The sequence below is a fragment of the Miscanthus floridulus genome, chromosome 1, assembly GCF_019320115.1.
Source record: "Miscanthus floridulus cultivar M001 chromosome 1, ASM1932011v1, whole genome shotgun sequence".
NCBI classification, from domain to species: Eukaryota; Viridiplantae; Streptophyta; class Magnoliopsida; order Poales; family Poaceae; genus Miscanthus; species Miscanthus floridulus.
In genome coordinates this window covers 32,569,121-32,641,209 of record NC_089580.1, presented here as the reverse complement: position 1 = coordinate 32,641,209, position 72,089 = coordinate 32,569,121, and the positions used below count along the sequence as shown (strand labels likewise).

The following is a 72,089-nucleotide window of genomic DNA, read 5'->3' as shown; positions in this document are numbered from 1 at the left end:
AGAGGGGGGGTGAATTGGGCTAATTCTAAATTTCTTTGCAATAATTAAATTATATTGTTAGCCTAATTAACCCCTTATACCTAGAAAATATTTCTAATGTTCTACCGTACAAAAAGACTTACAACCTAAGTTCTAATCCTACTCTAGCATGGCAATTCTATGAATGTGAAGACAAGTATTGAATTGCTCAAAGTAAATGCTCAAAGTAAAGAGAGAAGGAGGAACGTGGCGATGTTTTGCTGAGGTATTGGAGAGTCTCCACTCCCCACTAGTCCTCGTTGGAGCACCCATGCAAGGGTGTAGCTCCCCCTTGATCCGTGCAAAGATCAAGTGCTCTCTACGGGTTGATTCTTTGACACTCCGTCGCGGTGAATCACCCACAACCGCTCACAACTTGAGTTGGGTCATCCACAAGCTTCGTCGGATGATCACCAAGCTCCCAATCACCACCAAGCCGTCTAGGTGATGGCGATCACCAAGAGTAACAAGCACAAACTCTCACTTAACCACAACAAGCCTAATGAAAAGGGTGGATGTACACTTTGCTACTCTTGATCTCACTAATGAGGGCTCTCTTTGGGATTCTCATATCTCAATCACCTCACTAGGACCTTGCTCTTTTTGGCACTCTCAAAGGTGTTTCTCAGCTGTTGAAATAAGGAAAAGTACCCCCCCACACGATTGGAGGAAGTATTTATAACATGGGCTGAAAAACGAACCGTTATGTGCCTCTGCGGGGTGACCGGACGTGTCGGTCAGTTCACCCCGAATTCCAGTGATCAAATGATGACCGAACGCTGGACAGCGTCCGGTCATCACTGACCGGACGCATCCGGTCGTGATTTTCCTTCTCTGGAACCTTACTTGATTCGACTAGACGCTGGCCCTCAGCATCCGGTCACTTCACCTCTCAGCGTCCGATCACTTCCAGACGACTTCACCTTGATCAAATGAACTGACCAGACTCTGCGCCAGCGTCCAGTCACACCGAAGCCAGCGTTCGGTCATTATTTGAGCCTCCAATCACTTCCAATTTTCGATCGTACGTGAATGAAGTTTGCTCCAATGGATCTAAGGGCTTTTGAGGAGCTACCTAGTGCTAGGTTTAGCAAGTGTGCACCACACCTAACCCACTAGACTCACCTAGATCAAGCTAACCATCCATACCTCCCTTAATAGTATGGCCAAAGGAAAAACAAAATCCTAAACTACTCTAAGTGTCTCTTCAACACCAAACGACACTTAGAACTAGTCCATCCTTAACCTTGTCGTCCATCCTTTAAAAACCAAAATGATTTCCATCGTAGGGGCATGACCACCATGATAGCCCAATCGATCTCCATTACCATGACCTAACTTAATTGCCTCTGCAAAACACACGTTAGTCATAGTAATCATGTATTGTCATTAATCACCGAAACCCAACTAGGGGCCTAGATGCTTTCATTCGAAACAAGCAAGATCAAGATAGGATAGTAATAAAGAACAAAGCAAGATTAGTGGCTTAAGGTTACACTCAAGTTGAAGATCTTAACTTTCTAGAAATATATGCCTCGGTTGCAAGATTAGAAGCAATTAGGATCTTGTTAGCCTATACTTGTGCCTACAACATCAAGTTGTACCAAATGGATGTGAATAGTGCATTTCTCAATGGGTACATAATGAGCTTATGTATGTTGAGCAACCTCCCGGTTTTGAAGATGAAAAGAAACTCAACCATGTTTACAAGTTGAGAAAGGCTTTGTATGAATTGAAACAAGCACCTAGAGCATGGTATGAGAGATTGAGGGATTTCCTACTCTCTAAGGGATTCAAGATAGGAAAGGTTGACACCACTCTCTTCACCAAGAAGCTTGGAAATGATTTGTTTGTAATGCAAATCTATCTTGATGATATCATATTTGGGTCAACAAATCAAGATTTTTATGAGGAGTTTGGCAAGATGATGGCATGTGAGTTTGAGATGTCCATGATTGGAGAGCTTAGTTACTTCCTTGGTCTTCAAATCAAGCAAATGAAGAATGACACATTTGTGAGTCAAGGAAAGTATATCAAGGACATGCTCAAGAAGTTTGGAATGGATGATGCTAAAGCTATTAGTACACCAATGGGGACAAGTGGAAGCTTGGATAATGATGCTAGTGGCAACATGGTGGATCAAAAGATGTATCGGTCTATGATTGGAAGCCTACTCTATGTGACCGCATCAAGGCCGGATGTGATGTTTAGTGTATGTATGTGTGCTAGATTTTAAACCTCACCAAGAGAAAGCCATTTGAAAGCAACAAAGAGAATATTGAGGTACTTGAAGCATACAGAAAATGTTGGATTGTGGTATCCCAAAGGTGCAAGATTTGAGTTGATTAGATATTCGGACTCCGATTATGTGGGATGCAAAGTTGAGAGAAAGAGCACATCGGGCACATGTCAACTATTGGGAAGATCACTTGTGTCTTGGTCATCAAAGAAGTAAAATAGTGTAGCACTTTCAACCACCGAAGTGGAGTATATTTCGGCCGGTAGTTGTTGTGCTCAATTACTTTGAATGAAGGCTACTTTGAGTGACTTTGGAATCAAGTTCAAGCAGGTGCCATTGCTATGTGATAATGAGAGTGCAATCAAGTTAACCAACAATCCGGTTCAACATGCAAGAACAAAGCACATAGATGTCCGCCATCATTTCATAAGAGATCACCAACAAAAAGGGGACATTTGCATTGAGAGTGTGGGCATTGAAGATCAACTTGCCGATATCTTCACCAAGCCACTTGATGAGAAGAGGTTTTGTAAGCTAAGGAATGAATTGAACATACTTGACTTCTCTAATATGTGTTGATGCACCCCATTATATGACATACCTCTCCTTCGAGCAAAGCAAGGTAAAGTTGATTGACATGTTATCCATCCATTGCTAAGGACTTGTTTAGTGCATCTAGTCATTCCTATCATGTCCTAGGCTCATTCATGAAAATCAAATGAATTTGATGCTTGTATGGTACCACTATTGCTTATATGTTTGAAATGATCTAGTGGTAGCATATGACATGTTTGTGGGCTTGTAAACATAGTGTTTGATCTAGAAAATGAGCTCTAAGTGTTTAACTCAATATGGTACAAGATAACCCTTATCTGGAGGTGTGAAGAAGCTTGTCCTTGGATCAAACTGAGTTAAATATCTTTTGCAAGTGATCTAGATTGAACCAAGTTGGGAAAATGATCCTCATTTCACATGGTTTCACCCCAACCTATCTATAATTTGAGCTCGCCGTTTTGTGCTAATTGTTGACAAAGGGGGAGAGAAATTCACAAAGATAGTAAGATAGGAGAAGCAAACAAATGAAAACAAATGAAATGACATTATAAGGGGATAAATAAAAAAATGCACACAAGTAGGGGGAGCAAGCTCATAAACTTGTATGTTGCATTTGAATGTGCATTTCATATATTTGCCTGCATGGCACAAGTGTTAAATTTAAATATCCATGCTTGTGTGGTGTTTGCTAGTTGTAGGTTTGAATGATGAAATAAAAAACTAGCATGCATAGGTTAAGTAACTAGACTCATTCTCACATTATGAATTTAGATATCCCTTGCTTCTAATGTTGATCTCATGGGGTATTTTAGTTTTTGTGTATGTCTAGTTACTAATGGTGCTAAGGATGGTATATTAGTGCACTCCGATTGGTATCATGCTTCAAAGGTCCATCTCTTATACCTTAGCATCATCTAGTAGACATTGTCTCCTATATTTCCTATCTAAGCATATGTGCAAGCTACAATCCAAACTCTTAGCACATATATAGGGGGAGCAATTGCTACCATTTGGGGTTCATGAAACTTGTCCATATCCTTTTACACTTGGTAAATATGCTTGGGCAAGCAATATGGATTCAATTAAATCTCAATTCATATCTTTGTGTAAGGGTTGTGATCAATTACCAAAAAGCGGGAGATTAAAAGCTCTAGTTTGGTTTTGGTCAATTGATGAAACCCTAAGTGCTAACCTAGTTTATCAAAGTGAATATGAGATAGGTAACACTATTCCAAGTGGTGAAACAAATAAAGATCATGACATGATGATAGTGATTCCATGGTGATAATCAAGTGCTTGGACTTGAAAAGAAGAAAGAGAAAAACAAAAGGCTCAAGACAAAGGTATAAGTTGTAGGAGCCATTTTATTTTGGTAATCAAGACACTTAGTAATTGTGATCACATTTAGGATCGATAGCCGTACTATTAAGAGGGGTGAAACTCATATCAAAATGCGGTTATCAAAGTGCAACTAGATGCTCTAACTCATTGCATATGCATTTAGGATCTAGTGGAGTGCTAACACCCTTGAAAATGTTTGTGAAAATATGCTAACATACATGCACAAAGGTGATACACATTGTGTTTAGCACTTGGGAGCAAGGGTAAGAAACTTCACCGGCGGAGGGACAGTCCGACGGTGCCACCGGCGCCCTATACAGAAAAGACAGATTTTCACAAAGTGCACCGGACGCTGGTCACATAGTGACCGGACACTAGGTCCTGCGTCCGGTCAGTGGAAGCAGTGAAGACACTGGCATCGGTCTTCGACCGGATGCTGGGTCACTTTATGACCGAATGCTAGTTGGGTGCATTCGGTCCCACTGACGTGGCTGCATACAGGAGACGTTGAGTGATCGGACGTTGGGTGAGTCCGATCGAACATGACCGGACGCGTTCGATCGTGATTTTTTGCTTCTAGATGCTTACTGGAAACGACCGGACGCTGAGGTCCTGCGTCTGGTCACTTCAAAGCAGCGTGTCCGATCACAACTTAAATGTATTGATGACCATTGAGATCGGACGATCAACATTTGAAGTAGGGGACACGTGGCACACATCGTGCGACCGGACGCTGGGGTCCAGCGTCCAGTCGCCCTATTTTTTAGTGGACTGAGGAGCCAATGGCTTTATTTCGTGGGGGCTTCTATTTAAGCCCCATGGTCAGCTCAAGCTCACCCTCTTGGCCATTTGCATTGACATAGCAACCTTGTGAGCTTAGCCAAAGCCCTCCTCCTCATCTCCATCATTTATTCATCATCTTTGTGAGATTGGGAGAGAATCCAAGTGCATTGCTTGAGTGATTGCATCTAGAGGCACTTGGTATTCATGTTTCACTATGGGATTCACTTGTTTCTCTTAGTGGTTACCGCCACCTAGACGGCTTGAAGCAGCAAGGATCGTCGAGCGGAGGTTAGTGATTGTCTTCGGCTTCAATCATGGTGATTGTGAGGGGTCTTGTGCCTTCCCCAGTAGAGCATCAAATGGTAACTTTAGTGGATTGCTCGTGTCATTGAGTTACCTCACTTGTGAGTAGGTTCTTACGGTGTTCAATTGTGTGGACGAGGTTCGTGCAACACCTCTTAGCCGCCGAACCACCAAGTGTTGGTCGACACAACGGGGACTAGTGTGCTGGCAAGCACGTGAACCTTGGGAGAAAAATTGGTTGTCTCTTGCCCTTTGGTATTCTCCTGGTAATTGTTTTAGTATTCATCTTGTGATTGGTTCACTCCTCTACACGGTAGTATATTCACCCTACTCACTAATTTATATTCTTGCAAACTAGTTGTAGCAAGCTCTTTAGTGTAGCTAGAATTGAGAGCTTGCTTTATAGTTTAAGTTCATCTAGTGGAGCTCTTTAGTGTAGCAAGTGTGAGAGCTCTCAATGAGTAGTGACATAGCAAATTGTGTGTTTCATGATCATAGCAACTAGAATTGTTGGATAGGTGGCTTGCAACCCTTGTAGAGCTAGAGCAAGTTTGCATTTCGCTATTTGTTATACTAATCAAATTGCTCTAGTTGGTTTGTAGATTTTTAAATAGGCTATTCACCCCCCCTCTAGCCATATTAGGACCTTTAAGTGGCCCGCTGGCCTCTCCTCGATGGAGATTCTATGGGTTTGGCAGAGGTTTAGGGTTGAACGAGAAGATTGAGATGACCCTATCTGCTTTGGGGTAGACTGGGCGAGGGCCGCTCGGGGCTCATCTGCATTTTGTCCCCTGGCTCTGTTTGATGCGAGGTGGCCTCGAGCCCTTTGTGGGCCGGCCTTCGAACCTCGGTCGGTTGTTGCTCTTGTTGAATGAGGCAACTGTCACTTCATGACGCAACACAGAGCATTGTGATGCGTTTAACCGCATATGCGATGCCTTAGCACCCGAGCCCCTGGGTGTATGAAATGAATACGTGTATGGATGTATGAAAAGAAACAGTGGGGGTTGGTAATGTTACCTTGATGACTCGAGTGACGGGGTTTGAAGAGCTCCAATCAGAAATGTCCAACCGGGATCTGCGCTTGTCGTTTGTGACCGAGTCGGCATGGCCACATGGGGCGTCCCTTTGCTCCTTACCTGTCTCTCAGCATTCACCTAAGCCATTTGATTAGACTCAGGAAGCTCGTTGGTCTCTCCTGGCGGAGATCCTATTGTTTGGGTCTTTCTAAGTCCCGCCTTGGAAGGTGGAGGGCCGCCTACGCACTGTGGCACCTCGTTTCTTGCGCCTAGTGTGCGGTATTGGTGGGCCATACCTAGGCCACGTCCCGTCTGACCAGGTGTCGTCCTGTCGGGCAGGGTGCGTCCCATCGGTCAGGGCATGTCCTGTCATTTCCCATCCACATTGAATAGGGGAAGGGACAGAGTTTCTCACCCCCAATCCTTTCGCCTTTCCTGAACTGCTCTGCCTCTTCTTTAAATAAGTCCATCTCGCTCCTGATCTCGCTCACCTCTATGACAAATCTACCATCGTGGGATACCCCTCGGTAGACTGCCGAGCATCTTTTGTCAACAGTTGGTGCGCCAGGTAGGGGTGTGTGCTTGATCCATGGCAAGCCAGATGGACCTCAAATCAACAGCACGTTCTCGTCATCAATCTCATGGAGATCCATGCCGGTCCACGACAACAATTCATCGCTGGCTACATCAGCCCCAGCGACTATAGATTCGATCTCAGAACCGCCTCCAAGGTCGTCTTCATCAACAACTCACCGCCCGCTTCCTCGCTACCAGAGGAGGTAGCTCAACAACGATGATCTGATCGTATCCATCGATTGGGTCGGTCTGAAGCTCGCCGATTGCCTCTCCATCGTCGAATTGGCTCTGGACACTTTAGTTCAGCGCCTACCACCCTCCAATCCAAATCTATCGGAGGCTGCTCAGAAAACTCTAGGGGTTACGGCCCTACCCTTCAGGTTCACCAATGTCACCGCCGCTTACCAACATGCCCTGATGGGCAGATTCACCGACCAGGTTGAAGACGTACATCCTCTCGCCGACCAGATAGCATCATACGCCGCCGACCAAATGTTCTGTCTAAAGCTAAGTCATGCTTTAAGATTTTTCTAAATATTCTCCAATCTTCATTAATCGCCATAATGTTTCTCTGAGCTGTTTTCTCCATGTTTGCTCTCCAAACGATTTTCCGAACCCCCAAACAGTCTTGTTGATGCTCGGACGCCTCTAGAGACGGCCCTGTCTCCGGCTCCTCCCTACACGTGCATGAGCATCTGCCCTCTGCGTTATGGGTGGTCGACAGCGGCTTCTTAGCGATGCTTGTTCCTCCTACACGTGCATGGGCTCCATGCTCCGCGTTATGGTTAACAGGCTAGCTAGGGCTGGAGACTCAGCTACACACTAATTGTTCAGGCGGTTTATATTAAATACATCTTCGCTCCAACTGATCGCCAAGCTACATACGCTATTTTTTTCTCTAGAGTTCATATATTTTTACATCATGTACTACCCGTTCTACATGTTTGTACTGTAGAATCATCGTCCAGGTGATCGGACCACCTGGTGCTCAAACTTCTCCACCGATCAACTAGTCGGACCGCTAGGGTCATGGACTTCGTCGCCGACCAGTTGATCGGATTGTTCGCCGGTTGCTTCTACTCAATGCTCACTTCATCACCGACCAGTTGACCAGACTGTTCATTGCTCGTGCTTCATCGCTAGCTACACCGGTTACTCCTTGGCGCTTGGTTTCTTCGTGCTCTAGGACTAAGTGGGCACACTTCACCGCACAGACATCGCCAGCTACGCCGGTGCTTGGACCTCGCCAGCTTTGCTAGGAACTCCTCGGTGCTCGGACATCGCTAGCTACGCTGGGGACTCCTCGGTGCTTGGACATCACCAGCGACACCAGGGACTCCTTGCTCCTCGATGCTCGGACATCACCAGCGACGCCGGGGACTCCTCGCTCCTCGATGCTCGGTCATCGTCAGCGATGCCGGGGACTCCTCGCTCCTTGGTGCTCGGTCATTGCCAGTGATGCCAGGGACTCCTCGCTCCTCGGTGCTCGGTCATCGCCAGCAACGCCAGGGACTCCTCACTCCTCGGTGCTCGGATATCGCTAGCGACGTCGGGGGATCCTCGCTCTTCGGTGCTTGGACATCACTAGCAATGCTAGGGATTCCTCGCTCCTCGGTGCTCAGACATTGCCAGCAACACTGGGAACTCCTCGCTCCTCGGTGCTTGGACATCGCCAGTGATGCCAGAGACTCCTCGCTCCTCGGTGCTCGGACATCACCCATGATGTCAGGGACTCCTCGCTCCTCGGTGCTTGGACATCGCCAGCGACGCCGGGGACTCCTCGGTCATCGGTGCTTGGTCATCGCCAGCGACACTAGGGACTCCACGCTCCTCAGTGCTCGGACATCGCCAGTGATGCCAGGGACTCCTCGCTCCTCGGTGCTCGGATATCGCCAGCGACGCCGGGGACTCCTCGGTGCTCCTTTAGTGGTCGGATCTTGCTATGTCTCGTCGGTGTGCTATCAAGCTACTCCATACTATTCGGATCAGGGTGCTGATCTTGGGCAGCACATCTGGGGTCTTGATACGCGCATGTCAGACGAGGTCAGCAAGCTTTCAGACTTCTTTTTCTTTGACCCTGCTACAAGATTCATTCTTTATCTTCCAGTAGGCTTGGGGACTAAGTGGGCACACTTCACCTTGCGGTGAATGTGCTTGTTCTCATCTCGAGGCTACGCCTAGGGACTGGCTGCCTACTCGGCTGGTCTTCTATTTTCTAACCCTGGCACCACGTGACTACGTCACCTACTATCAGGCTCGAGGACTAGCTGTGGGGGTATGGCCCTTGGTATTCACAAGATAAGACATGGGCCGTACCATCAGAGGTGGCCTAGCTCATAAGATCAAGGCATGCACGACGTGCACCGCAAGATATTGTATAGTACCAAATAGGCTACTTTCCTTGTAACCCTACCCCTCCAGAGTATATAAGGAGAGGCAGGGGTCCCCTAGTGGACACGATCTATATACATCTCAATGCAATACATCAGAACATAGGATGTAGGTATTACATCATACTGACGGCCGAACCTATCTAAATCATGTGTCTTGGTGCTTGTATTACCATCTCGCTCCTGATCTCACCCACCTCTACAACAAATCTACCATCGTGGGATACCCCTCGGTGGACTACCAAGCATCTTTTGTCGATAAGAACTCATAGACCCGTTCATGATTCTAGAGCATGATGTTGAGTTGGAGGTCCCCTAATGTAGATGAGATGCTGCTGACCGCCTTCGCCGAGAAGGGGTTGGTTCTGCCGAAGGAGGTGGCGCACTAGAGGGTGTCGTACATCATTGATTTCATCATGTCTGCGAGGCCTTCGTCTAGATGGAGCCGTACGTGGACTCCTTTCGGCGAATCTTCTCCGGGCGAGCCTTGTCGAAGGGGAAAATGCTCAGGACTGCGATGGTGGGAGGTTTTGCCCCTGCAGCTGCTCAGGTTGGCCAGTTCATAAAGTTTGATGAGACATCCACTAACCATGGCGGCCATACCTCGGCGGGCAGCGTCCCTACCCAGGAGCTGCCTCAACTGCATGAGAAGGTCAGGAGCTCCATGCTCTTCTACTAAGCATCTATGGGTGCGATGCCTTTGAGGTACCCGTTGCGCTCACCAAAGTCGAGGGAGTGGAACTGGGTGGGGCCCTTACCACAGTTGGTTATGGCCGACGACATGTGCCATGGCCTCTCCTTTGGCATTAGCTGAAGTCGCCGAGCGGCCATAGTAGTATTTGGAATAGGAGTAGTCAGCAAATGCAATCATTAAATTTTGCGGGGGAGCCCCCGTGTGAATAGTTTTTGTATCAATGAATACATCAGTTCTATTTTGTGATAGAATCGCTATCCGTTCCTTGTTTTTTATCCTAGCATAGCTTTATTTTTTATCATTTCTTTTTTGCACCTGCCCATTCGTTTCGTAGGCTACAACTTTTAAGAACCCGGGCATGGCCCGCGAGGCTCGGCTGCTCGTAACCATAGGTTATGGTGGGGTGCGCTCGGTCGAGAGTAAAAACAATGTCACGTAGGGTAATCGAAGGAATGGAATGCACTTTTGTTTGGGCAAAAAGTTTTTGCCATGTGACAGTAAAAAAGAGAGGTAGTATTTAGTATTGTACCCTCATGGAGCCCCTGAGTGACTCAGGCTGAAAGTGTTCGGGCTAGGGTGCTTTACAGGAGCAAGTGTTGAATAAAAACGGTAAGACCAAATTTAGAGGCAAAATGATGTAGTTGTTCAATGTTCTAAGTGTTGGTGAGAACATTGCCATTATCGTCCTTCAATCGGTAGGCGCCTGGCCAGATCACTTCGGTCACCGTATAGGGTCCTTCCCATGGTGGAGAGAGTTTGTGTTTCTCCTTTGTTGATTGGGTCCTCCAGAGCATGAGATCACCGACTTTGAGGATCCTCCCCTTGATCTTCCTTTCGTGGTACCTATGGAGAGTTTGCTAGTAGCAAGCAGAGTGGATGATGGTCGTCTCATAGGCCTCCTTAAGCAGGTCAACTATGTCTTGCTGAGCCTCCATAGCCCAGTCACGGTCGAAAGCCTTCACTCTTGGGTCACCGTGGTCGAGGTCGAAGGACAGCACTGCTTTAGCTCCATAGGCCAGGAGGAAGGGTGTGAACCCTATGGATTGGTTCAGATCATTCTCAGGCTTTAAAGGATCACTAGGACCTCTACAACCCATCGCCCGGCATACTTGTTGAGTCGGTCAAAGATGTGTGGCTTAAGTCCTTGGAGGACCATGCCATTGGCATGCTCGACCTAATCATTAGTACGTGGGTGTCTGACCGAGGCCCAGTCGATCCTGATGCCGTATCCATCACCGAAGTCTAGGAACTTCTTCCCGGTGAAGTTAGTCCCGTGGTTAGTGATGATGCAGTTAGGAACACCGAAATCGGTAGATGATATCGAGGAAGAATTTGACTGCCTCTTCCGAGATGATGTTGGTGATGGGCTTGGCCTCTATCCACTTGGTGAACTTATCGACTGCTATGAGTAGGTGAGTAAAACCACTCGGGCCCTTTTTAAGGGGTCCTACCATGTCAAGGCCCCATACCACGAATGACCAGGTTATGGGGATGGTTTGAAGCTCCTGTGTCGAAAAATGAGTTTGCCAAGCATAGAATTGGCATCCCTCATACCTATGGACGACCTCCTCTGCATCTCATAGTGCGGTGGGCCAGTAAAAACCTTGGCAAAAGGCTTTTCTGACCAGCAACCTTGGGGCCGCCTGATGTCCACATATCTTGGCATGGAAAAGCTGCTTCCCTAGGTTGGTGGGGATGCACTTCATGAGCACCCCCGATGGACCCCGTTTGTAGAGTTTGTCATCGAGCGCGATGAAGGTCTCGGCGCGTCGAGTGATCCGTCGGGCTTTAGTCCTTTCGGGTGGGAGAACCTCCTCGAGGAGGTAGGTGAGTAGCAACGCTCGCCAGTCGATTTGATCGAGTGCCAATACGGCAACATTAGCGGGTGACGTCATCATAGAGGTACTAGGGTCGGAGCCCCCGAGCATCGGCTTGGTGTTGGGGTTAGAGCCCCCGGGCGTCGGTTTGGCATCAGGGTGTGTCTGGATCGGACCTTCTAGGACACAGGTGGACGGCTCATGGAGATCATTGATGAAGATCCCGCTCGGAGATGGATCTTGCCTGGCAGCTAATTTTGCGAGAAAATCAGCGGCATCATTGTCCTTTCGGGGGACATGATGTAGCTCGATCCCATGGAATTTGTCCTCGAGCTTGCGCACCTCCTTGTAGTATGCTGTCATAAGGGGGCTTTTGCAGGAGGACTACTTCACGACTTGGTCAACGACCAACTCTGAGTTGCCACGGACGTAGAGTCATGTAGCGCCAAGCTCGATGGCGATGCACAGCCCATTGATGAGGGCCTCATATTCTACAGCATTGTTTGAGGCCAAGAAATGGAGGCGGATGGCGTAGCGGAGCCTACTCCCGTCCAGGGAGATTAGAACCACTCTAGCCCCTGAGTCGGGTGCCATTATGGATCCATCGAAGTACATTATCCAGTACTCGTGGGTGATGTCTAGGGTCGGTAGCTACACCTCCGTCCATTCGGTGACAAAATCCATGAGAACCTAAGATTTAATAGCGATACGGGGGATATACCTGATGTCATGGCCCATGAGTTCGAGTGCCTACTTGAAGATCCATCCGGCGGCATCGTGGTTGCGGGTGATGTCCCCGAGCGAGTATGAAGTGACGACCGCGACTTCGTGGTCGGTGAAGTAATGCAGGAGCTTCCGAGTCACCATTAGCACAGTGTATAGGAGTTTCTACACCTAGGGGTACCAAACTTTGGGGTCGGTGAGTACCTCCTCGATGAAGTATACGGGCCGCTGGACCTTAAGGTGGTGTCCCGGCTCCTCCCTTTCGATGACCAGGGCGGCGCTTACCACATGGTTGTTGGGCGCGACATAGAGGAGGAGGGGTTCTCCCCATTCGGGAGCGACGAGGATTGGGGCCAACGTCAGGGATGCTTTGAGGCTCTCTAGAGCCTGTTGAGCTTCCTCAGTCCAGACAAAGGCGTCCGTGAATGAGGAGCTTGTAGAGTGGCATCTCCCGTTCGCTGAGCCAGGAGATGAATCAGCTCAGAGCAGCCAGACAGCCGGTGAGTCTTTGCATACCCTTGACGTTGCGTATAGGGCCCATGTTGGAGATGGCCATGATCTTTTTGGGGTTGGCCTCGATGCCGTGCTCGGACACGATGTATCCTAGCAGCTTCCTCTTTGGAACCCCAAAAACACATTTCTCAGGATTCAATCTGATGTTGAACCTTCGAAGGTTCATAAGCGTTGCGGCCAAGTTTGCGATCAGGTCACAAGCTTGAGCTGTTTTGACCAACATAGACGACGATTGTTGGTTTTGGCCGCTCGGCTTGATCAGGCTGATCGAGCGGGTCGACTTTGTCGGTGAAGCATTGCTGTATGCACCTTTGGTTGGTGGTGCCAGCGTTCTTCAGGTCGAAAGGCATGGTTATGTAGCAGTATGAACCATACAGGGTGATGAATGAGGTTGCGAGCAGATCGGACTCTTTCATCATGATCTGGTGATAGCCCGAGTAGGCATCCAGAAAGGAGAGGATCTCGCAACCTGAGGTGGAGTTGACTATCTGGTCTATGCACGACAAAGGAAAGTGATCCTTTGGATATACTTTGTTAAGGCTAGTATAATCAACTCATATTCCCCATTTCCTAGTCTTCTTTTTAACAAGAACAGGATTGGCAGGCCAGTCGGAGTAGAATACCTCTATGATGAATCTGGCTACGAGGAGTTTGGCGATCTCTTCGCCTATGGCCCTGCGCCTCTCGTCGTCGAAGCAGCATAGGCATTGCTTAGTGGGCTTTGAACCCAAGATGAGGCACAGTGCATGCTCGGCGATGTCCCATGGTATGCCCAGCATGTCAGATGGCTTCCATGCGAAGACATCACGATTGGCATATTGGAAGTCAACAAGCTCGCATTCCTATTTGGCTGGGAGCTGGGTCCCGATCCGCACCATCTTGGTTGGGTCGATGGGGTCGATTCCCACCGCCTTGGTTTCCTTGTGCGGGTGGAAGGCCATCGAGGAGGTTGGTTTGTTGTAGTCTAGGACTACTGGGGTCGATGACTCCTCGAGTCGTGGGAGCTCGGACGAATTGATGACCATGGTCGCGAGCTCGAAATGCTCATGGTCACACATGAAGGTGTGCGAGAAGGCGCTGCTCACAGTGATGACACCATTCGGTCCTTTCATCTTCAACTTGAGGTAGGTGTAGTTGGGGATTGCCATGAATTTGGTGTAGCATGGCCACCCCCAAGATGGCGTGGTAGGACCCTAGGAAGTCCAGTACTTCAAAGGTGAGGACCTCCGAGTGGAAGTTGGCCCGGTTGCCAAATGTAACGGGTAGGTCAATCTGCCCGAGTGGGTATGCCTGCGCTCCTGGGATCACCCTGTGGAAGGGAGAGCCCGCTAGGTGGAGTTCCGACTGGGGGATGCGCATGGCGTCGAGGGTGTCGACGTAGAGGATGTTGAGGCCACTGCCTCCGTCCATCAGCACCTTGGTGAGGTGCTTCTTGCGGATGATGGGGTCGACAATGAGCGGGTAGCATCCCGGTCTCACGATGTGCGAGGGATGGTCCCTCTGATCAAAGGTGATCGGAGATTCTGACCAGCTAAGGAAGGAGGGGACGGCCATCTCGGCGGCGCATGCCTCCCTATAGCGCACCTTGTGTTGGCGCTTGGACCAGATGGCGTTGGATCCATCGAAGATCATGATGCATTCCTTAGGGTCAGGGAAGTCATCTCCATCCTTACCCACCGCGCCTCCTTTCTTGGCTACCGCCTCTTTGCCGTCTCCTTCTTTTGGCCCGCCGGCCTATTATAGGAAACGTTTGAGGAGATCACAGTCCTTGTAGAGGTGTTTGATGGGATAAGCGTGGTTGGTGCATGGGCTATCCATGAGCTTGTCGAAGTGGTTAGGCAGGCCCTGCTAGGGCTACTTGCCCACGCGATCAGCTGTGGCGACCAACGCGGTGTTGTCCGATCATCGCCGATCCTTTTTGTTCTTCTCGCCCCTCTGTGTGGAGGGGCCTCGTCTTGGTCCACGTGCTTGGCCTTGCCTTTGTCCTGGCCTCCGTTGAAGACCGCTCTGATCGCCTCCTCGCTGGAGGCGTGGTTAGTGGCGACATCGAGCAGGTCATGGGTGGTACGGGGCTTTAGGCAGCCAAGCTTGTGGATCAGGGACTTGTAGGTCGTCCTAAAGAGGAATGCACTAATGATGTCCGCGTCGATGACATCAGGGAGGGAGTTGCATCGTCGGGAGAACCTATGGATATAATCCCATAGGGACTTGCTGGGCTCCTACTGACAGCTCTTGAGGTCCCAGGAGTAACTAGGGTGGACATATGTCCCCTGGGAATTTCCAACGAAGACCCTTTTGAGGTCCGCCCAGTCACGGATACTGTCGTGCGGGAGGAATTTAAGCCACGCCTGAATATGTTCCCCCACGCAGATGGGGAGATATTGAATGATGAAAAGGTCATCATCCACCCCTCCGGCTTGGTAGGCGAGTCGGAAATCTTCGAGCCAAATACCAAGGTTCATCTCCCCGATGTACTTGGCGATGTTGGTGGGTGGTCAAAAGCGCGGTGGGAATAACGCTCTTTAGATACGTCGGCCAAAGGCCCGTGGTCCCAGGCCTTCAGGACTGGGACTCCAGTCATTTGGCCAATGGCTAAGCCTAGGGCGCGTTTCACCACTCCCCTCGATAGTTCAGCTAGTGCCCATGTCACCTACCCTTATCGCTGCTCGGTGGACGTCATCATCATGTCGGGCCTGATGCCGATTGCTAATGATGCTACGAGCATCGTGGTGTGGACCGAGCTATTCACGTACCGGCAGTCGGTGTGTAGCAGGCGCTAGGTCAGATCATGGCACAGTCGCGGCCTCCCGAGCCGCTCTTGGTGGCTATAGCGGTGAGTGGATGGAGCGATCCATCTGGTGTGTCCCCACTCCCCTAGTGGGGAGAGAGAGCACGTGTCAGAGTCGCCATGTAGAGCTTTCCGCCTGTTGAACGGTGGCAGTTTCTACCAGAGCCCGGAGGTTCTGGTAGACCGCCCGCTCCTAGGGGTCGATAGGCTCAGGAACGCCGTGCAGAAGCATTGCCGCAGCGGCAATGTTCTGGCTAGCCCGAGCGAACTATGGGGATCGTTCCCCTCGTTCATGATGTCACACTGGACCTAGCGGGCGCAACCCCGGGTGCCGCCCGCTGGGTCATGCGCATGGGGCGCAACGTGCTACATCGAGCGCGCTGGCACAGGCGGCGTCTGGTTCTACCACCATCGTCGTAGCTCCTTGATGTGCTGTTGTGCAAGTGCAAGGGCTCCCGCATGTGGGTCCAGAGGGGTGAGAGTCTACAAAGACTCCGCAACCACCGGTGGTTGTCCCAGAGCGTCCATCATAGCACACTCCTGGGACGGACGGTGGCTAGGTGCCACGTTGCCAATGCTAGAGTTGTCGCTCTTAACCTTGTCATCCAGGAGTTCATGGAAAGTGGTGGGAGCATAGCTCGCCATTCCCATGAATTCGGATGTGAGAGGGGGCGGCGCCAGCCTCCTTTAGAGCCGCGAGCACATGTGTCCGTGGGGGACACGAGGCCACAGGGAAACCTTATCGCTACCCGGTGGACATCATCATCATGTCAGCCCTAATGCCGGTTGCTAATGATGTTGTGAGCGTCGTGGTACAGACTGAGCTATTCACGTACTAATGGTTGGTGTGTAGCAGGCGCTAGGTCGAATCATGACGCAGTCGCGGCCTCTCGAGCCACTCTTGGTGGCTATAGTGGTGAGCGGATGGAGCGATTCATCTGGTGCATCCCCACTCCCCCAGTGGGAAGAGAGGGTGCGTGTTGGAGTCGCCATGCGGAGCTTTTCGCCTGTTGAATGGTGGTGGCTTCTACCAGCACCCAGAGGTTTCGGTAGACCGCCCGCTCCTGGGGGTCGACGGGCTCGGGAATGCCGCGCAGAAGCATTGTCGCAGCGGCGATGTTCTGGCTCATGGGGCGCAACATGCTGCATGGGGCGCATGGGGCGCAACATGCTGCACCCGCCAGGTCATGCACATGGGGCGCAACATGCTGCACCCAGCGTGCCGGCACAGGCAGTGTCTGGTTTTGTCGCCGTTGTCGTAGCTCCTCGATGTGCTCTTGTGCAAGCGCGAGGGCCTCCTCACGTGGGTTCGGAGGGGTGTGAGTCTGCACAGACTCCACAACCACCACCAGCTGTCTCGGAGCGTCCGCCATAGCACACTCCTGGGATGAACGGTGGCTAGGTGCCACGTCACCGATGCTGGAGCCGTTGCTCTCAACCTCATCATATAGGAGTTCGTGGAAACTAGTGGGAGCATAGCTCGCCATTCCCACAAATTTAGATGTGAGAGGGGGCGGCGCCAGCGACCTTTGGAGCCCCCAAGCACACACGTCCGTGGGGACACGAGGCCATAGGGAAACCGGTCGTACGGTGTTTGCGGTGCGGTCAATACGATCCCTCCGGATAATCGATGGGAGATTGTAAATAGAGAGTAAATAACAGTATGTACATTACTCACAGCGGAGTTTGAGCATAGAGTTTGCTCGGAATGAAGTGTAGGCGCCTCATCATTGAAGTCATCATGCGTCCTAGAGCCGATGGAGGGCGCCCCTCCGCCAGGCGCCAGAACGAGTGCCTCCTCACGGAGGTGTAGTACGCCGAGCCGATCGGCGACGAAGTCCAGGCTTCTAAAGAGGAAGGCCTGGGATGGCTCAAAGATGGGCGAAACTCACATCCCCACAGATGGGAGTGCGGGAAACTCCAGTGAGCCAAAGCGAGTCGTATCGGTTGAGCACGCCATGGCAAAGGTGGCAGAAAAGTGGGCCATCCGATGACCAAAAAGTGTGAACGTACAACGTCTTTCCCATGGACGGCGCCAACTGTCGGTGCAGAAAGTGACCAACACGTAAATATTTGTAGTTTTGTCATACGTTGTGATCGGATGTGGCCTAGCACTTAATGACACAGGGTTTATACTGGTTCAGGCAATGTGCCCTACTGAAAGCTCTAGTTTGGTTTTGGTTAATTGATGAAACCCTAAGTGCCAACCTAGTTTATCAAAGTGATTATGAGATAGGTAGCACTACTCCAAGTGATAAAGCAATGTCGAAGATCATGACAATGGTGATGGCAAGGTGATGATCAAATGCTTGAACTTGGAAAAGAAGAAAGAGAAAAACAAAAGGCTCAAGGCAAAGGTATAAAATGTAAGAGCCATTTTGTTTTAGTGATCAAGACACTGAGTGAGTGTGATCACATTTAGGATAGATAGCCGTACTATTAAGAGGAGTGAAACTCGTATCGAAATGCGGTTAGCAAAGTGCCACTAGATGCTCTAACTCATTGCATATGCATTTAGAATCTAGTGGATCACTAACACCCTTGAAAATGTTTGTGAAAATATGCTAACACATGTACACAAGGTAATACACTTGTTGGTTAGCACTTTTGAGCAATGGTGAAGAAGACAGAGGAGTTGCTAGCGTCGGTCAAGTGACCGGACGCTGGATCTAAATGCATCGGACGCTGACTGCCTACGTCTGGTCGCACTGACCTAGCAGTATAGTAGCTAGGGTATACCACCAGACACTGGGCTGTGTCTAGTCGAGGTGTACCGGATGCGTCCGGTCGAAGAAATACGCCTCGGGGAGCTTACTGGAAATGACCGGACGCTGGGGCTTCAGCGTCTGGTCAGTTTTACCGGAATGTCCGGTCAGCTTCGTAGCTATTGATATCTGACGGTTCAGTTTTAACTCAGAGTGACACGTGGCATAAATCAGTGGACCAGACACTGAGTCCAGGGTCCGGTCAGTCTGACCGGAGCATCCGGTCAGAGCGCGTTTTGCCCAGTGAAGGGGTATAACGGCTCTATTTGATGGGGGCTCTATTTAAAGCCCCATGGCCGGCTCAAGGGATAACACTTGCATATTTTCATTGACATAGCAACCTTGTGAGCTTAGTCAAAGCCCTCCCACTCATCTCCATCATTGATCCATCATCATTGTGAGATTGGGAGAGAATCCAAGTGTATTGCTTGAGTGATTGCATCTAGTGGCACTTGGTATTCGTGTTGCGCTGCGGATTTCACTTGTTTCTCTTGGTGGTTGCCACCACCTAGACAGTTGGAGCAGCGGTGAAGAATTGGCACGAGTTGATGATTGTTCGTGGCCACCTTCGGTGATTGTAAGGGGAGTTGTACCTTCCCCTACGGAGTGCCGAAAGGTAACTCTAGTAAATTGCTCATGTCATTGAGTTACCTCACTTGTGGGTCGGTTCTTGCGGTGTCCTATCGTGTGGACGAGGTTTGTAAAACACCTCTTAGCCGCCGAACCACCAAAGTGTTGGTCGACACAACGGGGACTAGCGTGTTGGCAAGCACGTGAACCTCGGGAGAAAAATCGATTGTCTCTTGTCATTTGCATTCTCCCGGTGATTGGCTTAATCTTTATCTTGTGATTGGTTCATCCCCTACATGGTGGTATAATCACCCTACTCACTCATTTACATTCTTGCAAACTAGTTGATACAAGCTCTTTAGTGTAATTAGAATTGAGAGCTTGCTTTATTATTTACATTCATCTAGTTGAGCTCTTAGTGAGTAGTTACATAGCAAGTTTGGGTGCCTAAGTAATCATTGCAACTAGAATTATTGGATAGGTGGCTTGCAACCCTTGTAGAGCTAGAGCAAGTTCGCATTACGCTATTTGTCATACTAATCAAATTGCTCTAGTTGATTTATAGATTTTAAATAGGCTATTCACCCCCCCTCTAGCCATACTAGGACCTTTCAAGTGGTATCGGAGCTGTGGTCACCGTTTAATAAAGGCTTAACAACCTTAGTGTCAAATTATGGCTCAAGTTATGTTCAACCATGTGGGGGGCAAACCACCGTTCTTTGATAGCACATGCTATGGTTATTAGAAGAGAAAGATGAGGATGTATCTTGGTTCAATCAATGATCAAGTATGGGAAGTGACCGAGAATGACTATGCTATCATTGATCCCGATGATCCAACCAATCAAGATAAGATCAACAAGCAATGCAATACAATGGCTCTCAACACCATATACAATGCCATTGATTCCAAGGTGTTTGAGCAAATCAAGGATTGTGATAGAGCAAATGAGGTGTGGAAGAGATTGGAGAAAACATATGAGGGCACACCAGCGGTGAAGAGTGCCAAGTTGTATATCCTCAAGGATAAATTGACAAGCTTCAAGATGAAGGAAGATGAGAGCATTCCGGAGATGTTCCATCGATTGCAAGTCATTGTCAATGACTTGAAGGTATTGGGAGAGAAGATCAAGGATGATGATGTCTCCCATAGATTCTTGATGTGCTTACCTCCAAGATTTGAGATGTTAAGATTGCTCATCATAAGAGGAGGATTGAAGGACATTACCCCCAACCAAGTACTAGGTGATGTCATGACACAAGAGACATACCGTGTGGAAAGGGAGGGGGATGACAAGGAGGACAAGAAGGAAGAAGAGGATAAGAAGAAGAAAAGCATAGCATTCAAGGCTAGTTCATCATCATACAAAAACAAAGGCAAGTCCAAGAAAGAATCAAGTAATGATGAAGATCTAAGTGATATTGATGATGAGACTATGGCTCTCTTTGTGCACAAGATGGGCAAGTTCATGAAGAAGAAGGGCTATGGTGCAAGAAAGAGAAGAGATCACACCAAGAAGAAAGAGTATGTGAGAAGATGCTACAATTGCAAGAGCTCTGATCATGTAGTAGCAAATTGTCCGTACAATAGTGACAATGATGAGGATGAGAAGAAGAAGCACAAGGAAGATAAGAAAGAAAAGAAGGAAAAGAAGGAAAAGAGAATGACCTTCCAAAAGAAGAAGAAGGGTGGAGGCTATGTAGTCACTTGGGATAGTGATGGCTCATCGGACAGTGATGACTCTAGTGATGATGGCAAGAAGTCTATCAAGAGAGCACTAGCAAGCATCGCCATCAACGACAAGCCCTCCATCTTTGACACTCCATCAACATGCTTCATGGCAAAGCCTACCAAGGTAAAATATGATGAGAGTGATGATGATGAATGTGAAAGTGACTCTTGTAGGAATGATAATGATGATGATGATGATGAGGAGGAGGAGGAGTACTCCAAGGAGGAGCTCTTGGACATGTGTGAGCAAGTGCACGCTTGCAATGAGATAAAGAGAAAGGAGTGCAAAGAATTGCGCAAGAAATTAAAATCTCTTGAGCAATCCTTTGATGAGCTAAATGCCACTCATAAGAGGCTAATGGAAGCCCATGAGAAGCTTGGCAAAACTCACTCTAAGCTTGAAAAAGCTCACTCCTCTCTCATTGAGCAAGTCAAGAAGGAGGAGGTCAAGAAGGAGCAAGTGATAATTACATGTGATGTGGGACTAACATGTGATATTATTGATGATTCTTTTATGCCCACTATAGTTGCTCCCACTAACTCTTCTTGTAGCACTACCACTTCTACTCCACCTATGAATGATACATCACTAATGGTAGAAAATGAGAACCTGAAGAAGGAGGTAAATGAGCTCACTCGTGCCTTAGGCAATGCCTATGGTGGAGAAGCCCACTTGCTAAAGTGCTTGGGTAGCCAAAGATTTTCTCTCAACAAAGAGGGATTAGGCTATACCCCCAAGAAAGGCAAGGCGGCTTTTGTCACTCCCAAAGCTAGCTTTGTGAAGGGCAATGGTCGGTTTTGCAATAGATGCAAGCAAGTTGGGTATATAGAGCAAAGTTGCAAGACTAACAAGAACAAGCTACCTAATATATCCTCAATTAAATTTGATTCTTGTTACATGCTTTATAAGGGTGCCAATGGTGTGAAGGCTAAGTTCATTGGTACACCAATTGTGGGCCCAAAGAAGAAGGCCATTTGGGTACCAAAGACCTTGGTGACTAACCTACAAGGACCCAAGCAAGTTTGGGTACCTAAAAGGAATTGATCTTCTTTTGTAGGTAAATTATAAAGCCAGAGGAAGGTATTGAGTGCTTGATAGTGGGTGCACACAACACATGATCGGTGATCCAAGAATGTTCAATTCAATCAATGAAAGCAATAGCAATAGGATTGATAGTATCACATTTGGTGATAATGGCAAAGGCAAGGTCAAAGAGCTTGGTAAGATTGCAATATCAAATGACTTGAGCATTTCTAATGTGCTACTAGTAGAGAGCTTGAACTTCAACTTATTGTCGGTAGCTCAATTGTGTGGTCTTGGTTTCAAGTGCATATTTGGTGTGGATGATGTAGAGATCATAAGTGTAGATGGCTCTAACTTGATATTCAAAGGATTTAGATATGAGAATCTATACTTAGTTGATTTCAATGCTAGAGAAGCTCAATTGTCAACATGTTTGATCACTAAGTCTAGCATAGGTTGGTTATGGCATAGAAGGCTTGGTCATGTTGGAATAAAACAATTGAACAAGTTGATTAAGCATGACTTAGTTAGAGGCTTGAAAGATGTCACATTTGAGAAGGATAAGCTATGTAGTGCATGTCAAGCCGGAAAGCAAGTTGGTAATACACATCCTAAGAAGAGCATAATGAGCACATCTAAGGCATTTGAGTTGATGCACATGGACTTGTTTGGACCAACCACATACACTAGCATTGGTGGAAACAAATATGGATTTGTGATTGTGGATGATTTCACTAGATACACACGGGTGTTCTTTCTTGTTGACAAGAGTGATGTGTTTGCAACATTCAAATCATTTGTCAAAGGCATTCACAATGAGTTTGAAACAACAATCAAGAAAGTTAGAAGTGACAATGGTAGTGAATTCAAGAACACTAGAGTTGATGAGTTATGTGATGAATTTGGAATTAGACATCAATTCTCGGACAAGTATACTCCTTAATCAAATGGGCTAGTTGAAAGAAAGAATAGAACCTTAATTGATATGGCAAGATCAATGTTGAGTGAGTACAATATGAGTCATTCATTTTAGGCCGAAGCAATCAACATGGCTTGCTACTATAGCAACCGACTCTATTGTGACCCCATGATGGAAAAGACACCTTATGAACTATTGAATGGAAGAAAGCCCAACATAGCATACTTTCAGGTCTTTGGTTATAAATGCTATATATTGAAGAAAGGCACTAGATTGAGCAAGTTTGAAAAGAAATGTGATGAAGGTTTCTTGCTTAATTACTCTACTACTAGCAAGGCTTATAGAGTTTGGAATTTGGCTAGTGGCACTCTTGAGGAGGTTCATGATGTGGAGTTTGATGAAACAAATGGTTCCCAAGAGTAAGATGAGAATCTAGATGATGTAAGAGGCACTCAATTGGTCAATGCAATGAAGAACATGGACATTGGTGAGTTAAGGCCTAGAGAGGTAATTTATATTGAAGATGATAAGAACTAAGTGCTCTCTAACTCAAATGTGCAAGCTAGTGGTTCTCATGATCAAATTCAAGCAAGTACTAGTGATGGCAATGTGCAAGATCAACAAATGGCTAGTTCATCATCTCAACCAAGTGATCAATCAAATGCTAGCAATCAAGTGCAAGTGCTTCAACCAACCAATGTTGCAAGAGATCATCCATTGGACACTATCATTGGTGATATTTCAAGAGGTGTGCAAACAAGATCAAAATTGGCCTCATTTTGTGAGCATTTCTCATTTGTGTCATCCATTGAACCTAAGAAGATAGATGGAGCTTTGAGAGATGTTGATTGGATCAATGCTATGCATGAAGAGCTAAACAACTTCACAAGAAACCATGTATGGGATTTAGTTGAGAGGCCTAATGATCATAATGTGATTGAAACTAAGTGGGTCTTTCGGAATAAGCAAGATCAAGATGGGATAGTAATAAGGAACAAAGCAAGATTAGTGGCTCAAGGTTACACTCAAGTTGAAGGTCTTGACTTTGGAGAAACATATGCCTCGATTGCAAGATTGGAAGCAATTAGGATCTTGCTAGCTTATGCTTGTGCCCACAACATCAAGTTGTACCAAATGGATGTGAAAATTGCATTTCTCAATGGGTACATAAATGAGCTTGTGTATATTGAGCAACCTCCTGGTTTTGAAGATAAAAAGAAACCCAACCATGTGTTCAAGTTGAGAAAGGCTTTGTATGGATTGAAACAAGCACCAAGAGCATGGTATGAGAGATTGAGGGATTTCCTACTCTCTAAGGGATTCAAGATAGGAAAGGTTGACACCACTCTCTTCACTAAGAAGCTTGGAAATGACTTGTTTGTAATGCAAATCTATGTTGATGATATCATCTTTGGATCAACAAATCAAGAATTTTGTGAGGAGTTTGGCAAGATGATGGCAAGTGAGTTTGAGATGTCTATGATTGGAGAACTTAGTTACTTCCTTGGTCTTCAAATCAAGCAAATGAAGAATGGCACATTTATGAGTCAAGGCAAATATATCAAGGACATGCTCAAGAAGTTTAAAATGGATGAGAGTAAAGCTATTAGTACACCAATGGGGACAAGTGGAAGCTTGGATAGTGATGCTAGTGGTAATATGGTGGATCAAAAGATGTATCGGTCTATGATTGGAAGCCTACTCTATGTGACCGCATCAAGACCGGATGTGATGTTTAGTGTATGCATGTGTGCTAGATTTCAAGTCTCACCAAGAGAAAGTCATTTGAAGGCAACTAAGAGAATATTGAGGTACTTGAAGCATACACAACATGTTGGATTATGCTATCCCAAAGGAGCAAGATTTGAGTTAATTGGATATTCGGATTCCGATTATACGGGATGCAAAGTTGAGAGAAAGAGCACATCGGGCACATGTCAACTATTGGGAAGATCACTTGTGTCTTGGTCATTAAAGAAGTAAAATAGTGTAGCACTTTCAATCGCCGAAGCAGAGTATATTTCGGCCGGTAGTTGTTGTGCTCAATTACTTTGGATGAAGGCTACCTTGAGTGACTTTGGAATCAAGTTCAAGCAAGTGCCATTGCTATGTGATAATGAAAGTTCCGTGAAGCTCACCAACAACCTGGTTCAACACTCAAGAACAAAGCATATAGATGTCCGTCATCACTTCATAAGAGATCACCAACAAAAAGGGGACATTTGCATAGAGAGTGTGGGCACTGCAGATCAACTTGCCGACATATTCACCAATCCACTTGATGAGAAGAGGTTTTGCAAGCTAAGAAATGAATTGAACATACTTGACTTATCCAATATGTGTTGATGCACCCCCACTATATGACATGTCTCTCCTTCGAGCAAAGCAAGGTAAAGTTGATTGACATGTCATCCATTCATTGCTAAGGACTTGTTTAGTGCATCTAGTCATTCCCATCATGTCCTAGGCTCATTCATGAAAATCAAATGAATTTGATGCTTGTATGGTACCACTATTGCTTGTATGTTTGAAATGATCTAGTGGTAGCATATGACATGTTTGTGGGCTTGTAAACCTAGTGTTTGATTTAGAAAATGAGCTATAAAGTGTTTAACTCAACATGGTACAAGATAACCCTTATTTGGAGGTGTGAAAAAGCTTGTCCTTGGATCAAACCGAGTTAAATATCTTTTGCAAGTAATCTAGATTGAACCAAATTGGGAAAATGATCCTCATTTCATATGGTTTCACCCCAACCTATCCATAATTTGAGCTTACCTTTTATGCTAATTGTTAACAAAGGAGGAGAGAAACAAAGACATGAGTGATAGGGGAGCATTGGACATAAGGGGAGAGATATGCTAAAGGAAAGGGATTAATTAAAATTTTGAGCAACACAAGTAGGGGGAGCAAGCTCATAAACTTATATGATGCATTTGAATGAACAGGAAGGTGTAGTACACCGAGCCGGTCGGCGATGAAGTCCAGGCTTCTAAAGAGGAAGGCCTGGGATGGCTCGAAGATGGGCGAAACTCACATCCCCACAGATGGGAGTGCGGGAAACTCCAATGAGCCAAAGCGAGTCATATCGGTTGAGCACGCCATGGCAAAGGTGGCAGAAAAGTGGGCCATCCGATGACCAAAAAGTGTGAACGTACAACGTCTTTCCCATGGACGGCGCCAACTGTCGGTGCAGAAAGTGACCAACACGTAAATATTTGTAGTTTTGTCATACGTTGTGATCGGATGTGGCCTAGCACTTAATGACACAGGGTTTATACTGGTTCAGGCAATGTGCCCTACTGAAAGCTCTAGTTTGGTTTTGGTTAATTGATGAAACCCTAAGTGCCAACCTAGTTTATCAAAGTGATTATGAGATAGGTAGCACTACTCCAAGTGATAAAGCAATGTCGAAGATCATGACAATGGTGATGGCAAGGTGATGATCAAATGCTTGAACTTGGAAAAGAAGAAAGAGAAAAACAAAAGGCTCAAGGCAAAGGTATAAAATGTAGGAGCCATTTTGTTTTAGTGATCAAGACACTGAGTGAGTGTGATCACATTTAGGATAGATAGCCGTACTATTAAGAGGAGTGAAACTCGTATCGAAATGCGGTTATCAAAGTGCCACTAGATGCTCTAACTTATTGCATATGCATTTAGAATCTAGTGGATCACTAACACCCTTGAAAATGTTTGTGAAAATATGCTAACACATGTACACAAGGTAATACACTTGTTGGTTAGCACTTTTGAGCAATGGTGAAGAAGACAGAGGAGTTGCTAGCGTCGGTCAAGTGACCGGACGCTGGATCTAAATGCACCGGACGCTGACTGCCTACGTCTGGTTGCACTGACCTGGCGGTACAGTAGCTAGGGTATACCACCGGACACTGGGCTGTGTCTGGTCGAGGTGTACCGGACGCGTCCGGTCGAAGAAATATGCCTCGGGGAGCTTACTGGAAATGACCGGACGCTGGGGCTTCAACGTCCGGTTAGTTTTACCGGAATGTCCGGTCAGCTTCATAGCTGTTGATATCTGACGGTTCAGTTTTAACTTAGAGTGACACGTGGCATAAATCAGTGGACCAGACACTGAGTCCAGGGTTCGGTCAGTCTGACCGGAGCGTCCGGTTAGAGCGCGTTTTGCCCAGTGAAGGGGTATAACGGCTCTATTTGATGGGGGCTCTATTTAAAGCCCCATGGCCGACTCAAGGGATAACACTTGCATATTTTCATTGACATAGCAACCTTGTGAGCTTAGTCAAAGCCCTCCCACTCATCTCCATCATTGATCCATCATCATTGTGAGATTGGGAGAGAATCCAAGTGCATTGCTTGAGTGATTGCATCTAGTGGCACTTGGTATTCGTGTTGCACTGCGGATTTCGCTTGTTTCTCTTGGTGGTTGCCACCACCTAGACAGTTGGAGCAGCGGTGAAGGATTGGCACGAGTTGATGATTGTTCGTGGCCACCTTCGGTGATTGTAAGGGGAGTTGTACCTTCCCCGGTAGAGTGCCGAAAGGTAACTCTAGTAAATTGCTCGTGTCATTGAGTTACCTCACTTGTGGGTCGGTTTTTGCGGTGTCCTATCGTGTGGATGAGGTTTGTGAAACACCTCTTAGCCGTCGAACCACCAAAGTGTTGGTCGACACAACGGGGACTAGCGTGTTGGCAAGCACGTGAACCTCGGGAGAAAAATCGATTGTCTCTTGTCATTTGCATTCTCCCAGTGATTGGCTTAATCTTTTATCTTATGATTGGTTCATCCCCTACACGGTGGTATAATCACCCTACTCACTCATTTACATTCTTACAAACTAGTTGATACAAGCTCTTTAGTGTAATTAGAATTGAGAGCTTGCTTTATTATTTACATTCATCTAGTTGAGCTCTTAGTGAGTAGTTACATAGCAAGTTTGGGTGCCTAAGTAATCATTGCAACTAGAATTATTGGATAGGTGGCTTGCAACCCTTTTAGAGCTAGAGCAAGTTCGCATTACACCATTTGTCATACTAATCAAATTGCTCTAGTTGATTTGTAGATTTTTAAATAGGCTATTCACCCCCCTCTAGCCATACTAGGATCTTTCACCTACGTCAAATTGTTGACTTTATTGCTGAGCCCGGGTGCTCGAAGTTTGCAGTGGGGTTACAAACGAGAACGAGAAAGATGGGGGTATAAGAGGTTCGGTCGGACTCCGGTCTGAGGGGCCGAGAGTGACGGGAGCTCCGCTATGTGCTAAGTGTTCGAGTGTGTGCTCGTGGTTTGAACCTGGTGGTTCTGTTGTTGTGTCCCAGTGAACTTATCGATCTCTCTATTGGGAGAGAGCGTATCCCCTTTTATAGATGAAGGGGATAGCCTTATAAGTGAGAGAGAGAGAGAGAGTATGTATGCTACTAAGTCTTGTTGCCCACGCCGGCGGGTACAAGATGATGGTAGGCGTCCACAATACTATTTAATGTCAGATGCACATGGGAGGTTGCGTCGTCTTCTTCTGGTATGGCAGACGTTGGTGCCTGCCATACTGTTGATGTCGAGAGACATGCAGGGGTTTTTACCATGTTCGCCTAATACGGTAAATGCCGGGGCCCACAACACTGTTGATGCCTAGAGGCATATGGGGGAGTCTTACCGTGTTTGTCTGGTACGGGAGTTGATGGCGCCCACAATACTATAGGGAAAATATCGGTGCCTACAACACTGCTTGGGTTCTGTCATGCCAGGGAGGTCGTAGGGTATTGTCCTGCAGGTGTACAGGGTACGTTCCCCGGTATTGCGGTTGACTTGAGTGTCCTGCCTTATTTTCTCCGTCTGTTTCCTGGTTCTTACCGAGCGGGCGTCCCTGGTCGGTTGGTCCCAGTTGGCTCTGATGCCGCCAGTTGGAGAAGAGCAGTGAGTAGGGGTTTGGCGCATCCCCAGTTGAAGACGCGGGTCGGAGTTGGAAGTGGTGTTTGGCCAGGCCTTTCGGTCGGAGAGGCGGGTCGGAGTCGGATCGAGGCCTTCCGATTGGAAAGACGGGCAAGAGTAGGAAGCGGACGTCGTTCCTCCTCGGCCAGGCCTTCCGGTCGAAGACCTGGATCGTTCTTCTGGTCCGTCTTTTAGGTATTTGGGCCGGCCCATGAGTTGCGCGTCGTTCGCAACGTCGTCTGCTGGGCCGAGCCTTTGTTGAGAAGCCAGTCCATGAGAGACCACGGGTTTATGAACCCGGTGCTACAAGGTTCGTGCTGGTCAAAGTTTCTTAAATTTGACAGAGTTTGTAGAAAATAGTAGCAACATTTGTATCTCCTATTAAATTTATTATTATGAAAGTATATTTAGTAATTTATCTAATGGTAATAACTATGCACATAAATATTAATATTTTCTTATATATAGTTGATCAAAGTTGAAAATGAATGACTTCTCGAAAAATGAGAATGACACTCTTTATGGAACGGATTGGAGTTTATTGTAAAGTTGTCCCGCATAAAACTGTGCTGCATACTTTGTTGTATTGCACTCCTTCCACCATGAAAAGGAAATACAATTCTAACATAGCACCGACTTAAACCGGTTTGGATTTGACTATGTTTATATAAATTCATTTTTTAGATTTATCGTGCAATAATTTTTTGTTAATATATCTATTTGATGTCACAAATATTGACGTTCTTCTACAAACTTGATTGAACTTTATGTAGCCAAACTGAAAATAGAACAGCCGACCAGAGTATAAAGAGCAATAAAAGACTACATATACATGGATATATCACATGATATCTTATGCCAGAATCAATATAAATCTGTCACATATACTAACCCTATGCTTTTATCGCATATGATCCATTAATTAAAAACACAGATAGAAGCGTGAGGGAGTATTATTATACTACAGTATCTCCGAATGGTCCTTAAATTAACTCTTTAATTTGTTCTTTTATTAGGAAGAAGAGGGAACAGACCTCCAATAGTTTTTCTTACGGTAACTCTATAGAGATAGACGCTTGATAAATTTTCCCCTCAATTCTCAAATACACATGCCTTCCATGTTTGCTATCCACTCGGGTGCCCTCTCACCGTAATTTTGCCCGGTTTCTCTCCTTTAGCTCTATGTTTGAGTTTTATTAGGAAGATAAACTGGCTCCGTTCGCGTGCCTTTAAATCCGGCTTGATCCACTTCTTTTTTCATCCGAAACAGTGCTTTCCTCTCATAAATTCCTCCAGATTTATCTGGATTCCTCCAAATTTATTCAAAATTCTTCTAAACGAACGGGGCCACGGTACTATTGAATAAAAGGTAAAATTAGAGGGAGTGCCTGGCTGCACTGGTTGCCACTACACGGCTCTCATAGGCTTAGCCGTGCAGTTGAACGAAGCCAAAGTTTTTTATTTATTTTTTATTTATATATATGGCGTAATCGTGGTGTACCAAACGATTTTTAAGAAGATTATGAAGATGCCCAGAAAAAGTTAATAAAATATAAAAGAAAAAAGAGTTTGAATGTTGTAGTGGACCGAGCGTCTTTGGCCACCACCTCTTCATCAAAACGGGAAGCACAAAGGATCTTTCCAGTTTTCCAAATTCCAAATTCCAAATTCCAAAACGTGCGGAACTCATCGGACGGCTCGCTTCCCTCCAGCCCGGACCCGGGACCCGGGGCCCGGACCCGACGACCCACAGCCACGCAAGAATCGAGTCGCGTCAACACGCGCTCCCCGTAGCCCCCTCGCCCTTTCGCAGGAAGACACCGGAAGCATCTGGAAGCTCGGGCCGAGACCGCCCGATCCGCATCCGACGGGCCGCGCGCCACCCGCCCCCGCCTCCTGCAGCTTCCAGAGCATTCACTCCCCACCACCCGTCCCGACGATATAACTACCCCCGCCCCGCTCTACCTCCTCCTCACAAACCTCTGCCGGCGCGACACCACGCGTCCCGTCGGATCAAACAACTAGGGTTTCGGAGATGTTCGGGCGCGCGCCGAAGAAGAGCGACAACACCCGGTACTACGAGATCCTCGGGGTCTCCAAGGACGCCTCCCAGGATGACCTCAAGAAGGCCTACCGCAAGGCCGCCATCAAGAACCACCCCGACAAGGGCGGCGACCCCGAGAAGGTGAGCGCGCCGGCTGGTTTCCTCGTCTGGCTCCGATCTGTCCGCGGCGCGGAGTAGTAGGCGGGTTGTCAGGTTTACGGCGGTGTTGAGACGGTTTCTCTAGGTCGATTTCCTTTGGTGCTGGTGCTGGTGCTGGTGCTCGTGGGTGGGGGGCGGTTGATCGGATCTGAGGAGGCGTGTAATTAGATGGGTTTGATGGTTGGGGGTGGTGGAGGGATTCGTATGGGGAAGTAGATGTTGCATGGAAACTGTTAGGTTTATTAGTTGCATGGACACTGTTATGATTATTAGCTGCTACCGAGACGCATCTTGAGCTGTTCACGCCCCTGGAATTAGTCGCTCTATGTGGTTTTGATCGCATAATTAACAAACCGTTTTAGTCTTGTTAGACCTGTTTGTTGTTTTGTAATAGATGGTTTGGTTTGCTAGTGCTAGTATAATGGTCAAGTTGTAGCTTTTGATGAAAAAAATGTGAAATTGATTGCCAAACTTACCTGAGGAACTGAGGGACATGCTTAGTTCAGTTTCCCTAACCTGAATATTGTAGTGTGCTCTACTGATTCTTAAAATTGGTGCACTGATTTGAGTCCCTGAATTGTTAGATGAATGCTCTGACCCTAGAAATGCTTCACTTATTTGAATTGTGAACTATAGACGAATGCTCCTATATCCTAAAAAAATGTCAATATGCACATTCTGCGATTTGATTCTTTAGAATGATTTGTACCATATGTTATTATTCAACTATGCAATGATGGTGCTTTGCGCTTGCTTGATAGAACCAGTGGTGATCATTTGCCTAATCTGCATGAATATGGTTATGTTTGGGTGTAAGGCTGTATGAATGGTCGAATGGAGCTGTTAATTTCTGAATGAGATGGAAACTAAGAACTCATGCTTTTGTTTCAGTTCAAGGAGCTAGCTCAGGCATATGAGGTCCTCAGTGACCCTGAAAAGCGGGAGATTTATGATCAGTATGGTGAGGATGCCCTCAAGGAGGGAATGGGAGGTGGTGGAGGGATGCATGATCCCTTTGACATATTCCAGTCATTCTTTGGTGGTGGCAGCCCTTTTGGAGGTATGTTGCGAAACAGAAACCGATGCAATGTCATTGACATTGAGAATCACCTACATAGTAGCTCACGCTGTATGTACTTGTGCAAAGGTGGTGGCAGCAGTAGGGGCAGAAGGCAGCGAAGGGGAGAGGATGTGGTTCATCCTCTGAAGGTTTCTCTGGAGGATTTGTACAATGGTACATCAAAGAAGCTCTCGCTGTCCCGCAATGTCCTCTGCTCCAAGTGCAATGGGTAGGTCATCTGAATCCAAAGGGATGCCAAAAGCCCAATTATGCTTTATAGATTAGATTTTCAGGATCTCACATGGTGTGTTCTAATCCTGCAATCTTGCAGTAAGGGTTCAAAGTCTGGAGCTTCGTCGAGGTGTGCTGGTTGCCAAGGTTCTGGCTTTAAGGTCCAAATCCGGCAGTTGGGACCTGGAATGATTCAGCAAATGCAGCATCCTTGCAACGAGTGCAAGGGTTCTGGAGAGACCATCAATGACAAGGATAGATGCCCACAATGCAAGGGTGATAAAGTTGTGCAGGAGAAGAAGGTTCTTGAAGTGGTAGTTGAGAAGGGTATGCAGAACGGGCAGAAGATCACATTCCCTGGTGAAGCTGATGAAGCGGTAATGACTCTTTAACTCATTCAGTCCTCAGTTCTTAAGTTATTCCTCTGGCCCAAATTAACCTTGCTTCCTCTGTACCAAATTAACCTTGGGTCTTAACTATCTTGTGCTTGTGTGCAGCCTGACACTATCACTGGAGATATCATCTTTGTTCTCCAGCAGAAGGAGCATCCCAAGTTCAAGAGAAAGGGCGATGACCTCTTCTACGAGCACACACTGATCTTGACTGAATCTCTGTGTGGCTTCCAGTTTGTTCTCACTCACTTGGATAACAGGCAGCTGCTGATCAAATCAAATCCTGGTGAAGTTGTGAAGCCTGGTGGGTGATCTGAACATGAAAGATAGCACTCAACTCTTGATTCTGCCTTCGTGCATCTGGCCAATGCTCACTGTTTATTATAAATTTGTGCAGATTCTTTCAAGGCGATCAACGATGAAGGCATGCCCATGTACCAGAGGCCCTTCATGAAGGGCAAGCTGTACATCCACTTCTCGGTGGAGTTCCCGGACTCGTTTAGCCCTGAGCAGTGCAAGGCCCTGGAGGCTGTGCTCCCTCCCAAGCCAGTGTCGCAGTACACTGACATGGAGCTGGACGAGTGCGAGGAGACGATGCCGTATGACGTGAACATCGAAGAGGAGATGCGGAGGCGGCAGCAGCAGCACCAGGAGGCCTACGACGAGGATGAGGAAATGCCGGGCGGTGCGCAGAGGGTGCAGTGCGCCCAGCAGTAGTCAGCTCGTGGCTGCTATTAGTAGCAGCAATGATAAAGTCTGACGGTGGCGGCAAATTTGTTGTTTCGCTTTGTGCGACTACTGTTGGGTCAAGTTTTCCCGCGCGTATTTAATGTGACGATACTTCGGTTACAAGAATGCAGTATTCAATCAGTTTGCTGAAGTTCTGTGATTATGTTTTGCGTTACAGGATCTGTGTGAATTAGCTAGCACTAGGCACTGTTTAGATCCAATGGCGTTAACAGTTAGTAGCGGTGGAAGGGAGAACACTTCTAACGGCAGTTTAACTTTCAACCCAGAAACATTATGAGGTACATAAATTAATTACGGGGTTCAACTGGTAATTACAGGTAAGGCCTCCAGGAACGACACCTAGACTGATCGTGCAGTCAAAATATTCACAAGCACCATAACCGGTGTATCATCAGTACTCACGGTAGAGGCAGCACCGTAGCTGTTGCAGCTAGAATGGCTTCTTGGTTGAAGTCTGTCTGGTAACCAACCACTGGTGACAAACTTCGGCTCTGTTCGGCTGCTCGCAAAGCCGCTTGTACTGATTTGTATGACTGATTTATTATGAGAGAAAAATACTCCCGCCGTTCCTTAATATAAGCCATATAGTTTTTAGCACCAATATTAACGCACGGCTTGGGAAAGGATGCGAGACCGAGGAAAAAAAAAGAAAAATCAGGCCATCTTCTCTCTCCCAATTAGATTGCTTACTAAATCTAAAAGATTGGTTGGGGCATGTGCTATGTACGGTGGAAAGGTTTCCAAACTAATCGACGTGAGAGCTGATACGTATCTATATTTTGGAATTTTCTTTAAAAATCTATATAGATTATATTAAGGAACGAAGGAAGTACTGTACTATGACTAATAAACCAACTTATAATGACAGTCAAACACTCCCTTCGATACACCGGACTGGAGAATCAAAGAAATCACACAGGACTCCATTCAAACAGAGACAACCACTACTATCCACTCAAACAGAGACAGCGGTCGCTCAAACTGTTTTTTTTCTTACACCGAAGCCATATAAACAGCCTGTTCGGGAGGCCGTATCGTATCATAGATTATTTACTGCTGGTTGGTTTGGTGTGAGAGAAAAACACTGTTCCCGACTGGAAATTTACAATCGTTTACGAGCAAGCGAACAGGCTGAAAGTTTTCTCATTTCACCGTTTTTTAGAAGTCAAAGTTCTGTCAAGGAGAACCTAAAAAGTTATTAGTTGGGGATGAATAAAATTTAACCCCGTCATTAGTTTATATTTGTAAGCTAAAATTTAGCTACTAGTCGTTAATTTTAGTGATCCAAACAATCTTTATAAATCTCACGCCTAGAGTGGTAGAGATGGTTGTAGCTTTTTAGGTTATGTCTGCATAGCTAGCACTGTAGGTGCGGCCGCAGCTGCAACTATCTTTGCCGAGCACCCCTTTCAAATGCTGCGCAGCTCCAGTGTATTAAAAGGCGAACCGTGAGAAGAGAGAGAAAGAGCAAGGTTTGATTCGTACACTACGGGCATGATTGGTAGGTTGAATCGGATCGTTTCTGTACTGTTTTGATGTCTAACCTTATTCACGTGGTGTGTTTGGTTGCTCTCCTCGCATCTTTCGTCTATATCCTTTTATTTATCTGCCCTCCTCTATCCCGCACGACTTCATCTTCTCAATTTTCACTTCCCTCTCTATACAGGATGGTTTGATTTAGGCATGGCGCATGGACCCATGTGTCATACACTCAAAACTCTTATCCATGCATGCAACCAAACAAGATCTCATCTCATACTGGAACAACAACAAAGACAATCAAACACGACTGAGTGCACGGTTTGAGCATGCATCTCACCATCCTAGATCGGCTCTCCATACCGACTCCCCCTCACCAAAGCAACCAATCACGCCACATGCATCGAGCTCTGGGGAACGCTTCTTTGATTCGCTGACTTGGTGCGAACCGTGGCAATAAACAATGTGTGGAAATAAAAAGTAAGGACATCTTCGGCTAGTATTAAAATCGGCTGACCAGCTGCCTATGTTTATTGTGAGAAAAAAATACTATAAATTCTAGCTGATAAGTCGACTGATAAATTCAAGCGAACATGCCTGGTCCACTAATCGGCTGCTCTACACACTCTCTGTCCATACAGTGCAAGCAATTGTTTATTTTAACTTGACACCGATCTAATCGAACTCCACGCAACAGCAAGCGAACCATGAGAAACATCGACTTTTACTGGGCCCACAGCTTTTTAAAAACCGAACTCTACCCTGGAGCTGCCTGCACACCTCCGTCTCTAAAAAGATACTCCGTCATAAAAGAACATAATTTTGGGACAGCGTTATATTTTATTATACCAAATTTAACCAATTATAGATAAAAAATTATAAATATTATAATATTAAATAAATATCATTAGATTAATTATGCAATGTATTTTTATAATACATTAATTTAGAGCCATAAATGTAAATACTACTTACTAGAAACCTGGTCAAACGTGAAACACTCTAACTGACATACATACCATAGTTGTATCCTTTTGGAGAGAGGTAGTCCAATTTAAGATGTATTTTTTAAGTTGTTTAAAATTTAACTAAATATATAGTTAAAAATATTAACGTTTATGATATCAAATAGATATATTATTATAAAAATATATCTCATGATACATACAATAATGCATGCATTTAATATTATAAATATTGATATTTATTATATATAGTTAGTCAAACGAACGGAGCGTAGCTCAACTGGTTACGTTCCTTGTGGTGGACCCCACCTACATGGGTTCAAGTCCCCGACTTGATACGGGTGCTCGCATTTTTCAGGATTTATTTCAAGATTTAACGACACTATTTTTTCAGTGGTAGGCGACGTGCTCGTCGACAGCGAGACGCCTGGTTGATCGTACAAAGCAAATGCTGCGCGCCTCATCGACCCATGTGCCAATGTAGGGGTGGGCAAAGTACCTGAAACCCAATCTCCGAATTCGAAATACTCGATCACAATTTCGGATAGTAATTGTAAAACCATAAATTTAGTTTGGGTAGTTCGGGTAATGTTCCTTGGTACCCGAATTACCTGAAATATCTCAAATATTTGCCCTCTTATTCCTAATATGAAGACATTGGTTCAGTGCAATATAAGTATTATTTGGTATTACTTAAAGTAGATTTATGCTATAATTGATTTGTTGTTAATTGATACGAAGACTTGATGTGATTTGAATTTGAAGGACCATTGTTTATTGCTTTTAAGATGCTAATAGAATTCTTCTAAAATGGTTGATTTTGTCAATTTTGTGTATATCAGGTAAAAACTGAACCTGGATTATCGGGCACCCGAAATTTTGGATAATACTTTTTGAGGGCCAGAATCGGGTAGGAATTTCTAATATCCGAATTTCCAATTACCTGACCCAAATTTTTCGGGTAACCCGAATGCCCGGAGAGATCAACACTAACAGTTAACACTATGATTGTTCAGTCACCGTTGCTTGAGGAGTTGGGCTTGAAGATAAATAATCATGACATCTGCCGCATTGACATTGCGGCCCCAGTGCTTAAGGAGGTGACACTGGAGGTAGATATTGCCAAAGGCTCCAGTTTGTCCTTCTTGGCCCCAATGGTGAAGAAACTCAGATGGGGTTGCTCTTATTCGTACGTTTCTGTTGGGTTCGGCCAGATATGGCGCCTTCTGAGCATAAAGGAGCGTGAGCTAGATAATTTCCATGTCATCCGCTGATCATAATGAGTTCTGCTAATGTGCATGTGCTACTTTGCTATGTTTCTCTTCCAAACATTTATACCAAAATTATTTATCTTATTATATGCAGCCAAATGGTTTTCTTCATGTGACGACAATTTCCACTTTTGATAACATTGGACACTCACTTTGTTGATATGCAGCCAAATGGTCTTCTGGATGCAGAATGGAGCATTACACAAGTGATAGCTCATCTTCCAGTGACTGCTTTTTCTGTTTTAGAGCTGGATCTCGAAACAGAGAGGCATACTTTTGGACCAATGATGTTGTGTCTGCTTCGGATTCAACCAACTATGCAAAAGCTTAAGGTGGTCCTAGCACGTGACAAGGTAATCATTCGGTTGTTGATCCTGTACTTATGTATTCTGGTTGGCTACTGAATTTAGATAGTAGTGAAGTGTCCTGTAATTATGTATTCTGGTTGTTGATCCTGTACTCCAATTTTCTTTCAGGTACGAGTGCCCTGCCCAGTAAACTGTCCTTGTAAACATCCTATCAACTGGAGAAGTGAAGATGTCTCTTTGGCTAATCTTGAAGTCGTTGAAATTCATGGCTTGCAAGGAGAAGATGATGAAGTTGATTTCCTAAAAATCATACTCCGATGTGCAACAGTGCTTCAGAGATTGACAATGACTATTTCTGATGACGTCTCACCAAGTAACAATGGCTACAAGAAGATCTGTAGCATTATGAAGGAGCATCCTGATGTGGAATGCCATATTATGGCATCCAGTTCTGAGGGGGTTCTTTATCCATGAATAGAAGAATATTTGTAAATGACAACAGGTGACATTCTTATGCTTCCTGTCAGTTTTTATCTTGCTGATATGTTTTGCTGCAGATTTCTATATGCAAGTTTCATGACTTGATAAATTTGGTGATCATGAAGGACCGGAAACGGCGACAAGAGGGGGGGGGGGGGGGGGGGGTTTGAATGGGAGCCTCAAATTTCTTTCGAAATCTTCGACCACTGTCCCAATATCAATCCCCAAAAAGCATACACGATAGACTTGATGACCACGACCCTAGAGAAGGGTGGATGCTCCCTCAGAACACAGCGGGTCACCACAAAGCAAACGGAACACAGATCGGAGCCCAAACGAGCAAACTCCCAAAAGAAAACAGCACTGCCCCTGCAAATATCGGACACGTCCGGTATTATGTCGGACACGTCCGGTATTTTTGGACACGTCCGGTATTTTCAGCAGCAAGCTGACCAAGGGAGAAAAATCCAAAACCCCGTCAAACGATGTCCAAAAAACATGAAATTTTTAACCATAGCTCTTAGACACCAAGGGAAGGTCTCCACCAAATTTCAGCTCAAAACTCCAAAGTTAGAAATATCGGACACGTCCTAGATCATATCGGACGCGTCCGGTATGAGCGAGCAGTTTCTCGGGAAAAATCAAATCAAGCCATAACTTGATCAAATCAACTCCAAATGACTTGAAACTTTGCACAAGGGTTCACAATGGAGTAGAAAGGCAACCTCTAAAGGATCATGGCCTGAGACAAACTCTAACTCTATGAATCGAAGGAATTGAAGAATCCCCCAAAAAATAGGTCAAGAACTAAAATTTCCTGGATCTGCGATCTCGTGAGGAATTAGTGGATTTCCTTCGGTGGAAAGCTTCCACTCATGTAATTGATCGATCCAAGGCAACAAGAACGAACCAAAACAATCCCAAAACGAAGAATCGAGAGGGGAAACAAGAGGGAACAAAAGGAGCTCGTGAAGAACACCAAAATCACATTAAGAACACAACTAAATCATGAATTCCGAAGGGCATACGGTGATTACGGCCACCGATTCCTTCAAAACCAAGTCACAATTTGAGTTGTGGACCTCTCTCATACATGGAAGCAAACTAGATGAAGAAACCCTAAAGGAGAAAATGAAAACTAGAGGAGGTAAGGGAGATGGGGGCTCCCTCATCCTATTTAACAGGGCTATTACACATTCCCAGTTTTGCCCCTGGATACAAATGAGTTGAACCGCTAAGCCCAAGGGCGTTGTTGTCCAACCCGGTGTAATCTTGATCCGACGACCACCACGCCTTCTCACCGGTAGCTTCGCTTCGACGCGAACTCCCCGATGCCGCCACGTGCCGTACGTCCCTCCTCGGAACCTCCGCCCGGGTTTTGAGGCCCAAACCCGTAAACCGTCCATCCGATGGTTTTGAGACCCAAACCATCAAACCGTCCGCGGGTAGCGTACTCCATACGCGTCCCCCGCCATCCGACGCGTGTCACCGCCGTCCTCGACCGGCCGGCCCGCCAAGTCCTCCTGAGCCTCACTCGACTCGCGCGTTCGCCGTCTTGACCCAGTCAACACCGTCACTCCATGTCTTCTTGCGTCCTCCTTGACCTTCACCTCGCCGTCGACCACCGCATCCAAGCTCCACACCTGCACAACACAAGCCAAAAGACATGTCGCACACATAGCTTTCGCCATGGTAGGGTTAGTCACCACTCAACCCACTTCGTGGATCACATTGACAATCACTCATCACAAAACGAACACACAAGGGTACTTGTCAACCTTGTGTTCGCAATCTCCCCCTTGATGAGTGCATTGTCAACACCAATACACGAACAGCTTGAGCAAAAGAAAAAGAAGAAGAAGAGAAAAGAAAGAACTCACCCAAACGACCAAAAGCCAAGAACCGGGTCATTTGAAAATGAGCAAAACTTGGTCCCTAAAGACATGGGCAACGGCTCGACGCAGCCAAGTAAAACAAAGCTAGCCCTCAAGAAGAGGCAACGGGCTCAACACCACTAGCAAAGCTCGAAAAGCCGAAAACCTGCTAGACCCTCCAGAAGAGGCAAAGGCTCAACACAGAAGAGGCAACGGCTCGACGCAACCAAGTAAAACAAAGCTAGCCCTCAAGAAGAGGCAACGGGCTCAACACCACTAGCAAAGCTCGAAAAGCCGAAAACCTGCTAGACCCTCTAGAAGAGGCAAAGGCTCAATCACAGAAGAGGCAAAGGCTCAACACATCTAGCAAAACACCTTAAATGCAACTTCCCCTGAACAAGTGCAATCTCTCTCAAATGAATGCATATCTCTCAACTTTAGGTGAAATTGGAAGTTTTCTCCCCTTGTGTCCCCTTGTGACATTGTGAGTGTGGAAACTTCTCCCCCTTGTTGACACATGCACTTATCAAGCTAGAGCCCAAGAATTGCAACTCCCCCTCAAAACAAGCTATGAATGCAGAAATGCACGAATGCAGAAGCTTCAAGATTATAGCAAGTAGATTGAAAGAATGCTCTAGTGGATGCTGTCATGTATATATAGCAACACATACAAGTGCTAGCAAATGCTCAAGGTGACCAAATGAGACGAAATATGGCATTTAAGCAAGTTTGATCAAGTTTGAGCAATTTTAAAAGAGGGTTCACCACCAAAGGAGCACATAGCAAAAATAGACAGGAGATCGACCTTGTGCTACACATGTATGCAAAGTGAACTACCCCAAACAAAGTTCACACATCATGTCAAGAGACAAACTGGTGGTTTGATCAAATTTTAGACACCAATTGAAATTTATCGGAGTTATGCAGCTTATTACCAAAGTTTGTCAGACAAGTGTGTGCGGGAGGTTATCTGTGCCATCAAAACCTAACTTAGCGACCATGTCAAGCCTATGCCAAAGGCAATCAGAAGCTTAAGACAATGATCTCGGTATCCATTACAGAGCTCAAGTTCACCAATAAGTACAATTTGGAGCGGTCTCGATACTCTGACATAGGATAGTATAGACCCATCCCGATCTTTTCAAATCACTGAGTTTGATTTTCAAGTTTTAGCACAAATTCAAGTTTCTCAAGCAAGTGTGTAACTCAAAGTATGAGCCGTAGCAACTAAGCATATACATGAAGCAAGAAAAAGATCTCGACACATTCTACACATGCTAGTGCCACAAGTAGTGGTGAACACATTTCATGTTTCAACAAGTTTTAATCAAGTTCACAGTTTGGAAAACAAGCTTAGCTCATAACATGCATCAATTGATCAAAAGGAGCCTAAGCCAAAAGCACATCATGTATATCCATAACATCCCCAACAAGAGCATAGTGTCAATCTAGCTACTATAAGGATGAAGCTCAGGATGCAATATGATACATGATGATATGATATGCAAGTATGATATAAAAACAAAGGCTAAACTTCAAAGAAAAGCAAAACTAGAATACAACAACCAAAGTTTCCCTCCTCTAAAAAGGGAAACAAACTCCAGGCTCCCCTCGCAAGCGAGCAAACTGGGCTTGGTCAAGTGGTTTGGTGAAGATATCTGCGAGCTGGTTTTGGGTATCAATGTGGTGCAGATCGATATCACCTTTCTCATAGTGGTCACACAAGAAGTGAAAGCGAACTTCTATGTGCTTTGTCTTTGAGTGAAGGACTGGGTTTTTGGCTACACTTATGGCACTGGTGCTGTCACAAAATAAAGGCACTCGCCTAAACTCTAACCCAAAGTCTCTTAGAGTAGCTATCATCCAAAGCAACTGGGAACAACAAGCAGCAGCAGCAACATACTCAGCTTCTGTGGTGGATTGGGCGACACTAGACTGCTTGCGAGAAGACCAAGACACAAGAGAAGATCCAAGAAACTGACAAGTCCCCGAAGTGGACTTCCTCTCAACACGACAACTAGCATAATCCACATCAGAATACCTACAAAGAGAAAGAGAGGAGGAGGCTGAAAACCAAAGACCAAACTCGGGTGTGAAACGAAGGTACCTGAGGATCCGCTTGATGGCTTGACGATGAGACGTGCGTGGCGAAGACTGAAAGCGCGCGCACAAGCAGACTGCGAACTGGATGTCCGGTCTCATCGCCGTTAGATACAACAGGGACCCGATCATGCTTCGGTATTCCTTCTGGTCCACGGCTTCTCCCTCCTTGTCCTCATCCAGGGCCGTCGTGGTTGACATAGGCGTCGAAAGAGGCTTGGCCTCACCCATATCAAATTTCTTGAGCACGTCCTTGGTGTACTTGCCTTGGTGCACGAACGTCCCCTCACGAGTTTGCTTGATTTGTAGCCCGAGGAAGAAAGTCAATTCACCCATCATGCTCATCTCAAATTCCCTGCTCATAGTATCTGAAAACTTGGCAACAAGAGCATGAGAAGAGCCACCAAAGATTATATCATCCATGTATATCTGAACCAAAAGGATGTCTGTGCCTTGCTTGAGGAGGAACAAAGTCTTATCTACGGAACCCATCCTAAAACCCTTATCAAGCAAGAAAGCTTTCAAACGCTCATACCGGGCTCTCGGGGCTTGTTTCAAACCATACAAGGCTTTATGGAGTTTAAAAACATGGTTGGGGTACTTTGGATTTTCAAAGCCAGGGGGTTGCCTCACATAAACCTCTTCCTCTATGTACCCATTCAAGAAGGCACTCTTCACATCCATCTGATACAGCTTGAACCCTTTCGAAGCTGCAAATGCTAAAAGAATCCTAATGGCTTCTAGACGGGCAACAGGAGCAAAGGTTTCTTCATAGTCTATTCCCTCTTTTTGGCAAAAAAACCTGAGCCACTAATCTCGCCTTGTTTCTCACCACCACCCCATCCTCACTCTGCTTGTTCTTGTAAACCCACTTTGTACCTATGGGGTGGCACTCTGGTGGAGGTGGAACTAAAACCCACACTTGGTTCCGCTCAAAGTTCTCTAACTCCTCGTTCATAGCATTAACCCAATCGACATTAGATAGTGCGTGTCCAATATCTCGAGGCTCAAAAGAAGCTACGAAAGCAGAATGAGCAAAATGGGAAATATGATAAGACTTGGAACGTGTTACCCTTTCGTCGATGTCGTCGATCATGGTCTGAGGAGGATGGCGTCGCTGGATATGTCGAGGTGCACCCAAAGACGAAGTCGCCTCCCCCTCATCCACAGCTGGGGCCTCCTCAGTCGATTGAGGAAGCGGCTCGCACGGACCCCATGAAGTAGAGGTGGAGGGCTCGGGGCCGTGAGCCGAAGTGGTCGAAGCTGGCTCGATCGGGGTAGCCGGTTGAGATGGCTTGGGATCATCCCAATCGACGTCATCGTCATCCTCAACGAAAATGCTGTCACCCATCTCTTCATCACCTGCACGTTCAAAGACAAAAATAGAAGAGGGCATGGTTTCGTCAAAGGTGACTTCACAAGTCTCCATGACACGGTTAGTCTCAAGATTAAGCACACGGTACGCATGTGAATGAGAAGCGTAACCGAAAAATATACCGTCCGAAGATCTAGATTCAAACTTGTCAAGATTACCTTGCTTAAGAATGAAGCACCTGCAACCGAAGACTCGAAAATGACTCACCTTGGGTGGACGCCCAAACCGCAACTCGTAGGATGTCTTCTTTAAGAAAGCACGAAGAAAAATGCGGTTTGAAACATGGCAAGCGGTGTTGATGGCTTCGGCCCAGTAACGCCTAGGAGTCCTATGCTCATCGAGCATCGTCCTGGCCATTTCAACCAAAGTCTAATTTTTGCGCTCAACAACACCATTCTGCTGAGGGACATAGGGCGAAGAAAACTGATGTTCAAGACCCAAGGAAGCACAGAAGGTGTCAAACTGAGAGTTTTTGAACTCAGTGCCATTGTCACTATGGATAGCTCATATGGCATTCTTTGGTAACTCAGTTTGCAACCTCAAGATCAAGTCACGAGCATGAGAAAACGCTTTGTCCTTGCCCTCCATGAAAAACACCCAAGAATAGCGAGAAAAATCATTCACGATCACAAGAACGTACCACTTCTCTCCCTCTGACCGAACCCGAGCCGGACCAACAGTGTCCATATGGAGTAGCTCACCGGGTCTCGTGGTCATGACCTGAGTCACTGGAGGATGGGAAGCAGCCACCATCTTCCCGTGGCGACAGGGATGGCATACCAGATCCTTCTCAAACTTAAGTTTGGGCAATCCTCGGATCATGTCAAGAGAACTCAACCTCACTAGGAGATCGAAGCTCAAGTGACCAAGTCTCCTATGCCACTTCCACAAATCAGAAGAAGATCTGGCAACCAAACAGCGAGAAGAACCAAAAGACTAAGAGAAATCAGCTCTAAAAACTCGGCCGAAAGGAACGATCTGACAAACTAGATGTCCCTGAGAATTGAGCACACGAGAAAGTCCAGTCTTAAAGCGCACCTCAAACCCATCTTGAAGGAGTTGCGAAACAGAGAGCAAATTGAAATGCAGGCTTGAAACCAAAGCAACGTCCTTCAAGATAAAAGACTCATTGACCCGAATGGTCCCATGAGACAGCACCTTACCTTTGCTATTGTCCCCAAATGTGATGTACTCCTTGTATTGCATGGGGTCGAGGCTAGAGAACCATTTGGAACTTCCGGTCATGTGGCGCGAACAGCCGGAATCAACAAGCCACGTGTTCTCTAGGCCTCCGCTCTGCATCAATAGAAAGATAGGGGGTGAGCAAATGGCACAACACTGGGGTTAGTGAAATGAGGAGAATACCAGTGTTGAGTCATTTGCCCTGGAAAAGTGTTAGGAAAAACACCATACATGCCATGTCCCATTAGAGAGAAGCGATCACCACGTGGGGGAAAACATGGTCCGCTAAGAGTGCGGGACTGAAAGCCACGGTCGCGAGGTCCAGAGTCATATTGATCATGACTTGGGCCACGCTGGGCACTACCACCTCGTGGTCTCGCCACCTGAGGCCTAGCACCTTGAGGCATTGCACCTCTAGGCCTAACACTGTGCCTCTGAACAGGTGGTACATGTACGCCATGTGGAGGACGGTACATGTTCCGGTTGTTCAACTCGTACTCGCGCCGCTCATCTCTCTTCCTCCTAAAGCAAAACTCAGCCAAATGACCATCTCTATGGCAATAGTCACAGTGGTACCTTACCTCTCTCTTAGGTGGTGGTTGACTCACTCTCTTGTGGGTGTGGTTCACTCTCTGAGGCTTTTTGGCTTTAGGAAGGGGTGCACTAGAGATGTTGGGTAGAGTATCGAGTGAGTTCCGAAAGTGGTTCGGTTTGGGAACCCAAACTTGCTTGGATGGTGGAGCTTTTGGTGGTTCTTCAAACACACCATCTTTGATCATAGGCTTGGTAGGCTCTGGTGGAGGGATCTTGATCAATTTGGGAGTGTTGGTGGGTTTCTCACTTGGGTTCAAACCACTATGTTCACCAACCTTGCCATAGACATGCTCACCCTTCCCACCTATAGCTAAGCCTACTCCTGATGAGTCAGTTCCCCGCCTGAACTGGCTCACCATCATGCCCAACTGGGGCTCACTGCACGACACCCAGCTCAAGATGGACCGAAGTTGTGTGTTTTCTTCCTCGGTTCCCATCTTGTCATGCCTGCAGGACTCAAGCTCCAACACCAAAGCTTCACATCGAACACATGTAGTGGTGGTGCTATCTGAGTTGGCCTTCTCAAACTCAGCAAGTTTGGCAACCTTCTCTGCCAACTCAGATTGCAAGCCTGAGCAGGACTTGCATGCACTGAGCAACCCAGAACGAGACTTCAGCTCATCGCATTCATCAAGCAAAACAGCATACTTGGATTGCAAGTCAGAGAGGTTAGACATGTGTATAGCGCACTCATCGCACTCCTCCTCTAACACCACTACACCACTCTTGGCAAGCTCCAACTCCTTCAAAGCAACCTCTAGCTGGTCCTTAAACTCTTTTCTCTCGCGGGCAGCACGCTTAAGCAACTTATCTTGACTCATCAATGTATCATTCATAGTATCAAGCTCAAGCATAAGTGAGTCAAGTGTGGGCGGTACCTCGTTTTCGTCGTCGTCGACGTCGACGTCCTTTTTGAGCTTTGCTCCACCGTCAACCGCCTTAGTGCAAAACCCACCACGGTTTGCACCGACGACAAAGCAGAGACCGTTGAGCTTGTCCTCGCGCTTCTTCTCGGACTCATCATCGGTCGAGGGAGAAGAAGAGTGATCATCGTTGGAGTCATCATCGAGGTCGCTGAGGGAGGCGAGGAAGGCGCGTTCTTGAGCTTTGGCCTTCCTGTGGTACGCCTTCTTGATCGCCTCCTTGTCGAAGCCGCCCTTGGCCTTGTGCTTGCCGGAGGTGTAGTCGCGCTTATCCTTGCGCTTGCCGGAGTCGTACTTGTTGGTGAAGGGCTTCTTCTTGGGGCAGTGCGTGACAAAGTGGTCCGGATCTCCACATCCATAGCATCCCTCCTTTGGGCCACCACTGCGTCAGTGGTTCAAACGGTTGTTGTGAAACCGAGAGAACCGACTGATGACGAGTGCCAACTCATCATCCCCAAGAGACTCCAGCTGCTCCTCTGTGACTGACATCAAGCACGACAAAGAGAAGGAAGCTTGTGAAGGGTTAGTCAATGAACTTGAACCACTACCTGAGACCAAAGCCATGGTTGGTGCAGAAGGATTCTTGAGCTTGGCTTGGGTTTGGTAGTCGATCTCTGTGGACTTGAGCTTGCTAAAAAGCTCATCGACGGTGAGGGTGTCGTAGTTGGCCAACTCGATGATCGCCGACACCTTCACATCCCATACCTTTCGATCAAGGGCATAGAGAAGCTTGAGCGCCCTCTCATAATCACTATACGGTAGGTTGGCCTTGTTCGCTTTTATTTTATTGACGATAGTCTGAAAGCGGGAAAACATGGCATCGATGGACTCGCCATCAAACTGAGAGAAGTTCTCGTACTCGCGCTTGTACGTCTCGTAGAGTCTGGTCTTGACCTGTGCGGTCCCCTCGTGATAGCTCTGAAGCCTCACCCAGATCTCTCGAGCTGTAGTACAATCAGAGACACGCTCGAACTCAGAAAGCAAAAGACTCGAGAAAAGCACACTGCGAGCTTTGCTATTTGCGTTGTGCCGATCCTTGTGATCCTGGGTGGTACGGGCCGCAACAGGGAGCACAACGTAAGTAGCATCCTCGCAAATTTCCCAGACGAGCCAATCAATCCCCTGGAGATGCGCAGACATGCGGATCTTCCAATAAGGATAGTTGGACCCATCAAAGTGCGGTGGTTTGCCAGAACCACGCTCCATGTCGCCTTCGTGGATCACGGATCGATTAAGGTGGAATGATCCTTAACCGGCTCTGATACCAATTGAAGGACCGGAAACGACGACCAGAAGGGGGGGGGTGAATGGGAGCCTCAAATTTCTTTCAAAATCTTCGACCACTGTCCCAATATCAATCCCCAAAAAGCATACACGATAGACTTGATGACCACGACCCTAGAGAAGGGTGGATGCTCCCTCAGAACACAGCGGGTCACCACAAAGCAAACGGAACACAGATCGGAGCCCAAACGAGCAAACTCCCAAAAGAAAACAGCACTGCCCCTGCTAATATCGGACACGTCCGGTATTATGTCGGACACGTCCGGTATTTTTGGACATGTCCGGTATTTTCAGCAGCAAGCTGACCAAGGGAGAAAAATCCAAAACCCCATCAAACGGTGCCTAAAAAACATAAAATTTTTAACCATAGCTCTTAGACACCAAGGGAAGGTCTCCACCAAATTTCAGCTCAAAACTCCAAAGTTAGAAATATCAGACACATCCTAGATCATATCGGACGCGTCCGGTATGAGCGAGCAGTTTCTCGGAAAAAATCAAATCAAGCCATAACTTGATCAAATCAACTCCAAATGACTTGAAACTTTGCACAAGGGTTCACAATGGAGTAGAAAGGCAACCTCTAAAGGATCATGGCCTGAGACAAACTCTAACTCCGTGAATCAAAGGAATTGAAGAATCCCCCAAAAAATAGGTCAAGAACTAAAATTTCCTGGATCTGCGATCTCGTGAGGAATTAGTGGATTTCCTTCTGTGGAAAGCTTCCACTCATGTAATTGATCGATCCAAGGCAACAAGAACGAACCAAAACAATCCCAAAACGAAGAATCGAGAGGGGAAACAAGAGGGGACAAAAGGAGCTCGTGAAGAACACCAAAATCACATCAAGAACACAACTAAATCATGAATCCCGAAGGGCATACGGTGGTTACGGCCACCGATTCCTTCAAAACCAAGTCACAATTTGAGTTGTGGACCTCTCTCATACATGGAAGCAAACTAGAGGAAGAAACCCTAAAGGAGAAAATGAAAACTAGAGGAGGTAAGGGAGATGGGGGCTCCCTCATCCTATTTAACAGGGCTATTACACATTTCCAGTTTTGTCCCTGGATACAAATGAGTTGAACCGCGAAGCCCAAGGGCGTTGTTGTCCAACCCGGTGTAATCTTGATCCGACGAGCACCGCGCCTTCTCACCGGTAGCTTCGCTTCGACGCGAACTCCCCGATGCCGCCACGTGCCGTCCGTCCCTCCTCGGAACCTCCGCCCGGGTTTTGAGGCCCAACCCCGTAAACCGTCCATCCGATGGTTTTGAGACCCAAACCATCAACCGTCCGCGGGTAGCGTACTCCATACGCGTCCCCCGCCATCCGACGCGTGTCACCGCCGTCCTTGACCGGCCGGCCCGCCAAGTCCTCCTGAGCCTCACTCGACTCGCGCGTCCGCCGTCTTGACCCGGTCAACACCGTCACTCCATGTCTTCTTGCACTTGTCGATGTCCCAAGTGTCAGCCACCGCGGCTAGTCACCCGGCCTCTGGGTCCCTCGGTCCAAGCTTCACGTCCGTCCTTCACCGCTCCCGGTCTGTCGGCACGGCACGTCCTCCTTGACCTTCACCTCGCCGTCGACCACCGCATCCGAGCTCCACACCTGCACAACACAAGCCAAAAGACATGTCGCACACATAGCTTTCGCCATGGTAGGGTTAGTCACCACTCAACCCACTTCGTGGATCACATTGACAATCACTCATCACAAAACGAACACACAAGGGTACTTATCAACCTTGTGTTCGCAGATCACCACTAGACAGAAGGTGTCATTGCCTATTAGTAGATCAATGATTTGTATCCAGATCAAGTATCTATAGTTTAATGTGTCTCACAGTAACTCGGTAGGGTTCAACTCCTTTGTATTGCCTGCCAGGCAAGCTAGACAAGAAAACACGGCCTTGTTTGTACTCATGTCAAGCATGACTGCACTCTCTACGATGTAATGTGCAAAGAGCACTTCAAAATTTCCAATGGCGAATGTTTAGCCCCATCTTTTCACTATCCCTATGATGAAATGAAATCCAATTTAATATTTTTTTAAAAGAACTCTTTTGTACTAAAGTTCAGGTCTGCTTAGCGTGTCATTTACTGGTCAAGATAGGGCAAGTTGAGTTTGTCGATGCTGTTATCTCTATATATAACATTATAAATAAAAGACACATTACAAGCCCGAGAACTTTCATGGAACAGGAACTTTCATCTAGAGGAACAGTTCTGCACGATTTGTTCTCAACAGGCAAAGCCAAATTGCTTCAAAGCAATCAAGTTACCTTCCATTTATGGATTCTAGTGTTGTCCTCCCACAACATTCAGAACATTCATGATTTAGTATTTTTTTTATTGATACGTTTTAGTCTTGTTAGACCTGTCTGTTGTTGTGTGCTAGATGGTTGGTTTGCTAGTATAATGGTCAGGGTGGTAGCTTTTGATGAAAAAACTGTGAAAATGATTGCCAAACTTACCTGAGGAACCGACGGACATGCTTGGTTCAGTTTCCCTAACCTGAATCCAGTTTCTCTGACCTGAATGCTGTAGTGTGCTCTACTGATTCGAATGTTAGATGAATGCTCTGATCCTAAAAGTGCTTCACTTATTCCATGAATGTTCTGATCCTGAAAAATGTGAATATGCACATTCTGTTTATGGATTATTTATATATACACAGTATGGTCACTTGTCTGCTCTGTAGGCATAATGCGGTTTGATTTTTTAGAATAACTTTTACCATATGTTGTCATTTAATTAGTGATGCTATGATGGTGCTTTGCTCTTGTTTGATAGAACAAGTGGTGATGTATAGATCATTTTGCCTAACCTGCATGAATATGGTGATGTTTGGTTGTAAGGCTGTATGAATGGTCGAATGGAGCTGGTGATTTCTGATTGAGATGAAAAACTAAGATTTCATGCTTTTATTTCAGTTCAAGGAGCTAGCTCAGGCTTATGAGGTCCTCAGTGATCCTGAAAAGCGAGAGATTTATGATCAGTATGGTGAGGATGCGCAATGTGATATGATACTTCTGTTACTAGAATGCAGTGTTCAATCCGTTAGCTGAAGTTTTGCGTTACGGGATCTGTGTGAATCAGTTCTAGTCTATGTTTAGATTCAATGCCTGCTAATATTTAGCAGCTTAGCATCTGTGAAAAGGATAACACATTTAATGACTTTGTATTAGTAGCTAGCACTTCGTGGTTGTATTATTTTAAGCTTGGGTGGTAGGGATGGTCTCTCAAATCTTAGGCTATGGCTGTTAGCTGCAGCAGCTTGGCAGTTGGAACATGACAGTGCCTGCTATTTCCTCAACCCTGAATTCCTGATTTGTTCGTACAAAGCCCGTATTTTCAGGGCAAAGCAAAACTCTCTTCACTCCTTTGAATCATGGTGCCTCAGTCTGTTGTAATTGCAGTTTTCTTCCTTATTTTCTTTATTTCTTTCTTTGTTTCTTGAACCCTGTTATAACTTGCAGACCTACGGACCTGTTCTTTTACTTTTATTAAAAATCTCTGTAGAAGCTACGGCTCCTCCAGTTTCCTCAAAAAAAAAAAAACTTGGAGCCATGAGAAGCCAGCCTGAAGGCTGAAGGTCATAATCCGTCTGGTTTATGATGTCAAGTGTGCGGGGCTCGTACTCGCATGCCTTGATCAGTTCAATTGGACGGTGCTGCACCAGGATATGCCTTCGGAACACCTTCCAATCTGCTGTCACCTGACCAGCTAACCTACCTCTCGCTAGCTGCCTACACTACAGTTGGCTGCGGAGTATAGCCTGTATGGGCTCAGCACACCTGATGCTCCGATGGTGTCAACTTGAACGGTTCCATAACATAATAGTGGATTTGAATGCTGGATGACCCTGTGCTTCAAAATACCATAGGAATATCCAATGCATTGATTTTTAGTTGCAACGGCCTATATATGTATACCATCTATGGATCCAAAGGTTCTTTCTTGCCACCTAGGATGGTTCATACACTTATTTAGAGTTAGAGGGCAAGAGAGAAGCACAAGAGTGACTTCAAGGGATTAATTGAAGACTAAGGGGGTCATTAGTGTCTAGGGAGTAGCAAGTGTGCATCCAATATCTCTTTGGCTAGAATTTGGTCGAGCGAGAGTCTTTTTACTTATCTTAGTGATTAACATCATCCCCAAGAAGCTTGTAATCGTTTAGAGGTCCACCGATCGAGAGTAGAGAATCTATTACCACTAGAGAGCACTTGATCGTAACACAGATCAAGGTAGGCTACATCCTTGTACGGGTGCTTCAATAAGGACCGATGGAGAGAGTCGGTTCTCCAATACGTCAGGAAAACATATTTGTAACCTGCTCTTTACTTTTCACATTTATTTTGTGCATTTTACATTCTTAGAGCATAAGTGAGTTCATTAATTAGTCACACTTTGCAACCTTGAGCAGAATAAGTGAGTTTGAAAAAAAAACTCTAATTTTCGCAACAAAATCATAGAAGCCCAATTCATCCCCTTCGATCGGGTACTCCTGTGGGCACATGCATGTGTTCTCTCGTGGTTGCTCTATCATGATCTTTTCGTACCAGAGCCAAGAATTCGTCGAACATTTATGTTCAGAGCTGGACCTAGAGGTCATGAAGACGAACTCATTCATGATCGAGCACGGCTCAAGTTCGTATATGAATCCGTCCAGTTCAGCTCGCATTCATGAACTTTCAACAGCAATATTCTCCCCTCTGTAACATCATTAATCTGTGATCCCGTGCAGTCTCTCTTCTCTTTACGAATCCAAGATTCTCCGGTTTGTGATGTCAATGCAAGCGTGTGGTACTTGATGCTGTGGCGGCCAAGCGTGCGACTTCAGAGTTCAAACCCCGCGACGGCGAGTCGGCGACGAGAGCGACAGCGACGGCGACGGCGACGCGTGCATGCCTTCTTCAGCTCAGTTGGCCGTTGAGCGAGCTCTCGCAGCCTCGTAGGGCCATCTCCTGCTGTCACCTGACCTAGGCACCACCTGCTCAACAACGCCCTGGCGGAATTCTAATTTTCTTGATGATTGAATAAGGATGTACCCAGTGCAGAGAGCTTTCGCTCTGTGCAAGGTCTGGGAAAGCGTGTTAGTAGCAAGCCTTACCGTGTTAGTGGAAGCCTTACTCTCTCGTCTGTACAATGCGAGGAGATCGCGACTTGAACCCGGGATTTTTCGGTCACAGACGGTAAGACTCTACCACTTGCACCAGACCCGTCCTTCAAAAAAGGTGGTTCTTGATGATTGAGTAAAAAAAAACTCTGCTTGATCCAACTGACCAACTGGAACGAGTACAGGATGAATGATGATGATGCAGGGAGGGGAGAAGCATCAGGGGAAGGCATCGCTGGCGGAGGTTGTGCTATCTGCAACTGCTAGGCTTAGGCTGCTCGATCAACTACTAGGGCATACGGAGTACTATACAATTGCATTGACCCACACAATTCGACTCAAATTCCATCAATCAAAGTCCAAACAAAACTAGTTTATGTGCTTCTTTTTTTTCTGGCCGTACGTTGACCTTCCAGACTGAGTGAATGACCACACATGTTCTTCAACCCAACCTACCTTCTCTGACGTTGCAACGGAAAGTTCAGAAGTCAGAACCCACAGAGCAAGGATCCATTATTCTGTTCTGGACAGCAACCAAGATTCGGTTCCAGAGTAGCAATCGGCTGCGGCGGCGTCCTCCTCGAAAAAACAACAGCTTAATCGATTGGCATTTGACAAGATGAGGTAAGGTTTGGTAGACGTGAAGAGGGTCTACTGCTATTTCGTTAGATCTCAAGCTTCTGACGTCCCCTTGTCTGAACTGTGAAGCAAGAACTTTTGCCATCTTTACCTGCCGCTTCCATGGCTGCAGTTTTCGTGTAATTTTTGGTATAGGCCTCTTGTATGTATGATAGCTGTTAGGAATTTAGGCATTTTCATTATTAGTTTAATCCAGAAATATAACAGCAACAGGTTTGTGACAGCATATATATGCATGTGTATATTTCTTATGAACGCTACGGCATGCATATATGACATACTGATTGATACAGTAAGAATACAAAATACAGTAATCACAGAGATTAGACTGTATTCAGCGGAGGGTCTCATACCGAGGGCATCGGAAGCTCTATTCACACTAGTCGACATAGTGCGTTGCTCGAAGTCGCGGACCACAGTCGATGCAAAAAGATGTTCGCAGTGCAGTCCCACGAACGGATCACCAGGAAGAAGACGCCTTGACGTTCCAAGGAGATGACGGATCCAAGAGCGATCTCCAGGAAGAAGATGGATGAGCAGTCGCGGATCGCTCCCCAAAAACCTAATCGCCGCTTACCCCGTGCAGGATTCTCAGGCGGACGAGGGTTCCGGAGGCACCTGCTCTCCCGCTCTTCCGTGCGCGCAGAGGTACAGGACGGGGAAATCAGAAAGCTGCTGATCTGTGGTTCTCTCGGGAGTGGTTACAGAAGATGGGGTCTGGACTGACGAAAAACGGGGTATATGGCTGCTGACGGAAAAGAGAAGACGAAGGCAGTGGAGAATCCTAGGAGACGGAAAGCGGAAGCGGAAGGGACGGTAATTGACGCAGTCAGTTTGCCTCCACCATCAAGGAGCGAAACTCCCGTGATAATATGGATTTAAGTGGCAAAAGACTGGCCACGCCTGCCCGCTCGCTCGCCGCCCACCTGCCATGGCCCGACCGGCGGCGGCAGCGGCGCGCGCGCGCGCGTGGCACGCCTTTATCTTTTTCTTAGCCACTCAATTTAGATGAATAATTTCCAACCATATAAGTTGAGATAGCGTTCAGTCAAAATCCCGTATGGTATTAAACCATACAACACTTAATGTTACGCACCATAGAGTTCTATTTAATTATTAAATATTATATGGGTCAAGCACATATTATATCCAACAATCTCCACCAAACTCTAGGGTTTGTAACAAAGTAGTCTTAGAACCACATTTTTTTTATATACCAGTGTTTCGATGAAGACTGTTAAGTTGAACATCCATCTAGAACAATAGGTTCACTCAGTCACAACTGAACAATGGACTAAGCCTTGAATTGATAGTTTTGTGCGAGGTGAATGTCACTAAAGTCCTTAGCTGATACTGGGTAGCAAAAGACATCCCCTCTATTTGAAGCATATAAGTCATACTTCGGTGCCTTTCATGAGTATTTAGAGATCACCCAAATCTCATAGACTGTGACCAGCAGTCTGACTCATATAGGTATGTTCCTCAAAAAATATTCTGTAGGACAACATCTTTGCTTTGACAAGCCACTTGGAACACATTAAGGCAAAAGTTAGCCTGCCTTACAGAAAGGAAAGATATGCATCAGAAATGAGTCTTACTAAGGATCTTTCCTCACAATTTACTACTAGCTTATTTCACCGTCCTACTTCACGGGATCTCCGATCACATAGAACAGGTTAAATTTCAAGTGGGTCTCAAACCCATCTCTCTCGATGCACTTTCTATCACGTTGCATGACAGACCCTTAGTGAACTGATCTGTCAGATTGTTAGACGTGTGAACATAGTCCAACGTTATTACTCCAGAGTTTCTTAATTTTCTGACAGATTTTAGTCGTCTCTTAACATGCCTTGTGGACTTCATGTTATCCTTGGAACTGTTAACCTTTGTAATCACAGTCTAGTTATCGCAGCTCATAGAAATAGTCGGTATGGGTTTTTCAACAACCGATAAATTCATAAGGAGATCACGAAGCCACTCAGCCTCAGATCCAGCAGTGTCTAATATTGTGAGTTCTGCTTCCATTGTAGACTTCGTTAAGATAGTCTGCTTGCAAGACTTTCAGGAAACAGCACCACCTCCAAGCGAAAACACATATCCACTTGTGGCATAAAGCTCATCATCATCAGAAATTCAGTTGGCATCACAATAGCCTTCCAGCACTTTCGGATGTCCGGTATAATAAATACCATAGCTCATGGTTTCTTTTAGATAGCGCATCACTCTCTCAAGAGCACGCCAGTGATCATCTCCCGGGTTTAACATAAACAGGCTCAGCTTGCACACAGCAAATGAGATGTCAGGCCTTGTTGTACTAGCAAGATACATGAGCGAACCAATGATCTGGGAATATCTCAACTGATCCCTTGCTATTCTTCGATTTTTACTCAATAGCACACTAGGGTCATAAGGTGTAGGAGCAGGTGCACAGTCACTGAACCCAAAGCGACGCAGCACCTTTTCCACATAATGGGTTTGTAACAGAGTTACCCCACCATCACCTTCTCTTAGAAGCTTGATATTAAGAATAACATCAGCCTTTCCTAAATCTTTCATCTCAAAACTTTTAGATAGAAATTCCTTCACCTCCTCGATCACTTTGAGGCTAGATCCAAAGATCAGTATGTCATCAACATATAAGCACAAAATGACTCCTTCACCCCCTACCATACCGATAGTACACACATTTGTCAGCTTCATTCATAACAAAGCCAGCAGATATTAAAGTTCTGTCGAACATCTCATGCCATTGCTTAGGAGCTTGTTTTAGGCCATATAATGACTTTAATAATTTACACACCTTGCCTTATTGACCATTTGCTACAAATCCATTAGGCTGATCCATATAGATCTCCTCCTCTAACTCTCCATTTAGGAAAGCTATCTTAACGTCCATTTGATGAACGATAAGACCATAAGAGGCTGTCAGGGAAAGCAAAACTCGAATTGTGGTCAATCGAGCAACTGGTGAATAAGTATCAAAGAAATCCTCACATTCCTTTTGAGTATAACCCTTGGCCACAAGTCTTGCCTTGTACCTCTCAATAGTACCATCAGGTCTAAGCTTTTTCTTGAATACCCATTTACAACCTATAGGCTTGCACCCATAGGGACGATCAACTATTTCCCAAGTTCCATTAGACATAACAGAATTCATCTCACTCCGTACTACTTTCTTCCATAAGTCAGCATCAGAAGAGGAATATGCCTCTTCAATGATCATTGGTGTGTCATCCATAAGGTACACAATATAGTCATCACCAAAAGACTTTGCAGTCATCTGTCTCTTGCTTTTCCTGGTGACTATAGTGTCATCCTCCTCAGGATTTTACACATAGGGTTCATCAATTTGTTCTATCAGAGTAAAATTTTCATGCTCATGAGAAATTATAAATTCATAATCAGTTGTGCTAGGTGTATTTTTTATGGGAAACTCATTCTAAAAAAATGTAGCGCTCTAGATTCCATGATTGTATTAACAGCCATCTCAGGAACACTAGAGTTTATAATTAGAAATCTATAACCCACGCTGTGAATAGCATAACCAAGAAAGACACCATCAACAGTCTTTGGTCCAAGCTTTCGTTTTTTATTTATTGGCACATTCACTTTTGCCAAACAACCCCAAGTTCGCAGGTAAGAGAGATTTAATCTCTTCTTCTCCCATTCCTCGAATGGTGTGATTTCTTTGTTCTTTATGGGTACTCTATTCAGGACATGACATGCTGTCAAAATAGCCTCACCCCACCATTCCTTAGATAGTCCCGCAGTCTCCAATATGGCATTAACCAAATTAGTTAGAGTGTGGTTCTTTCTCTCTGCAATTCTATTGGACTGTGATGAGTATGGTGGCGTCCTCTCATGAATAATTCCATGCACCGCGCAAAACTCAGAAAATTCATTTAAGAAATATTCTCCCCCGCGGTCGGATCACAAACGTTTGATTTTCTTCTCAAGTTGATTTTCTACCTCAGCTTTATAGACCTTAAAATAATGCAATGCTTCATCTTTTATTTTTAATAAATACACGTAGCAAAATCTAGTGCAATCATCTATAAATGTCATGAAGTATCGTCTGCCGCCTTTAGTCAATTCGCCATTCATTTCGCATAAATCAGAATGAACGAGTTCTAATGATGTCAAGTTCCTTGCCTCAGCAGCCTTGTGAGGCTTGCACGGTTGCTTTGATTGCACACACACACCTAGCACTTAGAATCTTTGACTGAGTTAAATTTTGGAATTAAATTCAGATTTGCAAGCCGCGTGAGACAGCCAAAATTAATATGACAAAGTCATGAATGCCATATATTCGACTCATCCGAAACATTAATATCGTTTACCACTTTATTACACACATCATCAAGCAAAGATATGTGGAACAAGCCTCCGCAATCATAACCTTTTTCAACAAATATTTCATGTCTCGACACAACATATTTATTGGACTCAAGCACAATTTTAAAGCCATCGCGACACATCTGAGAAGCGCTGACAAGATTCTTCTTGATGGAGGGGACATGCTGCACATTCCTTAATAGCACCGTCTTTCCCGAAGTAAACTTCAGAACGACCGTATCAGCACCAAGAACACGCGCATGCGAACCGTTTCCCATCAGCAAGGCTCCACTCCTGCCGGCCTGATAGGAAATAAACAAAGAAACATCAGCACACATATGAATATTAGCACCACTGTCCATCCACCACTCAGGTGAAAGACAAACTGAAAGAACAAAGGGTAAAGAATTATCATACCCAGATGTTCCTCCTCCAGTCTCGCTAATAACCACATTTGTTGATTTCTTTTCTTGCTTGTATTTGTGGTCTGGGCACGCACTTGCCCAATGCTCATCACTCCCGCAAACAAAGCATCCTCCATATTTCTTGTTGTTTTTCTTCTTAAACTGTGCGGTCTGCTTAGGCTTTGCATTGTTGTTCTCTTGCATGTTTTTCTTCTTTTTATTACGAGATGCAAATGGGTTTTTCTTCTGCACTATATTGGCAGCGGAAGACTCAACTCCTTTTCCACGGTTGTCTTTTACTCTCGCCCTCTCCTCAACATCAACAGATCCAATAAGCTCAGCCACGCTAAACTCTTGTCTGTTGTGTTTTAGAGAAGTAGCAAAATCTCTTCAAGAAGGTGGCAACTTAGCGATTATACCGCCGGTCACAAACTTGTCGGGCAACAAACATGGGAAATGTTCTAGTTCCTTTGCCAGCGCCTGTATCTCATGAGCCTGTTCGACCACAGAACGATTTCCAACCATTTTGTAGTCATACAGCTGCTCCATAAGGTACAGCTCACTGTCAGCATCAGAAACCTCAAAGTTTGCCTCAAGAGCATCCCATAACTCTTTGCCTGATATGCAAGATATGTAATTTTTCTCATACTTGGGATGAAGTGCACTAATCACGGCGCCTCGAAACAGGTTATCGGCAGCCAAGAACTTTCGCTCCTTCTCAGGAGTAAACTGTTCAGGCTTTCTCTGTGCGGCGTGATAGCAGTTCATCGCAGTCAACCACAACACCATCTTGGCAGACCATATCATGAAATTCTTGCCATCAAAATTATTTGGCTTCAAAGCAGCAGCAAAACCACCAACAGAAAATTACCTATAATTAGGTTTTTGGATTGTTAGGAATTTAGGCATTTTTATTATCAGTTTAATCCAGAAATATAACAGCAGCAGGTTTGTGACAGCATATATGTGCATGTGTATATTTCTTATGAATACTACAACATGCATATATGACATACTGATTGATACAGTAAGAATACAAAATACAATAATCACAGAGATTAGACTGTACCCAGCGGAGGGTCCCATGACAAGGGCATCGGAGGCTCCATTCGCACTAGTCAACATAGTGCGTTGCTCGAAGTCGCGGACCACAGTCGATGCAAGAAGATGTTCGTAGTGCAGTCCTACAAACGGATCACCAGGAAGAAGACGTCTTGACGTTCCAAGGAGAGGACGGATCCAAGAGCGATCTCTAGGAAGAAGATGAACGAACAGTTGCGGATCGCTCCCCAAAAACCTAATCGCCGCTCACCCCGTGCAGGATTCTCAGGCGGACCAGGGTTCCGGAGGCAACTGCTCTCTCGCTCTTCCGTGCGCGCAGAGGTACGGGACGGGGAAATCAGAAGGCTGCTGATCTGTGGTTCTCTCAGGAGTGGTTACGAAAGATGGGGTCTGGACTGACGGAAGACGGGATATATGGCTGCTGACGGGGAAGAGAAGACGAAGGCAGCGGAGAATCCTAGGAGACGGGAAGCGGAAGCGGAAGGGACGGTAACTGACGCTCCACCATCAAGGAGCGAAACTCCCGTGATAATGTGGATTTAAGTGGCAAAAGACTGGCCACGCTCGCCCGCCATGCCACGCCCACGGCCCGGCCGCCGGCGGCGGCGGCGCGCGCGCGCGTGGCACGTCTTTATCCTTTTCTCAGCCACTCAATTTAGATAAATAATTTCCAATCATATAAGCTGAGTCAGCGTTCAGTCAAAATCCCGTATGGTATTAAACCATACAACACTTAATGTTACGCACCATAGAGTTTTATTTAATTATTAAATATTATATGGGCCAAGCCCATATTATATCCAACAATAGCTAGCTGTCTGATAGGTTGATTTAGACCTTGGTTAGTTCCTTCCGAAAAGTTTACACCATATCCCATCGAATATTTGACACGAATGTTTAGAGTATTAAATATAGATTAAAAAATAACTAATTACACAGATTATGACTACTTTGTGAGACGAATCTTTTAAGCCTAAGTAGTTCATGATTTGACAATGTGTTGCTACAGTAACACATGTGCTAATGAGATTAATTAGGTTTAATAAATTCGTCTCGCGGTTTACTGACGGATTCTGTAATTTATTTTTTTATTAGTATCCAAACACCCCATACGACATCTCCATGTAACACCCGATGTGACACCCCAAAACTTTACGCTTTGGATTTAAACAATGCCTTATATTAGTGTGGGAACAATAATGGTTAACTTGAGGTTGTGGAGAAAGGGTCATTCCAGACGAGTACCATTAAACAACCCTGACATAATCCATGGAAAAGATTAGCTCTGACGTGAGGCGTGACAAGGACCGATCGACTTCTGAAGCTCAGAAGAAAAAAAGGACAAAACAAAATTCTTTCGGCGATAGATAGCAGTGAGAAAATGCAAGCATGCCACACAAAGAAAGTCCGGAACTCAGATGACTTGAGGTGCACTTCACATGTCACTCTTTGAGGATTGCATGCACTTGGACAAGTCGGATGACCTTGCCTTCCAAGGCAGTATGGTACCATAGATTATGCTTTCACAAAGTAATCATATATATATTGGACCAGTCCCTTTTTTCACGACTTGATCCATTCCACCTACGAGGACGACATTTAGTGACACACAAAAGAAGAGGCCCCGTATAATGTCACCGTAAAATATATTTTTTTCTCTGAGAAACACATTTGAACATATATACTCACCTATGCATATATATAGGGCTTGTTTGGACGAAAGATTAAGAAATATATCTGGGCCAGTCAGCTCGTTTAGCGGTTTAGGCCATCGATTTCCAACGTCTAGGCCTGAATCAACTTATCTAGACGAGCTTCGTGGGCTAGATCACGAACGAAACAAACCCATATACACTCAAGTTATCCTCATGAAAATTTGTGGGAAAGATCTTGAGATCTAGTCACTACAAATATCTCGTTGTTTGCCTATAGCACAAATAAATTTAGAAAAATACAAACATTTGTGTGAAGCCAATGACTTAAATTTGAGTGAACAAGTTCGTGGCAAGTACTTGGATCAAGCATTCACGTCTAAAAGGTTTCCAGGTCATGTTTTTCCTAGACTATACTTTACCTTTGCTCATGCATGCATCACTATATCCTCGTACCTGACATTAATTGTGGCACCTGACCATCAAGCACCATAGTCCTGTTCGCTTGTGCTTATTTGGTTGATAAGTCATGGCTAAAAGTACTGTTGACTGATTTTGTGTGAGAAAAAAATAATGTTCGTTGACTGAAAAAGTACAGCTTATGAGCCACACAAGCCCAAGCGAACAGGGTGTATTTGCATCGGGATGTACTCCCTTCGTCCACAAAACAATGCAATTACAAGATTCGTACCGATTAAACTAACTCAAGTTTAACCAAATCTATAGTAAATAGTATTGACATTTATGTCTTTAAGTAAATGTATTATAAAAATTTATTTCATAGTTAATCTAATTATACTTATTTTATATCATGAATATTAATATTTTTTATATAATTTTAGTCAAAGTTTAAATTGTTTGATTTCTCGAAATATGATAATTGCATTCGTCTGTACACAAAGAAAGTACCTTAGTGCAGTGGCGCCGCCACAAGGTATGCCAGGTATGCCGTCCCCGGCATACCCTGTCTGTCTGGCAAGCAACCGATATAATATACATATTATACGTGTATTCATATAAAAAGGAAAAAAAATCACCTGGACACGGATCACACCATCCATCACGGAAGCAGGAAGTCACGAGGCAATTTAGTGGATGGTTTCAACAATTTAAACCTCATCGTGTTACTTAATACATATATATATCGAATTACGTTGTCAATTTTATAGTTATTACCGAATTACTAATATGAATTTACCGAATTTGATATAAAAATTTTTAGACGGCATACCCTAAGCTAAAATCCTGTATTCGCGACTTTGTTGGTGAACCCCTGACCGTCAAGTACCGTGCTGTTGTATCTTGGCGCGATACGTACTATACGGGCCTGTTTGGCAGAGCTCTGGCTCCTCTGAAAATGGCTTCGGCTGTGTCTTCTCTAAAGGAGCAGCTCCTCTTGAGGAGTTGAAGCCGTTCTGGAAAACGTTTGGCAAAACGGCTCCTTCGCACTAGACGACGTGAACCAACAGCAAGGAGCCACGCGAAGCTCGTTTTTTAGGCTTCTTCTGCGCAGTCAAAAAATGGCTCCGGCTCTTGACCGGCTCCCCATACGGAGCCCTTTACAAAACAGACATTTGGCACAGCTCCTGCTGAAGCCGAAGCTGAAGCCCCTGCAGGAGCCAGAGCTGAAGCCTCTGCAAGAGCCCTGCCAAAGAGGATCTACCTAATGTTTGTAAACTCAATTAGCTTCGCACAATTCACAATTTAAAAAAAAAAATAAAAAAAGATAGAGCTTGCACACATGATTGCATTGACCACTATGTGAACTCACTACTGTAGTATGTAAACCCAAATTACATGCATGATTTGCACAATTCATAATTTCAAATCAATAATGAGCATGTTCGCTGGTTGGTTTCTGGACTGATAAGTCCTACTGATGCTGGTTTATTGTGAGAGAAAAACACTATTAACTGACTGATAAGCCTTGGCTGAAACCAACCAGCGAACAGGCTGAATAACCAAAGAAAGTCAACCTGCACACATGATCCCATTGTACTGATCACCTTTGACAAAATCAGCAAGTTGTGCAGCAACACAACCTATTGAGACAACCTGTTTATTTTTTCAAACAAAATACACGAGCAAAACCAGCAGGAAACAGACGTATAAAAAAGAGTCTATCTATCCAACAACTATATGTTTTATGCAGTTTCAACACATAAATTTTTTTTACAATAGAATTAAGATTCAACAGCCTCCATCCTCTTTCTACATCCAGCCTTCTTCTACCTCCAGACAATCACAAATCACAAGATCACATGTCACATGAAACAATTTTTTTCTACGCAAGGGCAAAAAAAAAAGGTTCCCAGTCGGCAGCAGAGGTAACTGCAAGCACCAGGGAGGAGCATCGTCCGTCAGATCTGAACGCGTGAGCGGCGTGGCCTCCATCACGTCGACGACCCGTTCCTTGGAATGCTATCCCGCAACGAGCACAAGGCGGAGAAGACAGTTAAAAAGAGAGAGATAAAAAAATCTATGTGTTTTTTTTTTCTAAAACATATCTGTATTGTATAGTATTTTTTGATAAAAAAAACAGCAAACCGACGCATTGACCTCGAGATCATTGCCCCCTTTCTTCTCCATCTATATACTACTCCCTCTCCTGCTCGCCTGCCCTTCTCCTGTTCCGCGCTAGCGCCGCGACATGCACAGCGTTGACGTCGCACTCGCAACCTCCCCTACTCCGGATCCGAGCAGCTCCTCCTCCCTTCAAACCCAAACAAAACCGCACCAAACGATCCAAAGCAGGGGCACGGATCGCTGTCTACACCAACACCAACGCCGACGCCTCACCTCGCCGAGTTTGAGCTAGTCGTGTCGTGCGTGGCCACTTGGCTCAGCTCGCCGCCTAGCTCGCCGGCCGGCCAAGAAACCGAGAGCGATCGAGGTAGCTAGTTAGCTCTGCACGCCGCGATGAGCTCCGGCGGGACGCCGCCCGTGGGACTGACACCGGCGGACGTCAGCTCCGGCGGCATGTTCAGCACCGACCGCATCGGCGGCTTCGGCTACGGCGTCGGCGTCTCCGTCGGCATCCTCCTGCTCATCACCACCATCACGCTCGCCTCCTACTTCTGCACCCGAGCGCCCGTCGACGAGGCGGCGGGGGAGGCTGCTCCGTCGTCCCGGCGCCACCGCGGCGGCCGGGGCGGAGCCGCCGCCGGCGAAGCGGCGCACGACGACGTCGAGCTCGGCATCGACGAGGCCACGCTCAAAGGGTACCCGGAGGTGGTGTACGGCGAGGCCAGGAAGGAGGCCAAGGCCGCCGCCAAGAAGGGCACCACGTGCACGTGCTGCTCCATCTGCCTCGACAACTACGGCGACGGCGAGGTGCTCCGGAAGCTGCCCGAGTGCGGCCACCTGTTCCACCGGGAGTGCGTCGACCCGTGGCTCCGCCACCACCCGACGTGCCCCGTCTGCCGGACGTCGCCGGTGCCGAGCCCCATGCCCACGCCACTCGCCGAGGTCACGCCGCTGGCAATGGCCAGGATGTCGTCGTGACAACAGGCACGGACCGGCTTCTTTTCTTCTTCTAAAAATTATTTGCTTTTCTTGCCCATACTGCTGTACCACTACCAGAAAATGTAATGTGGTGGAATTGCCAGATTGGAATGGACGAAAATGTTCAGGATACTAGTAGGATTAGAATAATCTTTTCTTGGGTGTAATTGTAAATTTGGGTTCAGAGTATTTTTCTTTTCTCCTTGATGAAAAAGCATAGCTTGAATTAGGATTCTGTACGGATGACAAATATTTGAGGAATCTTTCAAATTATATGGAACCGCGATTTCTGTTTCGCAGCCATCAGCAAGGAACTTGCTCCCAGGTCTCAACAAGATCGATGTGAATTCCTGGTGATAAAAAAATTGGGTGCAGTAATCTAAAACATTCCTGAGAAATGTTTATATCATTCTCTCAGAATATAATTTCTGGATGTAAAGGAGATTGATTTCATCCCTATACTCTGATCCATGACTTCAAACTGTTCTGTACAAAGATTTCACCGCTCCCAGTTGGTTCGGTGTTCTTCGTTAGAATTGATCTCATCCGTCTTGACCCAACGGTCGAGACGGACCCCTTGTCCGTGTCCTGATCGGGGACGTCCAGCCATCTAGTGGCTAGTGGGCCCCGTCGCACAGTGCCTATAAAGAGAAGGTGGGGCAAACGACTCTGGGTACGAGGTTCACCGCCACCATAGCCTCACTGTCCTAACCCTAATCCGATCTAGAGGGTGGCGCTGCCAGCGGTGGGAAGCGCCACTGCCTCCACCACCGCCGGTCTCCACAGCTACACCAAACATCGCTGTCCGTGCGTATATCTTCACCGACGAACCAGCGAAGGCAGGGAGCTCCTCCGACGGTCAGATGCTCCTACATCTCCCTCTCTCTCTCTGTCTCCTACTCCCGAAGCAAACTCTAGGTCTATGTGATTCAATTAGAAAAGAACTCACCCACTGGATCCACACCTAGATGATCCAAAGTTACTAACAATGGTATCAGAGACAGGTTTAGTATGTGGATCTGGATCGGGGAAAGAAAAACAAATCGAACCCTAACCCTAGATCGGGTACGGGAAAAGTGGGGATGAGATTGAAACACGGTTTCAACAAAGAACCCTAACCCTAGCAGTTCGCCACCCTAGGGTGTACATCTAGGGTTTTCCGAATCAAAAGCAAAGAAAAACAAATGGAAAGAAAGAGTGGAGTTCGAATTCGATTCGGACCCAACAGACCGGAACCCTAACCCTACGAAGAAGCGCGTGGGGAAGATGAACAGACTCTAACCCTAGCTGGGTGAAGACGGAAGGGGCTTGGCTTCAAGACCGCTTGATCCGAACCCTAAACCTGCGACCAGATCTCGGGGCAAAGAAAAGAAGAAAGAAAAGAAAGAGAAACGAACTTCGGCTCGGAGAAATGAAACCCTAACTTCGATCCCCACACTGCAAATCGGTTCAATCCGAACACAAAAGAGAAACAAAACTGATGGGGAAGAAAGGGAAGGAGTAGTCTACCTCACCGTGCGTCGGGGAGACCCTTTGCCGGCGTGGGAGAAGAAGACCGAACTAGGGGAGCTGTCCGCCCGGGCTCAGCCAAAGAAGCGCCGTGGCTAGGCCGCTCGACGGCGACGCGCTCACCCACTGGGGAGCGCGCACGCCGGTGAGGGGGACGACGACGGCGCCATGGCTGCCCTCTTTGCCGTTTCGCCCGCTCGAGTCACTCGGTGGCTGCTGCTGTGGTACTGATGAGAGAAGAGAGAACGGCGAAGAGAGAGATGGCCAGGGTGCAAATGGACCTAGGGTTTGGAGGGGCGCGGCCGGGGCGGGGGTTTTTAGCCTCTCGAAAATGGAGCTCGACCGTCGGATCCAGATTGACGGCCAGCGTTGCTCCGGGCTGAATAGAGCCTAGGCGGGCAAGAGGAATCCCGGCCCAGGCCCAGGTTGCGGCCTGGGCACGGGGGAGGCACCGCGAGCGCCATGCGCTGCTGCTGCTTGCAGGCCGCGCGCTGCTGTAGCAACTGGGCCGCGGGCACTGCTGCTGCTGGGCTCAGGGCTACACAGTGCTGGACCGGGCCAGAATGCACAGTGGTGATTAAGAATTGTTTTATTATTTTTTCAGAAGCAAATTTTGATGATTTCATTCAAAGAATGATTTAAAATCTCTGATAATTTTGCACCAACGTGTTAGAATTTTCAAAGACTAGAAAAGTATAGAAAAATGCTTCTGAAAAGTAGGAAAAGAAATTTTATCAAGTTTTCGCTGCAAAGTTAAAGGTTTATTGTCTTCTAATTTGAAGAGCAGTTATAGTTATTCAGTAAATGATGAAAAGTTTATCCTCCAGTTAAAATTGGAACCAGCTGGAAAAATTTTAATTGGAGGAATAGTCGGTAGATAGTTAAGATAAATTATAATATTGTTATTTTCTGACCAACGTTGATGATAACAATATTATGAGTTTAAGTTTAAAGCGAAATTATGGTATTGTTATTTTCTGACCAACGTTGATGATAACAATATTATAATTCTATGAGTTTTATGTTTAAAGTTTAAATCTCTGATGAATTTTACATCAAAGTGACCAATTTTTCACAGAAAAGATAAAGATCAAGGAATGCTCTTAAACTAGAGAAATGTATTTTCATGTTTCCGTTGCAATGAAGTTGATTGTCTTCTAATTAAATTCGAACCAACGGAAGAATTTAATTTTGAGGAGTAGTTCTATATTTTCAAGATTATTGAATTTCTATACGTTAATTCTATTTCTGCCCAACGGTGATGTGGAATTAATGTAGAAGAATGATGTTTTATTCTATTTCTGCCCAACGGTGATATAGAATAGAACATAAGATTTCAAAGTTTAATGAGCATTATTGTTGAATATTTTTTTAGACAAAAGACCTCCATGCTTTCATTCTTGAAGGCAGTAAGAGAAATGAGCTGGGTACTTATGACTCAGATGATGAAATGCCTAAGGGCAAGTTATGTATGAAAGAATGCCATTGTTTAAGAGACTGTGTTCTCTTTAAAGAATGGCTTCAAAAGAAAAGAATTCTAGGATATTGATCCAAGAAAAGAGATAGATCAATGAGAGTATTCATTGAGAAATATCTTTTATGTACTCTCTGTGAAGAAGAACTTATTTTCAGTTTCACTTATGAGAGTTGTAAAAGTCATATACATGGATTAAACATGTGTGTTAAAAGAATATTCGAATTTATTTCTAAATTTGATGACTGAACATGAGCCAATCCTGGCAATTATGTCCATTCAAGGGAATTATCTCGCATGGCGGGAAAAGGTTGTGATAGTACCCGCATGGCGGGAAAAGTTTGAGAAAATACCCGCATGGCGGGGTGAAGTTGGCATAGTACTTATCCCACATGGCGGGAGAAGGATATGATGGCTCATGTGCTCTAAGTGTATTCCGCACATGGAGAGAAGTTTGGGGTAGCTCTTATGCTATCCTAGAATTGACCGTACACTCTGATTATGTCATGGTCATTAAGTACTCAATGAGTTTAAGAACAAAAAAAAGTTGCATGTGAACCAAAAGATAAGAATGATATGCAAGTGTGACTTGCAGAAGTATTGATAATAATATACTATGTTGAGTTTTGAAGTGTAATGAGGAAAATGTACTCCCATACGAATTTTGTTTGCATGATGTAATCATGTGGATGAAGTAAGCAATCAAAGTTTCCTCATTCACAAGAGTTCTGAATGTTTTGAAATTGTGGTAGAAAAGTTCATACCACATTTCGAGGGGGAGAAATGTAAGATTAATTAAGAAAGACAATTAAGAAAGATACTTCCCCATACTTCAGATAATGCAATGCATACTATGCATTGGAGGTAAAAGTAATCTATAAAAGATGAATGTGATCGGTGAGGGAGTAAGACGATCATAATAATGATACCCCTAAAGTAAAGAAATAGCTAAATTCCTGGACTTTTTATAGTTCCGATAGGAAGATAGCATAGTCGGCTAGTATTCATATTGGACGAATTCAGAGTTATCAAGGCGGTGCTAAATGCGCCGTATAAGTTTTTTAGCAGATTAAACCCAAAATAAGAAATTTGAAGATACACCATCTTTACAGAAGATGGAGTAATCTGGGGGAGCATGGTATGTAGATACCTAAGGCTTGAATAGAAGTGGGATTACATATCCACTACAGTGTTTTTAGAGCAACAAATTGCTTTATACATGCTGATGTTGTATGACATATACAACACCAGATGTTAGCTCCTAAAGAAGATGAATAAGTAAACAAGGATCTTGTGATACAAGAGGTTATAGAACAATTGCCTTTTGGCAATGAAGAGTAACAATAGCCCCATATGAAAGAAGTGCCACGAGGCCTCAGAAGGTCTCAAAGAATAAGAAAATCACATATTTCTGATGACTAAGGAGTCAATGTTAAGAAAGAAATTCAAATGGAGAGTAATTCTGCCTCATTTGAAAAAGCCATGAGAGGCGTTCACTCGTCTAAATGGCAAGAAGCAAAGGAAGATGAAATGAAATCGATAAATACCAACGATGTTTGGGACTTAGAAGAAATTCCCAATGAAGCCAAAACAGTAGGCTGTAATGGGTCTGCAAGACAAATGTGACTCCAAAGAGAATATGGAAAGCTATAAAGCGCCACTTGTGGCGAAATGATTTACACAAAAAAAAAGGAATAGATTATAATGAGAATGCAACGATTCTTTAGAATCATAATGGCGTTAATGGCACACTACGATTTATAGAAAGATGTAAAGACACATTCCTCAACGGGGATTTGTATGGAAAAGTTTACATGGCATAACTCAAAAGGTTTTGTCGTGGAAGGAAAAGAACGTAAGGGATGTTGCCTGAAGAAATCTATTTATGGATTAAAGCAAGCTTCAAGACATTGGTACTTGAAGTTTGACAGTACAATAAGAAAGTTTGGGTTTAAAGAGAATGTAGAGGATAATTGTATTTATGCAAAGTTTAAACATGGGAAATTTATTTTCCTAATCCTACATGTGGGTAGCACCTTACTCGCTAGTAGTGGTGTTAATCTACTATTGGAGAAGAAACAGTTCTTGTCCTTAAGTTTTAATGAGAATGATCTTGGTAAAACGTCATTCGTTCCAGAAATTGGAATTTACCGAGACAAAAGGAAAATGGATATTAGAACTATCTCAAGTGTATACTTAGAGAAGATTCTAAAGAAATAAAGTATATATGTGAATAAACCTACGTCTGTTCCTATAGTTAAGGGTAATAGTTTTGGGAACTTTTAGTGTTCCAAGAACCAATGTGATATCGACAGGCGTCCTATATGCTTCAGCTGTTGGAAGCTTAATGAGTGCTTATAAGTAAGAACTTACCTTGACATAGTTCATGTATCCGGGATGTTTTGGCAGAAGTCCAGTCCAGATATAGATCACTGGAATGGAAGTTGAGAATGTTTTGCAATTGTGCAAAGATTTATAGGCCTCATGGTGAGTAAGAAAGAATAAATACTCTCAAATAGTTGTGGGTACAAATGTTAAATTTTGGCGAGATGTTTAGTGAAACCCACATAGTAGCTAACACTCGCAGTTGGAGTTTTATTGTGGAAAAGCTCCAAATAAACAGTTGTGGTGTCATCAAAGATGTATACCCACAGTATAGCTTGTTATGAGGCTTAAGGACAGACGAAATGGTTAAAAGAACTTACACCCGGAATTGATAATGGTATACAACAGCAATAACCATTTAAGTAGTTCGCTCCTATAACAACGGGTCAAGTGTGCTGCCAAATACATTGACATTAAAGTTGTACGTTGTGAAGGAGAAAGTCCGAAATCATACTAAAAGTATTGAACATATAAGTAACAAGCAAGTGCTTACGGATCCGCGTACAAAAAGCTTACCACCCAGTGTGTTTGGAGAACACACAGTCGACATGGGTTTATGGTATAGCCCATGATTTTCGGACAATAAAGGGCCCAAAAGTTAAAGAATCTGTTTTCAGAACAGAGGTGTGTATTGTAGCTGTTAAGTCTATCGGCGATTGACCGTGACGATGAAGCATGCTCTATGCACTAATCTATGATGGAACAAATAAAAGTGAAAGGAATTAAAGTCAAAGTTCAAAGTTAAAGTATGAGTTGAGATCAAGGGAGAGAATATTAGAATTGATCTTATCCGTCTTGACCCAACGGTCGAGACGGACCCCTTGACCGTGTCCTGATCGGGGACGTCCAGCCATCTAGTGACTAGTGGGTCCCCGTCGCACAGTGCCTATAAAGAGGAGGTGGGGCAAACGGCTCTAGGTACGAGGTTCGCCGCCGCCACAGCCCCACTGTCTAACCCTAATCCGATCCAGAGGGTGGCACTGCCAGCGGTGGGAAGCGCCACTGCCTCCACCACCGCCGGTCTCCACAGCTACACCAAACGTCGCTGCCCGTGCGCAGATCTTCACCGACGAACCAACGAAGGCAGGGAGCTCCTCCGACGGTCAGATGCTCCTACATCTCCCTCTCTCTCCTACTCCCAAAGCAAACTTTAGATCTATGTGATTTAATTAGAAAAGAACTCACCCACTGCATCCACACCTGAATGATCCAAAGTTACTAACATTCTTGACTTCCGGGGTCAAGTAAAACGAAGAATTAGACTAGGAGGTTCAGACTTCAGCCTCTCCTACAAGGCTACAACTTGATTAGTTTTTAAGTTCTACTAGGCAAGTACTTAATGAATATAGAATAGCGACCAATGGTCCTAGTCTCCTAGAAGATGCCCTTGACCTATAATGATGTATTACATGCAGCCCCCATTTATCCCAGGATTTCTGGGTCAACTCCTGTGGAAATTTCATTGTTCGTGCTTCGAAGTCGAATGCGAATAAAGGAATAATGACGCATGCTGTACATGACAAAGGCTAATGGTTCATTTATGCCTACTTCAATGTACCCTGAAATACGACTTCTAATTTGATCTTACATAAAACAACGAGCATGTTTGGTATAGCTTATAAGCTGTTTATGACTAAAATAAGCTGAAATCAATAGCCAAACGCTACATTTTTCAGCAGCTTATTCTGGCCACGCTTATTCTCACAGCTCCCATTTGTACTAAAAAGCAGAGGTCATGTTTGCTTCTTTTATAATCTGTCTTTTTTCAGCTTGTTTTTTCAGCCGAAACAGTATTTTTCTCTCATGACAAATCAGCCGGAACAGTGTTTCGACTTGTTTTTTCAGCGAAGCAAACGGGACCAGAAGCTGGATCAGACCAGCTTATTTTGACCGCCGCTTTTACTCTATTTGTACAGCTTATCTGAGAAACGCTTCTTAGATAAGCTGTATCAAACAGTGCGACCCATCTAAATCAGCTCATTTCTCTAATTCAGACGAACTGATTTCATAATAGGTAGACTGTAATTGGGTAAGGAAACAATACTCAGCATGTTCGGTTGGCTGGTTCGTATCGTTGCTGGTTCGTGAAGAAGTACTGCTGGCTGGTTTGTGTGAGAGAAAAATACTATTCCGGCTAGAAATTTACGATCGTTTACGACAAGCCACGGCCAAACGAACAGACTGACTATTGACAAATGTTGTGCCGAAACTTTTCCCTCCAGACATAATTTCTCCCTGAAGCCTGAAGGCATGCAGTACCTCAAGCATAGAGATCTGGGGGGCATTTTCAGACGAGTAAATTTCAAGGAACTAAAACTATTTTCGACATGTGTCACAGAACTATAACTATTTTGATGACATAGCCACATAGCTAAAACTTTCTCATAAAACTAAACTTATTTTCGTCGCATATCAAGTACTCCCTTCATTCAAAACTATAAGTCATTCCAAGAATCTTGAAGAGTCAAAGCATCTTAAGTTTGACCAAAATTATAGCAAAAAATTACGAAGATTTATAACATCAAATAGGTATACTATAAAAATATAATTAATAAAGAATCTAATGATACTTAGTTGGTACCATAAATATTATTATCTTATCGTATAACTTTGATCAAACTTGAGATCTTTTGACTCTCTAAGATTCTTAAAATACTTATAATTTGGAATTGAGTGAGTATCAAGAGTCCATTTCATGGTACCTGAAGTCAAAATAGCTGTAGTTCTATGATACATGTCAAAGTAGTTGTAGCTTTGAGGTTCTTAGGTAAACATAATAGTTATTCATTTCCAAATGTTGTACACGATCTTGCTATGATCAAAAGACTTTATAGCTATTTTGAATCACTCGTCATCTG

The 72,089-nt window shown here is 45.4% G+C and overlaps 3 protein-coding genes across 3 annotated transcripts; all 3 read left to right on the top strand.

The window, feature by feature from the left end:
* The first annotated feature begins 30,648 nt into the window (after window positions 1–30,648).
* LOC136475202 (dnaJ protein homolog) lies at window positions 30,649–33,446 on the top strand. The gene is made up of 6 exons (XM_066472785.1): window positions 30,649–30,865; window positions 31,775–31,943; window positions 32,031–32,172; window positions 32,275–32,551; window positions 32,672–32,870; window positions 32,964–33,446. The coding sequence occupies exons 1-6, from the start codon at window positions 30,716–30,718 to the stop codon at window positions 33,281–33,283; spliced, it is 1,257 nt and encodes a 418-aa protein (XP_066328882.1). The 5' UTR covers window positions 30,649–30,715; the 3' UTR covers window positions 33,284–33,446.
* Window positions 33,447–36,764: 3,318 nt separating this feature from the next.
* Window positions 36,765–50,238, top strand: LOC136454169 (uncharacterized). Its single transcript, XM_066454699.1, has 4 exons — window positions 36,765–36,872; window positions 37,199–37,384; window positions 37,508–37,841; window positions 50,082–50,238. Exons 1-3 carry the CDS (start codon window positions 36,765–36,767, stop codon window positions 37,811–37,813), a joined length of 600 nt encoding a protein of 199 aa, XP_066310796.1. The 3' UTR covers window positions 37,814–37,841; window positions 50,082–50,238.
* Window positions 50,239–63,033: 12,795 nt separating this feature from the next.
* LOC136477817 (putative RING-H2 finger protein ATL71) lies at window positions 63,034–64,094 on the top strand. The gene has a single exon (XM_066476080.1). The coding sequence runs from the start codon at window positions 63,279–63,281 to the stop codon at window positions 63,861–63,863; it is 585 nt and encodes a 194-aa protein (XP_066332177.1). The 5' UTR covers window positions 63,034–63,278; the 3' UTR covers window positions 63,864–64,094.
* The last annotated feature ends 7,995 nt before the right edge of the window (window positions 64,095–72,089 follow it).

Excerpts from the sequence above, each read along its gene's own strand:
- LOC136475202 (XM_066472785.1), top strand. The coding sequence starts at position 30,716 with ATGTTCGGGCGCGCGCCGAAGAAGAGCGACAACACCCGGTACTACGAG. Across the intron at positions 31,944-32,030 it reads TGGTGGCAGCCCTTTTGGAG|GTGGTGGCAGCAGTAGGGGC; the intron begins GTATGTTGCGAA and ends ACTTGTGCAAAG. Across the intron at positions 32,173-32,274 it reads CTCTGCTCCAAGTGCAATGG|TAAGGGTTCAAAGTCTGGAG; the intron begins GTAGGTCATCTG and ends GCAATCTTGCAG.
- LOC136454169 (XM_066454699.1), top strand. The coding sequence starts at position 36,765 with ATGATTGTTCAGTCACCGTTGCTTGAGGAGTTGGGCTTGAAGATAAAT. Across the intron at positions 36,873-37,198 it reads TTAAGGAGGTGACACTGGAG|CCAAATGGTCTTCTGGATGC; the intron begins GTAGATATTGCC and ends GTTGATATGCAG. Across the intron at positions 37,385-37,507 it reads TGGTCCTAGCACGTGACAAG|GTACGAGTGCCCTGCCCAGT; the intron begins GTAATCATTCGG and ends ATTTTCTTTCAG.
- LOC136477817 (XM_066476080.1), top strand. The coding sequence starts at position 63,279 with ATGAGCTCCGGCGGGACGCCGCCCGTGGGACTGACACCGGCGGACGTC.